The sequence below is a fragment of the Lagenorhynchus albirostris genome, chromosome 6, assembly GCF_949774975.1.
Source record: "Lagenorhynchus albirostris chromosome 6, mLagAlb1.1, whole genome shotgun sequence".
Taxonomy (NCBI): Eukaryota; Metazoa; Chordata; class Mammalia; order Artiodactyla; family Delphinidae; genus Lagenorhynchus; species Lagenorhynchus albirostris.
In genome coordinates this window covers 29,178,749-29,250,837 of record NC_083100.1, presented here as the reverse complement: position 1 = coordinate 29,250,837, position 72,089 = coordinate 29,178,749, and the positions used below count along the sequence as shown (strand labels likewise).

At 39.1% G+C, this 72,089-nt stretch overlaps 1 protein-coding gene across 1 annotated transcript; it reads left to right on the top strand.

Moving 5' to 3' along the window:
• The first annotated feature begins 33,850 nt into the window (after nt 1-33,850).
• On the top strand, nt 33,851-57,689 carry CPO (carboxypeptidase O). Its single transcript, XM_060151169.1, is given in 11 exon segments — nt 33,851-33,918; nt 41,765-41,777; nt 42,115-42,201; nt 44,326-44,427; nt 47,174-47,281; nt 48,324-48,432; nt 49,381-49,470; nt 50,648-50,850; nt 56,497-56,581; nt 57,425-57,501; nt 57,504-57,689. Coding segments are annotated over 11 exon segments (1,128 nt in total).
• Nucleotides 57,690-72,089: the final 14,400 nt, after the last annotated feature.

Genomic DNA, 72,089 nt, shown 5'->3' with positions numbered 1-72,089 from the left:
TCCTACTGACAGAGTGCTTGCTCGCTCTCCGTGAAAAAAACTGAAAATAAAATGTTGTTAAAATAGATGTCACTCTGGCTGAAAATGTGCACATTGGGGCAAACCATCAACTATTGATCGAATGCTTAGAATTGAAAGTAGGGAGGATTATGAATTTCTGTGCCCAATTCCTTGCATTCTCCCACCATTATGAAAGATTCTGTCATTTCAAAATGTAGAGATTTATAGTCTCTGATTTGGGGGAACTTCTCTTGAATCTGTTGGTGCTTTCAAAAATGATCGGTCCGTAACACTAGGTGGAGGAAACTTGTATTGTGGAAGGTAAGAGCTGTCATAGGCTTTGTAGAGAATAGAGAGGACAACATGCCATGTTCTTGAGCATTCATTACTTCAGTGAGGACACTGCCATTCCTTATGCTTACCCTGATGAGCCACCGAGCAATGCTGATGGCTGGAGAGGCCCATACCCTGACTCCAGCACTCCATCAAGGTTAGGGATGCTCTACTTTGCTGCCTTTTTGGTGGTTTCATGCTTGCTCCACTCTTTTCCTGTCTTTTGTACATGCCTCTGTGTGACACTTAGTGATATCGCTGTTGCTGAGTTTGGGCATGCTTCCAAAGAGGCTCGGTTTTGCTCTTACTTTTCCATCCAATAAATTCATCTGTTAAGTATTGGGAGAGGAATTCTGGAAACTCCATCACTAGTTGGCAACTATCACATTTCTTAAGAAAAGAAAAATCTTCAGTCTAGTTGGAACCATATTTCTTGTGCTGGAAATGGATTTGAGACAAAAATATATTGCACATTTGGGCATGGACCTTGATTTTTCAACATACATCTTTCATGTGGTAGGAACTGATGATGCACATTTTTCCCCCTTGGGATCTTCCTTTTCTTAAGGCACTGAATTGCCTGCTGAGATGTATAAAGCATCCATTGCCTGGAATGGATTTGCTAATTATCAAGGGCAACATTTATGTGCATACATTGAAAAGAAAGAGGAAATTAAAATTCTATTTTATTTAGGTATTTTATGTTTACAAAAAAGAAAAATAAATTATGGTAAAGTGACTTCCTTTGTCTAACTGACAATTTAGAAATGAAAGACATTCATATATCCTGTGGAAGGAGGAAAGTCAAAGCTATCGTGGCTTTTTTTTGTTTTTTGTTTTTTTTGACTGCATCAGGTCTTAGTTGCCCCGCGGCATGTGGGATCTTACTTCCCTGACCAGGGATGGAACCCGCGTCCCCTGCATTGGAAGGCAATTCTTTACCACTGGACCACCAGGGAAGTCCCAAAGCTATCATTTTGATGTCTTTCTTGCAGATATTCCACACCAATAGTTCTTAAGCTCTGCCACCCATGAGCCCCCGAGAAAGCACCACAGTTAGCCTTTGTACTGTCCGTGCCTCTATCCATTGCCTTGACATTCCTCTATCCAACCACAGCCCCGTTCATCTTGTAGGTTACCACCACCAAAGAGTTCTTTCAACCTCGCTAACTCTAGTTACTGTTTACCCTTGGAACATTTCTATTCTCTAACTTGGTGGTTCTCAAAGTGTGGTCTCTGCCTCAGGAGCAGAAGCATCACCTGGGAACTTGTTAGGAATGCACATTGTTGGGTGCAACTCCAAACTTAGTGAATAATAAATTCTGGGGTGGTGCCCAGCAATCTGTGTTTTAACAGGCACTCCAGGTGATGCTGGTGCATGCCCTAACTGGAAAAATCTTGCCTCTTAATTTGAAAATGAGGACTGAAAGACTGTTCTTTGGTCCTAGTCCAAAGTAATAAACAAGTAACCACAGAACAAGTATTAAACCCATACTAATCAATTAGTGATAGTCCCATGCTTTTGAAGTTCAGCCAGCCAGCCACAGCATCACTCCAGGAACTGCTTCTGAAAGTCAGCTAATCCCTAAACTCCACAGCTGAAAGTCAGCCAATCTCTAAACACTGCTGCTTCAGAAAGTCTGCCAATCCTCGAACTCCGTGGTTCCTAAAACCCTTTATGATATCAAGTCTTGCTTTGTACAGAGAGATTGAGACATAAGAAGAGCTCTCTATTGCTTAATAAGCAATAAATTTAGCTTCTTTGTTTCACATATATGTGATTGAGAATTTCATCCTTCAACAAAAGGATCATTGTAGATTTTGAGAATGTCAAAATTGGTATTCAGAGAGGATTTACCAACATTGTTTAAATTTTAGTGGTGAGGAGTTTTGAGCAACACGACATAACATGTCCAAGACAAGAAAAAAATTGCCCAGCTAGCTCAGTTGGTAGAGCAAAATTATCTATATATCTATCATCTATCTATCTATCTACAAGAAATACATTAAGGAATGAGATATACCCAGTCATTACTATATGTACATATATCGCTATTATAGAGTAAACAATGAATATTCACTTTGTAAAAAGTTGTAACATAATATATCAGGAGAATGGGGAGAGAAGAAATGAAGGCTTGAAGGGTAGTATTGGGGCTAAATCATAATTTTCTACAACAGGAAGCCAAGAAAAAAAGAGATACATGTCAGAGGTGGAAGTAGATAAGAATAAATGATGTCACAATTGACATCAATTAAATTTTAATGTGATGCAAGAAATATTTGTTGAGTGTATACCTTGTATTGTTAGATGCTGCAGCTATAAAGATCAAACTCTATCAAAAGAGACAGGCTGTAAGTAATTTCAATACAATGTAAAGAAGAAATTAATTAATTCTTACAGTGGTGATGGTGGTGAGAAAAAGTTGCAAAGAGGGGGTCATGTGGGTTAAGCCTTTAAAAGATGAGTAGATACTTCCTAAGCAGACTAAAAAGAGAAAAGCATTCCAGGCTGAGAGAATAACATGGGCAAAAGCAGAGGTGTGGAAGTGAGAAAGGAATTTGGGAAATATTGAGAAATTTGGGGAAATGGCCAGAAATGAGGCTGGAAAAAGAGTCTGGGGCCAGGATAGAAAGGGCCTTGACCCCCATGATCAGGAGTTAAGATTTATCTTGAGGGCGTCAATTTCATTTTAACCTAAGGGAATAATGTTAGTTTTAATGTCTGTCCTCAATAGGGGTGTGCTATAGACTGAATTGTATTCCCCCCCAAATTATATGTTGAAGCCCTAACCACCAATGTGATTGTATTTGTAGTAAGGAAGTAATTAAAGTTAAATAAGGTCATAAGGGTGGGATCCCAATCTGAGAGCATTGGTGTTCTTATAAGAAGAGAACAGAGAGCTTCTTCCCTCTCTCTGTCTCTCTGTTTCTGTCTCTCTCTGTTTCTCTCTCTGCCTCTCTCTCGCTCCATCACGTTAAGGACACTGTGAGAAGGTAGCCATCTGCAAACCAGGAAGAAGGCTGCCAGAACCCAACCATGCTGGCACTCTGTTCTCAGACTTATATATTCCAGAACTATGAGAAAATAAATTCCTGTTATTTAAACCATCCAGTTTATGGTATTTTGTTTTGTCAGCCTGAATAGACTAAGACAGGGCACTACTGACATTGGTTGGAATAATCCTTCGCTACACAGGACTATTCTGTTCATTGCAAGATATTTAGTATCTCTGGTCCCCAACTATGAGATACTAGTAGTGTTACTCTGTCACTATGACAACCAGACAATGTGCCTACACATCTCTAAGTGCCCCGTAGTGGAGAACAGCACTGTTCCCCGTAGAAAACCACAAAAGGAAGCTATTAAGAAGACTACTATAATTAAAATAAGGTTCATCTTATTTCTTGATCTCTTAGCAACTGTGGCAGAGGGCTTTCACTTATCAAGAGTAAGACAATGTGGTATAATAAAGAAAGAACAACCTTGATATTCTTCCCAGGAATCTACAGGGTTGGGAGGGGGTCTTCGGTTTTGAGAAAGCAAAGGTGATCCCTTGTCTTGCTACCAAATGACTAATGCATTATATACCATAGTGAAAAAACAAGCAAAACAGCAACAACAAGCACTTTGCCTCAAAACAAAATAAGCGAACACTGTTTAGCACTAGTCTTCAAAATAAATGAAGTCTCGAGTCTTTTCTATTAAGCTGCTCACTCTTTAGGAAATAGTTATTCTATTTTTTTTAACATCTTTATTGGAGTATAATTCCTTTACAATGGTGTGTTAGTTTCTGCTTTATAGCAAAGTGAATCACTTATACATATACATATATCCCCATATCTCTTCCCTCTTGCATCTCCCTCCCTCCCTCCCTCCCACACTCCCTATCCCACCCCTCTAGATGGTCACAAAGCACAGAGCTGATCTCTCTGTGCTATGCAGCTGCTTCCCATTAGCTATCTATTTTAGGTTTGGGTAGTGTATATATGTCCATGCCACTGTCTCACTTTGTCCCAGCTTACCCTTCCCCTTCCCCGTATCCTCAAGTCCATTCTCTAGTAAGTCTGCATTTTTATTCCCGTCTTGCCCCTAGGTTCTTTGTGACCATAAGGAAAAAGTTATTCTTGATTTTGGCAATACTGAACTTGTAGGATATGTGATACCTTGAAGATACAATCATTGTGTAAGGAAATTGCTGTTTTTCTCACTCTGAAAAGACTAAAGGTAACCTTAGTAATACTCTTTTTCAGATTCTTTTCCATTACAGGTTATTAAAAGATAACAAATATAGTTCCCTGTGCTATACAGTTGGTCCTTGTTGTTTATTTTATGTATAGTAGTGTGTATATGTTAATCCCAAACTCCTAATTTATATCTCCCACCCATCCCCTTTGGTAGTCATAAGTTTGTTTTCTATGTCTGTGAGTCTATTTCTGTTTTGTAAATAAGTTCATTTGTGTCACTTTTTTTTAGATTCCACATATAAGTGACATCATATATTTGTCTTTCTCTGTCTGACTTACTTCACTTAATATGATAATCTCTAGGTCCATCCATGTTGCCGCAAATGGTATTATTTCATTCTTTTTTATGGTTGAGTGATAGTCCATTGGTGAGGTTTGTTTGTTTTAATACCTGCTGTGTCTTTTATTTGGAGAACACAGTTTTTTTTTTTTTTTGGAAATCTTTTTAAAACTCTGCAAGTAAATATACTTTAGAACATTTCAGCCACAATTGATATTCCATCATGCTTCTTTAGTTAATTAGAGGAGATTATTTTCTGTTTTTCATTACCATAGATTTTTCTCTTTGTAGACTTGTTATAAATGAAATCAAACACCATGATTCTTTTGAGTCTGGCTTTTTCTCATTCAACATGCTTTTGAGACCCATCCATATCGGTGTGTGTATCAGTAGTTTCACTTCTTTTTATTGCTGAGTAGTATTCCAATGTGTAGATATAACCATTTGTTTTTCTGTCCTGTTGATGGATATGTGATTTGTCCCAATTTTTAACTCTTTGGAATTAGGCTACTAGGAACATTTTTGTTCGTGTCTTTTTGTGAATATAAGCTTTCATTCTTACCTTGAAGTGGAATTGTTGAGTCATAGAGTAGGTGTACATTTAAGTTTATAGAACACTGAAAAACTTTTCAAAATTTTTATAGAATTTTATAGTCCATCAACAATATAAGAGAGTTCCAGGTGCTTCACATTCTTGCCTTATGTTGTCAGTCTTTTAAAATGTTAGCGCTTCTAAGTGATTGTGAAACGGTATCTCTTTTTGACTTTAATTTGCATTTCCATGATGACCAATGTTGTTCAACACCTTTACTTGTGCCTTTCATATGTCTCTTTTTGTCTACTCATTTTTATTGGGCTATTTGTCTTTATATCATTGATTTGTAAAGAGTTATTTATATTTCTGGATACAAGTTATTTTTTCAGATATTTTAAGTATTTTTTCCCCCAGATGGTGACTTGCCTTTCATTTTCTTGATGGTATCTTTTGATAAACAGGCATTTCTAACTTTGATGGAATCCAATTTATCAATGTTTGCCTCTTATGTAAAATGCCTTTTGTGTCCTAAGAAATCTTTGACTAGCCCAAAATTATGAAGATATTCTCTCATGAGTTCTTCTAGAAGTTTCATAAATTTGTAGATAAATTTGGGGAGAATGGATATCTTAACAATATTGAATCCTTCAATAATAAACACCATATATTTCTCCCTCTGTGTTTTCTTTAATTTTTCTCAGGAATCTTTTGTAATTTATAATATGTAGGTCTTACATATCTTTCATTGGTTTAATTTTCAGATATTTTATTTTTAGATGTTATTATAAATTGCACTTTAAAATTAATTTAATTTTCCAATTGTTTATTGCTAGTATATAGAAATAAAATGGATTTGCAAATTGGTCATATACTATAATACCTTAAGTTTAATTGCTAGTTCCAGCAGTTTTTCATAAATTTCAAAATGTTTTAAGTGCACAAATGTGCCTATAATTATGTAATCTGTAAATAGTGACAGTTTTACTTTTTCCTTTCCAATCTTTACGCTTTTTATTTCTTTTCTTATTGCACTAAACTAGACTTCAGCACAATGTTTAATAGAAGTGGTAAGAGTATACATCCTTGCCTTGCTCTGGATCATAGAGAAAGTTTGTTTTTTGTTTTATGCTTTGTGATATTACCTATAGGTTTCTGTATATAACTTTTATCACATTGAAAAAGTTCCCTTCTATTCCACTTTGGTTGAGAATTTCTATTATGAGTAGACAATGAATTTTATCAAATCCTTTTCTGCATTTTTTAAGATAATTATTTTTACCCTTTAGTCTATTAGTGTCGAGCATTGATGTTTCAAATAATAAACTAACTTTACATTTCTGGAATAAAACCTGCTTTGGCATGCTTTTTATGCATTGCTGGATTGAATTTGCTAATTTTTTTAGTTTATTCTTATCTATGCCTTTGTGGGATATTGGTCTGTAACTTTAAGAAATATTTTTGTCAAGTATTGTTGTAGGGGTTATGCTAGCATCTTATAAGTGGTAAACATCCACTCCTAGTTTCTGAGTTTCCTTCTTAAAATTTTTGATAGAATAAACTGATAGAACCTGGAATTTCTTTGTGGGAATATTTTGATTGCAAATTCAGTTTATTTACCAGATAAAGAGTGATTTGATCTTCTGTGGTTTTTGTGACGGTTTTTAGATGTTGTATTTTTTAAGGAATTTGCCCATTTCATCTAATTTGTGTTGGAAGATAATTATCTATGGATCTGTCAAATTTCTACATGTTTTGTGAGCAGAAGCATAGACAGCTTTTGTTCCAGGCTATCTTTTCAAGATATTTGTATAGCAAATAGCCTTGAACAGTAAGAGGTTGTTTTTCTGTCTGGAATAGAGGGCAGGTTTGTTTGCCACAGAGTATAATAAAGATAATGTCTTCTTCTGGGCAAAAGTCAGGCAGGTTTGCTCCTTATCAATGATTGGTGTTTCCTAACCTTGGGATTCCTCTGTTGTGACACAAACCAACCATGTGTGCAGCATCTACCCAAATTGCTCGTGTCACCCAGTGGAACTTGGGGATCAAGGGAGAACCTACTCAAACCTGAAGCTCACATGTCTTGCTGTGTTATGAAGAATAACGTCCTTTGTCTCTGACCTAAGAGTTTCGTGTCTTCTGCCAGCTACATGAAACTGGCAGGCCAACTCATTAGCTTGCAAATATAATAAAATCTTCACAGTTATTGACAATTCAAGATATTGCACCTTTCATTCATGTTACCATTGTTCTCTCTCTTTCCTTCTGTGTGTGTGTGTCTTTTGATCAATCTCCCTGGAGTTTATCAATTTTATTAATTTTTTAAATGACAATTTTGACTTCATTGATTTTCTCTATTTTTTGGTCTTTTTTATTTAATTAATTTCTACTCTTATATATATTATGTCCTTTCTTGTACTTATTTTGACTTTAATGTTTTCTTCTTGTTCTAGTTCCTTAAGAGGGAACTTAGATGATCAAGTTTTTTACATCATTTTAATTTTCTAATAAAAGTTTTTAAAGTAATAAATTGCATTCTAGATTGATTTATGTAACTCACACACTTTAATATGTGGTATTTTCATTACCATTCAGTTAAAAATATTTTCTAATTTCCTTTGTGATTTCTTCTTTGACCCATGGGTTATTTAGATGTGTATATCTAACTTTCCAAATATTTGAAAATTTCCCACATGTCTTATTATGATCAATTTCTTTTTTTTTTTTTTTTTTTCTGCAGTACGCGCGGCCTCTCACTGTTGTGGCCTCTCCCATTGCGGAGCACAGGCTCCAGATGCGCAGGCTCAGTGGCCATGGCCCATGGGCCCAGCCGCTCCACGGCACGCGGGACCCTCCCGGACCGGGGCACGAACCCGCGTCCCCTGCATTGGCAGGAGGACTCCCAACCACTGCGCCACCAGGGAAGCCCCAATTTCTAATTTAATATTATTATGGTCAGAGGACATACTCTGTACATCTACTTTGGTGAATGCTCCGTGTGCATTTGAAAAGAATGTATCTTTGGGGTATTACAGTTATTATGTATCTTGTTCTAAAATATCAATTAGTTATGGGACTGACAGCAGTTTTCACATTTTCTATATTACCACAGATTTTTCTTTATCAGTTTTATCAGTTACTGAGATAAAGGTGTTAAATTTTCCTATTTCCGCCTTCCTTTTTAAATATAGGTAGATTTTTCTATTTTCCTCTTTGATTCTCTTGGTTTTTGGTCCATGTATTTTGAAACTATTTTATTAGGTGCATGCACATTTAGAGGATTATTAAGTCTTCTTGATGACTCGACACTTTTATCATTAAGTAATGTCTCTCTTGAATTCTGATATCATCCTTAATCTTGAAATCTATTTTGTCTGATATGATTATTAGCCACACAACCCTTCTTATGCTTAATGTTTGCATTTTTATCTGATAGCAGACTTTTACTTTTCATCTACCTTTCTCTTTATATTTAAAGTAGATTTCTTGCAAACAGCATAGAGTTGTATCTTGTACTTTTAATCCAGTCTGACAATTTTGTCTTTTAATGGGATTGTTTAATTTAAAATTAATGTAATTATTGATATGGTTGGATTTGAATCTACCATATTGCTATTTGTTTCTGATTGTCCCATCTACTCTTTGTTTCCCTGTTCATTCTTTGGTGACTCCCATTGGCTGAATTGAATATGATTTTTTACTTAAAGTTATCCCCTCTATTGACTTTTTAGCTGTGCCTTTTTGACTGTTTGCTCTAGATATTACAGTATGCATCTTTAACTTAACATAGTCTATCTTCAAACAATATTTAAATTATATCATACACAGGGTAAAGAACCCTATGATGGTATAAAGAAGCTTATCCCCCCCCACCAATCCTTTGTGTTCTTATGGCTATAAATTTTACTTTTACAAATGCTCTAAGTCCCAAAATACATTGTTATTATTTTTGTTTTAGACAGTCAATAGTAATGTATGGATATATATATGTGTGTGTGTGTGTGTGTGTGTGTGTGTGTGTGTGTGTGTGTGTGTGTGTGTATATATATTAATTGATAGAACAATCTCAACATGTTTACCATTTCAGCTGCTCCTCATTCTTCCCTATGGTTCCTCAGAGGTGATTTCTTTCAATTCTCCTGCCCTATTCCCAGCCTTCTGAATACTAACCCCAGGAACTTAGTGAAGGACTGAGGGAAAGAGTTGCTAAGTTAGTGCAGACTTGTTCTGTGGGACCCTTGGGTTCCAAATCCACTATGTCAGTCTACACATGGCCATTAACAGCTTGTTTAGATTTTACCTGGTTTTTCCTTACCCCTGCCTATATCAGATTTTCCCTCTTTCACCACTCTGCCAGGGATAAACACAGCCATGGCTCTCTTTTCTCCTAGGAAGGGCTGTCACTTTCTGGAACTTAATTCATTTAGATTTCTGTGTGTCCTTAGCTCTGACAGATTAAGAAGAAAACACCCACAAATATGATTTAGTAACTTCTCTGGAGTGTTCTTGTTGCTAGGATGAAAGCAACAGTTTCTCCTGACTTCTTACAGATTTCTTATAAGAAATGGAAGTCATACACTGTCTTTTAAAATTTATTTGTGGAACTCAGTCCCTCCATGAAAGTTAGTATGAGCCCTGTGACTTTTCTGATGACTTTTGGTTAATAAAAAGGTCTTATAGTGAGCAATTCAAATGTTCATTCCAATAGAATAAGAAATACTTAAAATTTTATTTAAGTTTCTCCCATTTCTCAGTTCTGGATCACTGCAGGCTGGAGAGGTGGGTGATGGGGCAGAAGGGCATCACTGGCATTCTCTGACCTCCCTCCTTTCTTACTAATCTTCTTTCAGACCCCTTCAAAGTGGGAAGAGTGGGGAGAGAGAAGAGCGAGGTAGCAGAAATGCCTCACTGGACCAATATTACTTCTGACTGTGGTAGACTTTTTAAACTCACTCTTCTCTGATATCTTTTGTGGATTCTTGGAGACCTGTGTCCATCTCTCTCATGACCAGGGAATCTCTCACCTGACCAACCCTTCCATGAAGGTAATCCATCTCTATTCCAACTGGTCTTTTATGCTCTCCTCAGCCCTTATGAACTTTGGCTTCAGTTCTGCTGGGATTTTTTCTTCCACGCACTCCTCTTGAGCAAAACCTAAGACGTTTCACATTGTCCTTGCTTGGGATCCTCATCCAGTCTGGAGGAACCACACATCCTTTTCCCAACTCAAGGAGTACAGGCTCCCCTGCAGCCATCTCTTTGTTTACCGTCTAAGCAGCTAGATGCACATTTCTTATTCTTTAGGTTTTCTAGGTGGACTACATGGCCACATATGAAACTCTCTGGGCAATCATCTTTTTTTTTTTTTTTTTCGGTATGCGGGCCTCTCACTGTTGTGGCCTCTCCCGTTGCGGAGCACAGGCTCCGGACGCGCAGGCTCAGCGGCCATTGCTCACGGGCCCAGCCGCTCCGCGGCATGTGAGATCTTCCCGGACCGGGGCACGAACTTGTGTCCCCTGCATCGGCAGGCGGACTCTCAACCACTGCGCCACCAGGGAAGCCCTGGGCAATCATCTTGAATCATCTCTTCCTTTGACATGAAATGAAGAGTAAGGGTTCCCAGGAGACCCCCATAGGATTCATAACCCACGACTACAGTCTCCAAAATGATTCCTAATCTCAAAATCCCAAACCCTTTATATCCTCTCTATTGGTGAGAAGCTTAAGGTCACAAAACTGGCTTTTCATCTGCTTTAGAAATTATATGCTCTTTTATTATATGCTCAGTTATATGCACTTTAGAATGTAACATCTTGATGCCTCAGTGGAAACTTGCATTAAAGAAAATCTGGTTCCACTTACAATCATAAAAAATTGAAAATTACCCCAAATCCAGCAATGTGGGATTAGTTAAATAATTTGGGGTACAGTGATGCAATGGAATATTCTACAGCCCCCTCACAAAAAAAGAATGAACATGCTCTTTATTTGTTTATTTGAAATGATCCCTAAAATACAGTATTAATGGAAAAAAGCAACAGTGTGTAGATACTGCATGCAATTACTATTTTTATTTATTTATTATCTTTTTATTTTTTTGACACCTTTATTGGAGTATAATTGCTCTACAATGGTACGTTAATTTCTGCTTTATAACAAAGTGAATCAGCCATACATCAGGATACATATATCCCCATATCTCTCCCTCTTGCGTCTCCCTCCCACACTCCATATCCCATCCCTCTAGGGGGTCACAAAGAACCCAGCTGATCTCTGTGTGCTATGTGGCTGCTTCCCACTAGCTATCGATTTTATATTTGGTAGTGTATATATGTCTATGCCAATCTCTCACTTCCTCCCAGTTTACCCTTCCCCCACCTTGTGTCCTCAAGTCCATTCTTTACGTCTGCATCTTTATTCCTCTCCTGCCCCTAGGTTCTTTAGACCAATTTTTGTTGTTGCTGTTTCCATATATATGTGTTAGCATACGGTATTTGTTTTTCTCTTTCTGACTTACTTCACTCTGTATGACAGACACTAGGTCCATCCTCCTCACTACAAATAACTCAATTTCATTGCTTTTTATGGCTGAGTAATATTCCATTGTATATATGTGCCACATCTTCTTTATCCATTCATCTGTCGATGGACACTTAGGTTGCTTCCATGTCCTGGCTATTGTAAATAGTGCTACAATGAACATTGTGGTACATGACACTTTTTGAACTATGGTTTTAGCAGGGTATATGCCCAGCAGTGAGATTGCTGGGTCGTATAGTAGTTCTATTTTTAGTTTTCTAAGGACCCTCCATACTGTTCTCCACAGTGGCTGTATCAATTTACATTCCCACAAACAGTGCAAGAGGGTTCACTTTTCACCACACCCTCTCCAGCATTTATTGTTTGCAGATTTTTTGATGATGGCCATTCTGGTGGGTGTGAGGTGATATCTCACTGCAGTTTTGATTTGCATTTCTCTAAAGATTAGTGATGTTCAGCATCCTTTCATATGTTTGTTGGCTATCTGTATATCTTCTTTGGACAAATGTCTGTTTAGGTCTTCTGCCCATTTTTGGATTGGATTCTTTTTTTGTTGTTCATATTGAGCTGCATGAGCTGCTTGTAAATTTTGGAGATTAATCCTTTGTCAGTTGCTAGGTTTGCAAATATTTTCTCCCATTCTGAGGGTTGTCTTTCATCTTGTTTAAGGTTTCCCTTGCTGTGCAAAAGTTTTTACGTTTCATTAGGTCTCATTTGTTTATTTTTGTTTTTATTTCCATTTCTCTAGGAGGTCAGTCAAAAAGGATCTTGCTGTGATTTATGTCATAGAGCATTCTGCCAATGTTTTCCTCTAAGAGTTTTATAGTGTCTGACCTTACATTTAGATCCTTAATCCATTTTGAGTTTATTTTTGTGTATGGTGTTAGGAAGTGTTCTAATTTCATTCTTTTACATGCAGCTGTCCAGTTTGCCCAGCACCACTTATTAAAGAGGCTGTCTTTTCTCCATTATATATCCTCACCTCCTTCATCAAAAATAAGGTGACCATATGTGCGTGGGTTTATCTCTGGGCTTTTTATCCTGTTCCATTGATCTAATTTCTGTTTACGTGCCAGTACCATACTGTCTTGATTACTGTAGCTTTGTAATATAGTCTGAAGTCAGGGAGCCTGATTCCTCCATCTCCGTTTTTCTTTCTCAAGATTTCTGTGGCTATTTGGGCTCTTTTGTGGTTCCCTACAAATTGTGAAATTTTTTGTTCTGGGTCTGTGAAAAATGCTATTGGTAGTTTGATAGGGATTGCATTGAATCTGTAGATTGCTTTGGGTAGTAGAGTCATTTTCACAATGTTGATTCTTGCAATCCAAGAACATGGTATAGTTTTCTTCATACAGGTCTTTTGTCTCCTTAAGTAGGTTTATTCCTAGGTATTTTATTCTTTTTGTTGCAATGGTAAATGGGAGTGTTTCCTTATTTCCCTTTCAGATTTTTCATCATTAGTGTATAGGAATGCAAGAGATTTCTGTGAATTAACTTTGTATCCTGCTACTTTACCAAATTTATTGATTAGCTCTAGTAGTTTTCTGGTAGCATCTTTAGGATTCTCTATGTATGGTATCATGTCATCTGCAAACAGTGACAGCTTTACTTCTTCTTTTCTGATTTGGATTCCTTTTATTTCTTTTTCTTCTCTGATGACTGTGGCTAAAACTTCCAAATCTATGTTGAATAATAGTGGTGGGAGTGAACAACCTTGTCTCGTTTCTGATCTTAGTGGAAATGCTTTCAGTTTTTTACCATTGAGAATGATGTTGGCTCTGGGTTTGTCATATATGGCCTTTATTATGTTGAGGAAAGTTCCCTCTATGCCTACTTTCTTTTTTTTTTTTTTTTTTTTGCGGTACGCGGGCCTGTCACTGTTGTGGCCTCTCCCGTTGTGGAGCATAGGCTCGGGATGCACAGGCTCAGCGGCCATGGCTCACGGGCCCAGCTGCTCCACGGCATGTGGGGTCTTCCCGGCCCGGGGCATGAACCTGTGTCCCCTGCATCGGCAGGTGGACTCTCAACCACTGCGCCACCAGGGAAGCCCTATGCCTACTTTCTCGAGGGTTTTTATAATAAATGGGTGTTGAATTTTGTCAAAAGCTTTTTCTGCATCTATTGAGATGGTCATGTGGTTTTTCTCCTTCAATTTGTTAATATGGTTTATCACATTGATTGATTTATGTATATTGAAGAATCCTTGCATTCCTGGGATAAACCCCACTTGACTATGGTGTATGATCCTTTTAATGTGCTGTTGGATTCTGTTTGCTAGTATTTGGTTAAGGATTTTTCATCTGTGTTCATCAGTGATATTGGCCTGTAGTTTTCTTTCTTTGTTACATCTTTGTCTGGCTTTGGTATCAGGGTGATGGTGTCCTTGTAGAATGCATTTGGGAGTGTTCCTCCCTCTGCTATATTTTGGAAGAGTTTGAGAAGGATAAGTATTAGCTCTTCTCTAAATGTTTGATAGAATTTGACTGTGAAGCCATCTGGTCCTGGGCTTTTGTTTGTTGGAAGAGTTTTAATCAGAGTCTCAATTTCAGTGCTTCTAATTGTTCTGTTTATATTTTCTATTTCTTCCTGGTTCAGTCTTGGAAAGTTGTGCATTTCTAAGAATTTGTCCATTTCTTCCAGCTTGTCCATTTTACTGGCATATAGTTGCTTGTAGTAATCTCTCATGATCCTTTGTATTTCTGCACTGTCAGTTATTACTTCTTTTTCATTTCTAATTCTATTGATTTGAGTCTTCTCCCTTTTTTTCTTGATGAGTCTGCCTAATGGCTTATCAATTTTGTTTATCTTCTCAAAGAACCTGCTTTTAATTTTATTGATCTTTGCTATCGTTTCCTTCATTTCTTTTTCATTTATTTCTGATCTGATCTTTATGATTTCTTTCCTTCTGCTAACTTTGGGGGTCTTTTGTTCTTCTTTTTCTAATTGCTTTAGGTGTAAGGTTAGTTTGTTTATTTGAGATGTTTCTTGTTTCTTGAGGTAGGATTGTATTGCTATAAACTTCCCTCTTAGAACTACTTTTGCTGCATCCCATACGTTTTGGGTTGTCGTGTTTTCATTGTCATTTGTTTCTAGGTATTTTTTGATTTCCTCTTTGATTTCTTTAGTGATCACTTCGTTATTTAGTAGTGTATGGTTTAGCCTCCATGTGTTTGTATTTTTTACAGAATTTTTCCTGTAATTGATATCTTGTCTTAGAGTGTTGTAGTCAGAAAAGATGCTTGATACGATTACAATTTTCTTAAATTTACCAAGGCTTGATTTATGACCCAAGATATGATTGATTCTGGAGAATGTTCCATGAGCACTTGAGAAGAAAGTGTATTCTGTTGTTTTTGGATGGAATGTCCTATAAATATCAATTAAGTCCATGTTGTTTAATGTATTATTTAAAGCTTGCATTTCCTTATTTATTTTCATTTTGGATGATCTGTCCATCGGTGAAAGTGGGGTGTTAAAATCCCTACTCTGATTGTGTTACTGTCGATTTCCCCTTTTATGGCTGTTTGTGTTTGCCTTATGTATTGTGCTCCTCTGTTGGGTGCATAAATATTTACAATTGTTATATCTTCTTCTTGGATTGATCCCTTGGTCATTATGTAGTGTCCTTCTTATTCTCTTGTAGTAGTTTTAAAGTGTATTTTGTGTGATATGAAAATTGCTACTCCAGCTTTCTTTTGATTTCCATTTACATGGAATATCATTTTCCATCCTCTCACTTTCAGTCTGTATGTGTCCCTAGGTCTGAAGTGGGTCTCTTGTTGACAGCATATATATGGGTCTTGATTTGTATCTATTCAGCCAGTCTGTGTTTTTGGTTGGAGCATTTAACCCATTTACATTTAAGGTAGTTATTAATACGTATGTTCCTATTACCATTTTCTTAATTGTTTTGGTTTTGTTATTGTAGGTCTTTTCCTTCTCTTGTGTTTCCTGCCTAGAGAAGTTCCTTTAGCATTTGTTGTAAAGCTGGTTTGGTGGTGCTGAATTCTCTTAATATTTGCTTCTCTGTAAAGGTTTTAATTTCTCCGTTGAATCTGAATGAGATCTTTGCTGGGTAGAGTAATCTTGGTTGTAGGTTTTTCCCTTTCATCACTCTAAATATGTCCTGCCACTGCCATCTGGCTTGCAGCGTTTCTGCTGAAAGATCAGCTGTTAACCTTATGGGGATTCCCTTGTACGTTAATTGTTGCTTTTCCCTTGCTGCTTTTAATATTTTTTCTTTGTATTTAATTTTTGATAGTTTGATTAATATGTGTCTTGGCGTATTTCTCCTTGGATTTATCCTGTATGGGACTCTCTGTGCTTCCTGGACTTGATTAACTATTTCCTTTCCCATAATAGGGAAGTTTTCAACTATAATCTCTTCAAATATTTTCTCAGTCCCTTTCTTTTTCTCTTCTTCTTCTGAGACCCCTATACTTTGAATGTCAGTGCATTGAATGTTGTCCCAGAGGTCTCTGAGACTGTCCTCAATTCTTTTCATTCTTTTTTCTTCTCTGTGGTAGTTATTTCCACTATTTTATCTTCCAGGTCACTTATCCGTTCTTCTGCCTGAGTTATTCTGCTACTGATTCCTTCTAGAGAAGTTTTAATCTCATTTATTGTGTTGTTCATCATTGTTTGTTTGCTCTTTAGTTCTTCTAGGTCCTTGTTAAACGTTTCTTGTACTTTCTCCATTCTATTTCCAAGCTTTTGGATCATCTTTACTATCATTACTCTGAATTCTTTTTCAGGTACACTGCCTATTTCCTCTTCATTTGTTTGGTCTGATGGGTTTTTACCTTGCTCCTTCATCTGCTGTGTGTTTCTCTGTCTTCTCATTTTGCTTAACTTACTGTGTTAGGGGTCTCCTTTTCACAGGTTAGAGGTTCATAGTTCCCATTGTTTTTGATGTCTACCCCCAGTGGCTAAGATTGGTTCAGTGGGTTGTGTAGGCTTCCTGGTGGAGGGGACTGGTGCCTGTGTTCTGGTGGATAAGGCTGTATCTTATCTTTCTGGTGGGCAGGACTGTGTCCAGTGGTGTGTTTTGGGGTGTCTTTGACCTTATTATGATTTTAAGCAGCCTGTGTGCTGATGGGTGGGTCTGTGTTCCTGTCTTGCTAGTTGTTTGGCATAGGGGTGTAGCACTGTAGCTTGCTGTTCATTGAGTGGAGCTGGGTCTTAGCGTTGAGATGGACATCTCTGGAAGAGCTTTTGCTGTTTGATATTATGTAGAGTTGGGAGGTCTCTGGTGAACTAATGTCCTGATCTTGTCTCTCCCATCTCAGAGGCACAGCCTGACACCTGGCCAGAGTACCAAAACCCTGTCAGGCACATGGCTCAGAAGAAAAGGGAGAAGAAAAGAAAGAATGAAAAAATAAAATAAAACGGTAATAAAAATAAAAAAATTATTAAAAATTAAAAAGTGGGCTTCCCTGGTGGTGCAGTGGTTGAGAGTCCACCTGCCCATGCAGGGGACACAGGTTCGTGCCCTGGTCTGGGAGATCCTGCATGCCACGGAGCGGCTGCACCCGTGAGCCATGGCCACTGAGCCTGCGCGTCTGGAGCCTGTTTCCACACGGAAGAGGCCACGACAGTGACAGGCCTGCATACCGCAAAAAAAAAAAAAAATTAAAAAGTAATTTTAAAAAAAGAAAGCAAAAGAGGAGAACAACGAAACCAGAAAACAAATCCACCAATCATAACAAGCACTAAAAACTATACCAAAAAAAAAAAAAAAGACAGACAGAACCCTAGGACAAAAGGTAAAAAAAGCAAAGCTATACCTAGTCACACAAAGAAGCATACATATACACACTCACAAAAAGAGAAAAAGGAAAAAATATATATATAAAAAGGAAGAGAGCAACCAAATAAATAAACAAATCTACCAATGATAATAAACTCTAAATAGTAAACTAAGATAAACCTAAAAGCAGAAACAAATTATTTGCAGAAAGCAAACCCCATGCGTACAGTTGCTCCCAAAGTCCACCCCGTCAATTTGGGATGATTCGTTGTCTATTCAGGTATTCCACAGATGCAGGGTACATCAAGTTGATTGTGGAGATTTAATTCACTGCTCCTGAGGCTGCTGGGAGAGATTTCCCTTTCTCTTCTTTGTTCGCACAGCTACTGGGGTTCAGCTTTGGATTTGGCCCTGCCTCTACGTGTAGGTTGCCTGATGCCATCTGTTCTTCGCTCAGCCAGGACAGGGTTAAAGGAGCAGCTGTTTCGGGGGCTCTGGCTCGCTCAGGCCAGGGGGAGGGAGGGGTACGGATGCGAGGCGAGCCTTTGGTGGCAGAGGCCGGCGTGATGTTGCACCAGCCTGAGGCGCGCCATGCGTTCTCCCGGGGAAGTTGTCCCTGGATCACGGGACCCTGGCAGTGGCGGGCTGCACAGGCTCCCGGGAGGGGAGGTGTGGATAGTGACCTGCGCTTGCACACAGGATTCTTGGTGGCTGCAGCAGCAGGGTTAGTGTTTCACGCCCATCTCTGGGGTCCGCGCTGATAGCTGCAGCTCACGCCCGTTTCTGGAGCTCGTTTAGGCAGTGCTCTGAATCCCCTCTCCTTGCGTACCACGAAACAATGGTCTCTTGCCTCTTAGGCAGTTCCAGACTTTTTCCTGGGCCCCCTCCCGGCTAGCTGTGGCGCACTAGCCCCTTCAGGCTGTTTTCACGCCGCCAGCCCCAGTCCTCTCGCTGGGACCCGACCTCCAAAGCCCGAGCCTCAGCTCCCAGCCCCTGCCCACCCTGGTGGGTGAGCAGACAAGCCTCTCGGGCTGGTGAGTGCTGGTCGGCACCGATCCTCTGTGCGGGAATCTCTCCGCTTTGCCCTCTGCACCCCTGTTGCTGCGCTCTCCTCCGTGGCTCCGAAAGCCTCAGCCCACCACCCCCTGCAGTCTCCGCCAGTGAAGGGGCTTCCTAGTGTGTGGAAACTTTCCCTCCTTCACAGCTCCCTCCCCGAGGTGCAGGTCCCATTACTATTCTTTTGTCTCTGTTTTTTCTTTTTTCTTTTGCCCTACCCAGGTACATGGGGAGTTTCTTGCCTTTTGGGAAGTCTGAGGTCTTCTGCCAGCGTTCAGTAGGTGTTCTGTAGGAGTTGTTTCACATGTAGATGTATTTCTCATGTATTTGTTGGGAGGAAGATGATCTCCACATCTTACTCCTCCACCACCGTGAAGGTCTCCCCCCGCACAATTACCATTTTTAAAAAGGTGGAAATGATATGTTTTTGTTTGTGTTTAATAAAGACTCTCTAATAGGGTACCTAGGAAACTGGTTGCTTCTAAGGAGGGATATTCGGGAGCCGGGGATAGATTTTCATACTTTTTGAATTTTAAACCAAGTGAATATATAACTGTATTTAAAAAGAAGACACTATTAAATTGAAAAAAAAATGCTCGTGCAACAAGGAAGTAAAAATTATAGCTGATTCTTTCAAAGAGCTTGGCTGTGAAGGGAAGAAGAGAAAAAGGCAGGAGCCAGAACTGGATGCAAGACTGAGGACTGATGTTTTAGTTTTCTGTAGCAGAGTCATGACTAGTCCATGATTTGTATAAGGCTATGGTGTGGATCAGGACATGCTACTTCAACATATGACAGCTTGGCATATTCAATATTTTAAGCTAAAGGAGTTTGAGAAAATAGCAGAAGCTGTTTGACCTTCTCCCCTAAACACGTCATAAAACCCTCATGCACCCCTAGAGAGGTACCCTCTCTAGACCCAGAGGAAAGGAGCATCTTTATCTGTGAAGACAAATGGGTGCTGAGAAGAATCCTAACAAACAGGATTTGCTAAATTTCCCCCAGTTTATTTCCCATGTACCTATCATACTCTCTGACCTATCACCTTTTTATATGACTGCCTACACTTCATCAAACCTAGCATAAAAATACTCAGATCTAACTATTTCTTCAGGTCTTCATTTCCTTATGAAGGTTCAAGTGTCACCAAAAACTTACATTAAATAAATTTGTATACTTTTCTCCTGTTAATCTGTCTTTGCTGGTATACTTTTCAGACCCAGCCAAGAACCCTAAGAGGGTGGAGGGAAACTTTTCCTCCCCTACAACTATCATACTGAGTTGTGACATTCTCCCATCCAGGCATCTGTTGACATCCACTGATTTACAGGAGGCTGAGGATCCTCCTGGGAAACTGAGTTGTAACCACAATGGGGATTCAGACATATATAGACATACCTACCAGATGGGCTTTGATTGGAGGTGGGCAAGCAGAGCCTGGAATATTAGACAGCACTGCCCTGAGGGAGAACTCTAAGGAGCTTTGCTCTGAGTATGTTCTTCACATAGGAAATAATGTGCATGGAGTCCCCTGGAGTTGTACAGGGCATCAGGTGTGTTGAGGGCATGCTTGCTTTTGGGCTTCTTAACAGGAATTAGGGCAGAGGGGTGGGAGCCATTACCTTCCCCTCTGTACACTGCAGTTGTCTAGGCACCATGAAATGTGATGGGGTTAGCATCCATATTGAGAACCTTGGTGGGCAGAGCGCTCAGCAGGACCCAACACCCCAACAAGGAACCATAGCTCAGATGAGGGGAGGCCAACATTTGGGCATACTGCAGATTCAGCAGGAATCTTCATAGGCTGCTGAGCTCAAGGCAGCCGTGCCCAGAGCTCTCCAGTGGTGGGTGATAGAACCTCAACGTAGCGGCTGGCGGTGATTTGAGAGAAGCAGGTCTCTAGCAAGGTGGCAGCAAGGAACAAACACAACTTTTTTCATGAACACGTATAAGACCCTCTCCTTCCCCTTTGGGAATCTGATATACCTAGAGGCAGGGGTGGGTGGAGGCTGGGGTAGGATACTCGTTAAGGTGCAGGAAGACATTTGTAACTAGTGGTTTTTTTACCTGGTACAATTTAGATTTAATCTGGACTCTGATGAAGCCTAAGGGTATTTAGGTTGCTTATTTTAAAGTGTATTTATAATGTGTGTGTGTGTGTGTAAGAGAGATATATATGTTTATTATTGAGTAACTAAGAGGAAGAGCTTGAACATAAGTAGATATAAGTGGGGAGGAAATAATCCAATTTGTTCAGATTCTGGTCCCCAATAAACTGGAGGTTAATGGTGGAGAAATAGGATATGAGAAGGGCACTGTTTCTGATTCTCCTGAGTCAGGAGGGGAGGCTTTGAGATGGAAATGGATTTGTCCGTGTGGACTGGGCTTCTTCTGTGCAGTCAGAGGCTGTCTCATCTGCTGAGAGATGAGAAGGGCAAGAGTGGACTGGGCTTCTTGAGGAGAGCCATGAAGGCTTCACCATTCATTTAGGGGATCTGTGCTTGACTAGATAACTATAAATTGCTGAGTGGTGCCGGGAGCCCCACCGGAGTTGAAGACCACGAATTTGAAGTGGCGTAACTTTCCCTGACCCCCTCTGTCCCTGAGTTATGTACCCTCCTGTGGGCTCCATGGCACACCGTAATTCCATCCTGATAATGCTTATCACATGGTGTGGTTGTTGAGCTTCCCCACCCCATCAGCCATTATGCTCTGAGAAGGAGTAGACCTGCCTTCATTTACTGTTGTATTCTTCTGAGTCTAGTATAGATTCTTCTACTGTTTTTAGTGTATAGTGGGTGCTCAATAAATACTGGCTGAATAGGCATCAGCAAGTTGGCAGTTGTGAGATTTTTCCTATAGTTCTCAGAAACCAAGGTAGAGAAGCAAAGGAGGTAGAAGAAATAAACAATCCAGAGTGATTAAGAGGTTTGCAGGGTGGGTGTAGCCTGGGGTAAAGATGTTAAGGGTACTGACAAGAGCCTTGTTGACACAATGCTCCATGAGGGCTGGGTTAGATAGGATTTGAGAAGTGGTACATGCCAAGACGGGAAATGTCTGGGGTGAGGCCATGGGAGTGGAGGGTTTATGGGAAGCATTAGGGTTGAGGCAGGGCTGGGATGTGACCTTGGCAGTCCCAAAAGCGCTCCTGGCCTTTAAGTTCTACTTCTCAAAGCATTCCTCACAATCCAGTGGGGACCTCCCATCACCAAGGATAAGTAGGGGAGAAAAGTTTAAATAACAAATAGATTCTACTTGGAAAGTAGATTTGTGAGTGGGAGAAGAGAACAGACATTAGAACTTGGTTTTTAAATGACAATATTAACATTAAGTTCTTACAGATACTTTTTTCTTTAAAGCAGTTAAAATGAGGTGTGCACAATCATGTGGTTGGAACTGTCACAGCTTTTGGTCTCTATTCTGGTTTCGAAAGCAGAGGCCGTACCCAAGTCATCTTTGTAGGCCCTGGGAGCCCTAAGGAAATACACCCCAAATGCAAGTACATTGATCAAAAATGAGCAGTGACTAACATTAGACTGATAACATTTTAGAATGAATAAAGTTGACTAAATGGGTTTTAGATAGCTGAGTCAGTGTTAAAATCTATATATTTTTTCTTTTTTAAAATTTTATTGAAGTGTGGTTGATTTACAATGTTGTATTTAATTTCTGCTGTACAGCAAAGTGACTCAGTTATACATATATATATTCTTTTCATATTCTTTTCCATTATGGTTTATCACAGGATATTGAATATAGTTCCCGTGCTCTGCAGTAGGACCTTGTTGTTTATCCATCCTATATTTAATATTGATAGTTTGCATCTGCGAATCCCAAACTCCCAGTCCTTCCCTCCCCTGCCCTACTTCCCCCTTGGCAACCACAAGCCTGTTCTCTATGTCTGTCTGTAAGTCTGTTTTTGTTTCATAGATATGTTCATTTGTGTCATATTTTAGATTCTACATATAAGTGATATCACATGGTATTTGTCTTTCTCTTTCTGACTGACAGTTTAGCATGGTAATCTCTAGGTCCAACCCACAAATACTCCATGTAGCACAGCCAGGTTGCCACTGACCTGATGTTACATTGTAGGGAGACTGACTAAGTGGGCTGTGTCATTTCAGCATGAAGAGACCCTGCACAGATACTAAGTACAGAAAGAAATTGTGAGTGATGTGAAGATGTAAAGTATAAGACAACCCAAATCCAAATTGTTGACAGCACACTTATTACTACAGAAACCTCATGAACAAAGTTCAGAAGAGAAATTGAAATTGTTCTTCTGGCATGGGTACTTGGCTTGAAAGATTTGAGAGTAACACCTGAGTTTAACAGTCGTGTTGGGAATGGAGTCTACTTATTCATCAGGGAAGGGGTTCAATCACATATGCCCTCCAAAGTAGGCTGAGAGACTATACTCCTGTACCATATCATTGTACTTGACCTGCTAGTCACAGATTCTCAGAAATAAGGCTATAACACATAAATCGTCAGTCCAAATGCCCAACTTTAGCATCATCATGGTAATAACTGCAAGTTCCAAGTTTTTGGTACTTGATAGTACCTTTTTCCTACAATTGCAAAATGCCTGTGGAAAGTGATTGTACTTCAAATATATCAGCTTAAAAAGAAATGGAAGAAGTCAGAGGTAGATCTGGGAAACAATTCAGATACTTGGAAAGCAATTTGTAAAATATTAGTGAAATTTGGTGACCGAAAATGAAATTTCAAGTAGCTGCTGGATCTCCTAGAATAAATCTAGAACACATTGAGTAATAATGTTTTTCCCTTTCAGGGTAAAACTACAGCTTCAGAAGAAAGAAAGTTTTGGAGGTTCCTGGAGGTGACAATGAAAGAACTAAACTAATCTGCAACCTTAAACTATGGGAAAGAGTGTGGATCTTGGCAAAGATGGGTTTGGTTCAAATCCCTGCCCTTAGTTGGGCAAATCCCATTGCTCTTCTGACCTTCAATTTCTTCATGGGAAAACAGGGATAAAAGTAATTACTTTTTAGAGTTGGTGGGAAATTGAAATGAGGTATTATATAAGCAAGTACCTAAAGAACAGTCTATTAGGACATTACAGTTCATTCCTTAATGATTCTTCTTCTCTTTCACAGACTTGAATGAGCTCCTTACTTGAATGAGCTTCTTAGTGCCTATTCCTTCTTTCCCAGGATGGCCAGCTTGATAACTCCTTTCCAAGCAACATCGGAAGTTTCATCTCTTACCAGTAAAATCTGAACAGACATCACAAAAGTCTGGGCTACTCCAGTTAAAACTTGGATTTAGGCTTCACCTTGGACGCAGTTACTTGAAGATACCATTAGCTAAATTAATCTCACTCAAATTCCTAATGAAGTGAGGCTTTTTCGTTGGTTTTCGTCTAATCCTTCTATCTGTCCCAACATTCAGCAGACCGTAAAAACACTGAGTGCTATCAGGAAAAATTGTGAAAAGCTATGAAATGAACCACAAAAGTTATGAGACATCTGCAGTGGAAAAATGAGACACTGTCTAGAGCACTGTTGTTGTTGTCTCTGGCTTTCACTGTCTTTGTCCTGCTTTATAACGCTGTATGTTGTAGAAAATGAATAATAATCCAAATGATTCTTGTCCATAAAAAAGAAATGAACAGCATTCGGTGGAAAGCAACTGACTAATTTTGCATCTATCTGTAACTTCATTTCAACATTCCTTATTGCCCACGTATCTGTGGTTCTTTAAATTCTTCTTTAGACTGGGTGTAACATATTATTGGGTCCCTCATAAATAAAATAAATTTTATTAAGTAAAATCTTTGACCCATGTTCACTGTATATTAAAGTCTTGATTTTTACATTTGGAAAAAAAATTTTTCCTTTTTCAGTGTCTAGTTTAGGGTGTCCCCAGCACTGGGCTGGAGGCATGGGAGATATGCCAACTGGATATATATAGACAGTTGCAAACTACACATGAAAGAATGGGGCAAGTAGTAGATTTTACAATAAGGACTTCAGATTGCCATTGGGTTTGAGAGAAAAAAAGAGATCAGGGTTGGAGTAACCAGAAAAGTTTTCAGATAAAAGGTGTATGGTTTCTGAGCTAGGACCTCAGAAAGCCCAGAGGAGATGGAGATAGAACCAGCTTTGAGAGGGGAAGACATGATTGAGATAATATATGGTAAAAATCAGCATGACCTGTTCAGAGACAAGGTCTTTGACAAGGTCTGGATCGGAAAAATAATAACCAAAGATAAATTTTATTTGGCATTCATAACATTGAAGGTAATGGGTGCCAGAGGTTCTCAAACCTGACCACCCCTTAGAATCACCCGTGGACATGTGAAAATGCTGATACCTGGGCCCCATTATCAGAAATTCAAATAAAATTGGTCTGGAGAGGGAGGTGCCAAGAAAAACTCCCCAGATGATTCTGAAATGAAACCAAGTTAGGGAAGTCCTGTGCTACTCAATTTACTTGCGATCTCTCGTTTAATATAGCCCTCAGAGAGATCCCATAAGAGAGGTATTTTCATCCTTGTTTTAGAGATTAGGAAACAAAAGGCCCAGAGAGACTAAGTGATTTGCTTTGAGACTAGCTGCTAATAGAATGAGGGAGAGCTTGATTAGGGGTGGGCGGTGTGTGGATAACTTTTATTTTATTTTTTAAAAATAAATTTATTTATTTATTTTTGGCTGCTTTGGGTCTTCGTTGCTGTGCGCAGGCTTTCTATAGTTGCGGCGAGCGGGGGCTACTCTTTGTTGCGCGGGCTCAGAAGTTGTGGCACACGGGCTTAGTTGCTCCCCGGCATGTGGGATCTTCCCGGACCGGGGCACAAACCCGTGTCCCCTGCATTGGCAGGCAGATTCTTAACCACTGCGCCACCAGGGAAGTCCCCCACTGTGTAATTATGAAAATAGAATTCACTCATTCACCATATATTTATCAAATACTTACTATGTGCCAGGCTCTGTTTTAGGGACTGGGAACTAATGTGATGGTCGAAGTCCCTGATGAATGGAGAGAGAGCTGGCTATCTGGCCCTCTTAAAGAAGAGTGCTCCAGGGCAGGAGGAATATGGCATTCCTCTAGGGTATTAAGGAGATGCTCATAGATGCCAATAGGACCCACAGTAAACAGAGACAACAAAATGTCACTCACCTGGGGGTCTTGTTAAAATGGAGAGTCTGGGGCAGGGGCCTGAGATTCTGCCTTTCTGACGGTGCCTGGGTCAGACAGTGCTGATGTCGTTGGTCCTCAGCCCACATTTTGATTTTTGATTTTAGGTTTCAGGTAGCATGGTCAACGAAGACCTCTGGGACTCAGTTTCCTTTTCTGTAATTGGGGTCAATAACTGATCCTAATACGTAAAGTTTGTGCATTAAAACACAGTGTCTTAGGACTTAGTAATTACTCTATAAACTTTCCTTGTAACTCTCTTAATTATAAAAAATTTTTTAAAGGTTTCTCATCAGAGCAACATGACATCTGTCTCGGGAGCTAAGGAAATGCTGATAGAAGCAAATAGGACATAGGAAATTTATAATAAGGGACATCCACCCTCACTGACAATATTATCTCCATGTATGGAAGTAACTAGTCGGAATCTTGTGGAATTCGGTAGTCTTAGCGTACAAGTGTGAAATTGAACTTTCTGAATGTATTTGAGTTTATTAAACCTCATCAGAATTTTACTAACAGCTCTTTTTCTGTGTATAAAGTTAACCACAATTTACGAAATAAAGTATGTCTCACTTCCATCTTTTTATAGAAATTATTTTAGAGAAATAGAGAAATTCACAGGAATAGGAACATAGAAATGACATTAGAGATATTTTTATATAAGCAGTTAATTATGCTGAAAAAAATTTCTTATTTTATAAACAGAAAGCTAGGATTATATCGATTATATAGAGTTGATTTTAGCAGCTAAGATATAGTTCATTTTCAGCAGACACTGCACTTCAGAAATGCATTTCAAAAATCTGTTCTTCTAATATATATAAAGCTGAGAAGCCCCTCTATCCCCCAACCCATGAAAATCCTCTAGTGAACTTTACATTTAGAAATTTCATGGTAAAAGAGAAAATAGTTCCACATTTTTCTTTTGGGGAAATTTGGTTTTTCTCTTCTATCTAGTGTGGTTATCATATTGGAATAATCCTGTGTAGAACTATAATCTAGTTACAGATCCTTGTTATTAGCGGCAGTAATAATTACACCATACATTTTTGATGGTTTTTACAATCTTCAGAAAGCCTTCACATACATTATTTCATTTAATATATTCCACAACTCTGAGTGAGAGGACAGACAGGTATAATTGTTTATGAAAGAAAACAGGTGAGGTTTGCCCCAAATCACACAGCTGATAAATACTGGAATCAAAATTAGAATCCAAGGCTTCTGATTTCTAACCCAATGCTCTGCATTTGGCCCACTTAATATTGCACCGACATTCTGACAATGAACGTAATAATCTGTAATGATCTTGCTAAATATAGTAATCAGAAACGAAAAGATGTAGGGCAATGACCCTGAGGCAAAATCCAGAGAAGGGGAGGAAGACTGTTCTAATTGGGTTCCCTTTATATATATATATATACATATATATATATATATATACACACACACACACATATATGTGTGTGTATATATATACATATGTGTGTGTATATATATATACACATATGTGTGTGTATATATATATACATGTGTGTGTGTGTATATATATACACATATGTGTGTGTATATATATATATACATATATATACACAATTTTTTCCAGCTTTATTGAGATATAGTTGACATATAACATTGAGTAAGTTTAAGGCGAACAACATTAGCTACCACTTCCATCCTGTCACGTATTTACCGTTTGTTTTGTTTGGTGAGAACATTTAAGATCCACTCTCTTAGCAACTTTCAAGTATATAACATGGTATTATTAGCTATAATCACCATGCTGCACATAGATCCCCAGAAATTATTCACTTCTAACTGAAATTTTTTACCCTTGGACCAAAATCTCTCCATTTTCCCCAACCCCCATCCCCTGGTGACCACCATTCTACTCTCTGTTTCTATGAGTTTGGCTTTTTTAGGTTCCACCTATAAGTGAGATCATACATTATTTGTCATTCTCTCTCTGACTTATTTCCCTTAGTCTAGTGCCCTCAAGTTCTATCCATGTTGTAGTCAGTGGCAGGATTTCTTTCTTTTTCATGGTTGAATAACATTCCATTATATGTTTATATACATATACATTTGTTTATATATATATATATAAAAAATCTTCTTTATTGATTCATCTGTTGACACTTAGGTTGTTTCCATATCTTTTTGCTTCTCTTTAAATGCCTGAGAGATGGGTGGAAGCAAAGCTCCAATGGTGATAAATCAGAAGTGTTCTTTTTTCTTTTTGAGTCAATTTGGTTAAACTCAAAAAAAAAAAGCAAAAACAGTTTTTGAAAACCAGTTGGTGGCTGATGCAGAATGAGATATTATCGAACTGTGAAAGAGATGGAAAAGTAGCCAGAGGGCTAATTCCTAAGCTAATTGCCCTTAGCACCTTGGTTCTACACCCATCCCACCCCCAGGCAGGTTGCTGGGGCTTCTGGGGTAAACCCAAGCTCCTGGCTGGTTCCTCTTCAGTATCCTTACCCTCCCACCTACACTCCTGGCACTTGAGAGCATGTATTTCTTTCCTGTTCCTCTTTCTTCCCCCTATGATCTAAACAGGAGACACTTTAGCACAAAAAAGAAAGAGCAAAGTTTATCATCTCCACAAAAAGACTGAGGACCTACCATACAGTACTGTGAACATAGTAGACAGGGCAAACAAGCAATGACATAGAAAACACTTCTTTTTTTTTTAAAGCCAACTAGTATGGTGTGCTATTTAGCTAGTGTATGGTTTTCTGTAGTTTGCTGGCTGTGTTTTGGAAGCCTGATAAGACCTGGCCATGTAGGATTGCTCTTGTTCTTCCATACCTCAGTTTTGTTTCTGCATCTAATTATTCACAAAGTCCAGAAAGATCCTTATGACTCAAGGCCAATTGTATTTACTTACTTTCGTTTTTCCTGGAGTCCAGCTGGTGTGTTGGCTGGATCATCTGAGAAGCAGATGCCAAGATCGAGTTGGAACTGGAAAAGATTTATAGGAGGTAGTCCTTGTGAAAGATAAAAGGCAGAGGAAGAAGGAGAAGGCAAGAAGAACCTTCAGACCTCAGTTCAGGTCAGATACCTGTTAAAGAGAAGGGGAAGAAAGGAGAAGTGGATAGAATGAGCTTCAGACTGTGGTGCAGCTCCAAGAAGAGTGCTCACAGAAGAATCCTGCATAGGTACAAGGGACAGCTCTTGTGCCACTCCTGTGTTCAGTCATTGGTTGGGGGATGTCCAGGTAGCACTTAGTTTCAGCTTGAATACTCAGTCTGATTCTGAAGGCACCCACAGCCACAGATTAGCAGCAGTTTATTTCTTGAAAGTAGATCTCAATGTGGGCACTCCCGCAACTGCTATAGCTGGGCAAAGGGAAGCAGCTTATCAAAGAAAGCTAAGTGCCTAGCAGTAGACATGAGAGGGTAAATCTAGCCAATGGATTTATGCCATGCGACAAGGATGTGGATACAGATTTATGTATCCATAGACCCACCTACCCACCCATCCACCCACCTATTGCCTGAGATGACAGCAGCAATCTCTGAAACTCCTGTCTGAACGAGAACCCATGCTTAGTGCTGCCTCAGAAACCAAATCTAGAGTTTGCCACTTCTGCTACCACAGCCACGACCTCTGAGTGACAACTAGCCTGTATCTCCACCTAGTCTGCTTCCATCCCTGCTTGTGACTGTAAGTTAACTTACCATACATCTGAGACCAAGTCCTTTACTAAACCCTAATTTCTGCCAGTCTGACACACCTCTTTCTTGAGTCCTAATGGTACTTTGCTCCACTGTATAGACTATAATTTAAGTTACAGCCCTTTGACTCAGTGTTGCAGGCATAAAAGGTGCATGGCAAGTGATGAGGTTCACTGCCATGTCCTTGGGTTCAGGGTCAACGAGAACAACTAAGGAGCAGCAGAGGTGGTAAGATGGCTTGGCTGTATGCCTTCCAGTTCTCAAGTCCCTGAAGCTGTTTACCTTCAAAATGACCCTGGCCTTTGATTATAATATTTCATAGCAGCCTCTCTCCAACTAATATGGCAACCAGCCATGAGAAATCATGGGCATCATTTTGAGAGCACATTATTTTGGAGGATAAAGATGGTAGGATTTTCTAGGGCTTGGCCAGTAATAAAAACAGGTTGATTTTTTAAACAAATGTTCCTGCCAGTTAGAATTTAATCTTCCTCTAAATCAGCAGTCTCTAAGGTCCTTTCCATTTCTTTCACTCTATTACTTATTCTATCAAAGAACATGGATCTCATGATAATAGGAACCAATTCGCCCCTTTTTCTTCCTAGGACAATGTTTACATTTTGGCAGGCCTTCTCTCACGTGGTTTAAAGAACCACATGTGTTTGCAGGCTTTCTATCAAGCAGTTTAGAGAACATAAAACTTACAGTAATATTTTTGGGAAGTAAATTTTATTGTTATGGCTTTAAAACACAATCAAATAAAAACTAGAATTCCATTAGTAGTTGAATATTATAATAATAGAGTTGAGAATAAATTTTACTGCTATAAGAACTATAAAACAGCAATAATAAAAAACACTATTATTGTGAATAAATTGTGTTGAGATGACTAACTAGAAAGCTATAAAACACAACAATAAGAGATAATCTAATCACCAGAAAAGATGTGATAATAATTCACCCTTGTTAGTGAGGAGACCATGGCTGCAGTTCATTGGCCCTGAGCGCTCTAGGTTACTGCCTGCATTCCATAAGGTTGCAGAAAGATAATCTTTGGCAGGAGACCACATATTACAGTGAAACTGGACATGGGGAATTGAGGAAAATCCAATTATCAGTGACTGTTAGGAAAATCCTGTATAGTACTGCCAAATGTCCTCACAACATATTCTTAAAAATTATTTGCAGGTTTCCACTAACAATTTGTATGTATTATTTGACTGTGCATTTCCTGCACTTCTTATTTTTATTTATGTTTTGCTTCTTCAGAATAACTGCATGGGATTACATATCTGTTGAGGAGAAAAGCCTATTTAATCTTACTCTTTATTTAAACTACCCATGCATCCCTGAGTCCATCTGGGTCCCATTCTAATTAGCAGAAGCATGGAAAGAAAACACTCTTGTTTACTATGTTTCTCTCTCCTTCTGTGGAACTCACGGCTCCATGAAAACCCTTGCTTCAGAGTTAGGACTACCCAGGTGGCTGCCCTGTCCCTGCATTTGGGTGAGGGAAAAAATACCATGGGTGTTGCACTTTACCCCTCATTCTGAACACCATCAAAATTATCCAAGATTTCCAAATTGATGATATCCCCAGGGGATGAAGGAAGATCATTAACAATGAAGTTTCCATTAGGCAATGGAGGCATGCTGTTGGAATTTTCTATATTCCCTACCTTCACTCTCTGCCCTTTCCTTCTTTAACCAACTCCAGTTGACTTTTGTCCCTATCACATGCCACGTGCTGACTGAAATTGCTCTTTTGAAGGTCTCCATGGGCCTCTATCCTGCTGGATAAGATTGCTAGTTCTCGGTCCTCATCTGACTCGACCCCTTAGCAGCATTTGGCCCAGTGGGTAACTCTCATTTTCTTAAAATGCTTTTCTCACTTGGCTTCTGGGACACAACAGTCTCTCAGTTTTTGACCTACCTCACTGGCTGTTCTTTCTTAACTTCCATTGCTGGATTCTTCTCTTCTACCAAGATCTCTAAATGTTAGACTGACTGATGCCTCAGTCTTTGTTCTTCTCTTCTCAGTTTATACTTGGACTGTAGAAGGGCTCCTCTGTGTGGCTTCAAACACCACCTCTTACAACCTGAAGAGTCACAAATGTATGCACTTCGCTCCATCTTCCCTTTGAAGTCCAGCCTGCAGTAGCTGCTGCCCACTTAGCAATCCCTTGGATGTCTAAGAAGCATCTCAAAATTATCAGCTCTGAATCGAAGTCTTGACTTTCCATTCCCTCCTCCTTCCACCTCTCCTCCTTTGATTTCCCCCATCTCATAAAAAGTCATCACTATTCAGTCCATTTCTTGGCTCCCCAATCTAGGAGTTGTTCTTGAGTTCCCTAATTCCCTCACATTTCATATTCATTCCATAAGCATATTTGTCAGGTCTGCTTCTAAAATAAATTCCCAGTGTGACCATGGCTTTCTATGTAACCCGTGACATCTAGCCCAAGGCCCCATCATCTCTCCCCTGGAATGCTCTGGTACCCTCCCTGTTGGTCTTTCTGTCTTCATTCTTGTCCCTCTCTTTCCTACACTCTAAGCAGCAGCCAGAGGAATCTTTTAAAATATCAAAACAAAACCTGTTCAATGATTTCTTAGAATAAAATGCAAAGTCCATACTCTGGCCCATGGTTTCTACAAGATCTGGCCCTTGCCTATCTCTCTGACCTCATCTTCCATCACTCTCCCTTGCTCCCACTTCACTTAAACACTGGTTTTCGTCCAGTTCCTCAGTCACACCAAGCTCATTTCTTCCCTACACACGTGGCCCTCTTTACCTAAAACACATTTTCTACAGACCTTTGCATGAACCACATCATTTAGAACTTAACTCAAAAACTGTCTTACGTTGGGACTTCCCTGGTGGCGCAGTGGTTAAGAATCTGCCTGCCAACGCAGGGAACATGGGTTCAAGCCCTAGTCCGGGAAGATCCCACATGCTGGGGAGCAACTAAGCCCGTGCGCCACAACTACCGAGTCTGTGTTCTAGAGCCTGCGAGCCACAACTACTGAGCCCGCGTGCTACCACTACTGAAGCTGGCATGCCTAGAGCTCCCGTGCTCCTCAACAAAGAGAAGCCACCGCAATGAGAAGCCTGCGCCCCGCAATGAAGAGTAGTCCCCACTTGCCACAACTAGAGAAAGCCCAGGCCCAGCAATGAAAACCCAATGCAGCCTAAATAAATAAACTTATGAAAAAATAATTTTCTTACATCAGTCAGGAATGGCCTCTCTATCTCAATATATTCTTGGCCCATATCTCTCCTTAATTTGATTCCCTTTACTTAAAATTGTATTATTTGTTTGTGAACTTGTTTATTCTTCTTTCAACTCTCCTGTGAATTCCATAAAGGAACTCATTCATCTTGTATTGATCTTTTGTCATAGTGCCTGCCTGGTATATAGTGAGTACTCATTACATTTTTGTAGAATGAATGAATAGATGAATGATCATAGAGGGCAAAGGATTTAGATAGATCCCCAAATGCTACGAACTCTGTTTAAATCCTCTACTTCTCTGCACTAAAGTTTGCCTTGCTCAATTAGACTTTTAACAGTGATCTTCACTTGAGCCTTTATTTTACTGGTCGCTGTTTGAGATTCAAGGCATATCCTGGGTTGTCTAAAAACAGGGGTTTGTGGAGCAGTGTCTGACAGAGTCCTTTATGTGAGAGGAATGTGTGAGGAAATCCACTTGGGAAAGGATTTAAAATATTTTCACTGCTCAGATATGGAGAGACCTGGGTTTGTTTAAGAATCTGGTGATGTTGTCCATCAGAACAAGAGAAGGCATTTGACCCTAAATAAAGCCTTAGATTGCAGAAGGGAGTAAAGATCCTGAATAATAACCGTGCCCACCATGACCAGAGCAGAAGACACACCCCTATTATACCCAGCGACCTGTGTGGAGGAAAGAGCAGGAGTGGTCCGCTCTTGAATATAGGTGATGGGGATTCCTAGAACTGAAGATTTTACATAGGGAAGAAACATTTTTCTGGATTTGGCGGAGCCAAGAGCTTCAGTTAATTTGGTTTTAGCGGAGAAAAAAAAATCAAATAGTTTTCCACTATTAAAAAAAGTTGTTTGAAGACATGATGGAGTTAATGAAGGAACTGCTCACATTATTTCTGCTGAGACATCCACTAACTGATTTATCTCATCTTGATTGTGGAAGCCTATGCCCTTATGCATTCTCAGAGACACATGACCTGCAGGAGAAGCACAGGATTTTCTAGCTCTCTTTGTAGAAGAATGAAGCCTCTACTTGGAAACTTGTACCTCCCGAGGTTGCTGGTTCCTGGGGAGCTGGAATATGATACGTGAGTGTGAAGCTGGAGGAGAGGCTGACTGGTATGATTTAGATTGTCTAGGTGGAAAGCTTCTTTTCAAGATCAATGCAGCTCGATTCTCCCCTCTTCCTACCTATATACACCACGACGAGATAAGAATAATAATCACTGAAGTTTTATCATTGAACATTACTCTAATAATCTTTATATAAATGAGTAGATATCTAAAAAAGATTTCCTAGCACAATGTATGATAAATACCAATAAATATGTCATGTTTTGTAATTGAAAAAAGAAAATTGTAATGAAAATTCCATATCCCTCATTTACATAGTTTCTCAATTGGTAAATCACACTATTCTAATTATTGAGAAAATGTTTAAAATGTTTAAAACTACCAAACAATTTCACTAATTACTGTTAATGTTTCTGAATAGATAACTACTTAGCTAATTATGTATATAGTACTATTACAAGAATTTTTCAGTTAAGTTGTATTATAAAAATTTTCCTATGACATTCATAATTTATTGAAAACATAATGCAATCACTAATAATATTCCATCATTGCTACCCTATAAGGCAGAGTTGATTTCTACTGTCATTTTTGCACATGATACCATGATGAGGATCCAGTTACATGACAATTTTTTTGCTGTTATTGAAAATCTTTGATTATTTCCCTAATATAAGTTATAAGAAGTGGAAGCACTGGGTTAGAAGCTTAGAAAAATTCAAGAATCTTGCTACACGTTGCCAAATTGCCCTCTAAGAAAGTTGCGTACGTTTACACTTCCAACAATAGTGTATGAAAGCACTTTTTAAGCATTTGCCCATTTGACAGGTGAAAAATACCTACAGTTGACTTATTTTTCATTTTGTTGATTTCTTATAAGGCTAAGTGTTTTGTCTTATTTGTTACTCATTTTACTGGTTTATAAGTTGCTCCTGTCATTTGCTCTTTTTTGTGTTCTTTCCCTATTCATAATGAATAACTTCTTTGAATATATATTAAACATTGTGTGTGTGTGTGTGTGTGTGTGGTTTCCATATAAAGTGTATTTTCCTTTATTCATACATAGTTTGTTATTCTGCACATTTGGTGTATCTCATCTGGCATGTGTGTTTATAAACAGTATTTCCTCTTTTGTTTCATAGTTAAACGAATCTTGCAACAAGCTTGGTCTCACGGAACAGAGAAATCCACTCCAATTTTTGCCCCAGACTAACTGTGCGACCTCAGCCTGTCCCTTAGCTTCATAGACGGTCTGATTTCAGATATATAAAGGGAGTCCAGGATCTATGTGTTGCCTAAAGCTGTTTGGACATCGCCATCTCGCGTTTTCTATTAGTTTACTTGGTTTCATATAGATACTGCATTTATTTTCTCTTCTGAGATTCTTCATAGATCAATGGCAAAGACTTATGTAGGTCATAGGGTTTTGATTGAAAAAAAAATTAACTTATTTAAAAATATCACAATCCTTAAAACGTACACATCCTTGGCCTAGTATCCCTGCTTCTGGAAATTTACACTGAGAAAGCAAACTATGGAAGGAATTGTATGCACTGGGATATAACTTTATGTACAAGATAAACAAGATATTAAATATTGTAATATTTGGCAACAACCTAAATGCCCCATATTAAGTTATGCAAATGTCAATATGTGACATATGACAATGGGATATTATTTATCCATTAGAATAATAATTATGAAAATTTTAATAGCATGGGGAAAGACATGTTTTATGCTGAAAGATGCAGAACACAAAATGTATCAAAATACTTAAAAAAATAAAAGAAAAAATACGTACCAAAATGGACATTGTTCTCTTTGATTGATAATTTTTTTTCCTTTCCCTCAATTATTCTTCATTTTACAAATATTCTACAAAGAAGATGCATAAAACTTTTGTTTAAAAAAATGATTGCCAAGCCCAGGTTAAATTATGGAAGTGATTTGGCTCAGTGGGACTCAGACAAGATGGCTTCCAGTGGACAGCTGCTCATGACTGCACTTGAGGGAAACATTTCAAATCTGCTAATTCTGCTCCTTATTACTATTTTCATTTTCATTATTATTTACTGATATAAAATAATGTCCACTTTTATATGGCTCTTACCAACTCAAAACATAGATTAGCTGCAAGTTTTGATACTCTTTATTTACTATGTTTGACGGAATACTAGTCTAGAAAATCTAACAAGGATGACGAGCTTTGTAATCTCTCCTTTGATCATTTAGGGAGGTGGCCTGTTATATATATTGCATACTCCCAATAAAAGTGTAAATCTGTAGAATCATTTAGGATCTAGCACTATGAATCAAATGCTTTGAAATTGTTCATCCTCTCTGACCTACTAGTCCCATTCCTGGAATGTAACTCAAGGAAATAATCAGAAATGAGCAAAAAATCATTAACTCCAGAATTATTTACTATAAGATAAAACCAGAAAGGGAAATGGCTTTAATATCCAGCATAGATGACAATATTTATGTGCATGATGCTATGAAATATATACTTACTGTCAAACATTATGCAGTCATTAAAAATAATGTTTATAAAGAGTTTTTATTGGTTTGAGAAAATGTCTCTGGTAGAATATATAATAAAAAAGGAGGGAATACAAAATTATATATAGGTATAATCTGCACTGTATTTATGAAAAAAATATGGACAGATAACAGACTGAAAGGAAATATGCCAAAATATCAACAATGGTTAACTCAGGGAGGTGGGATTGTAGAGGATTATTCCTTCCTTCTCTTTTTTATTTTTCTCCTCTCCATACTTCCTAAAATTTCCACTTATAAGCATATGTTAATTTTGTAAGAAGGAAAAAAAAACTTTGAAAATACATTACTATCATGAAATATTCATGTAACTGTTTCCTAAGTATTTAAAATACAAAATTTTCCTCAATATTCATTAGGTCTTTTTGCCTCTTTTTACAGTCAAAATTTCATCAGGCAATCTTTGATGTACAGTATTTATTAATTTTATTTATTATTTATTAATTATTTATTAATTATTTATTAATAATGTACCACCAAAGCATCTTTTTCTCTGTTAAACATTTTATGAATTCCTGTTAAAAAAGAATACACAAAGTACAATAATCTCTTCATTTGGTCGGTGAGATGAGACTGGTGGTAATTTGGGGGATTAGCCAGTTTTTTCCTTCTTTCTCTACATGTATTATGCATCACCCAAGTAATTGCCTAGAAACAGGGAACAGCCTTTTCTAGGTTTACGGTTTAAACATTGTTTGAACTAAGTATCTGGGGTTTTGAGGTTTAAGTATTGTGTTTAATTTCATGTTAAAATGATATCAGGGTTTTCACTCAAATCCCGTACGCATCACTTTTTTTTGCATATTATATGGACCCAGTCATTCGGTGCTGGACTTAGGAGGCATCATACTCACACATTTTGCAGACATTAGCTGGGGGAAAGCCAAATGTTGGTGCTTGATGGTGCCCAGTTACCTTTAATTTATTCCCCTCCATATTGTGAAATTGCCTGGGAATACCAGCCCAATTGAAACAAGAATCCACCAGCTGCCAGGACTGCTTTTTAGTGTAGTCACTTTCCTACGGCACTGAGTAGATGACGGTGATAAAGAAAGACTTGAACATTTGCTGAACTATGTGAAGAAAGGAACCACGTCGCTCTGAGCAGCCACCATCCCTGGTCCCAATGTCGCGTGAAAGCATCCCCAGTGATCTCATTTCCTGGCAGGACAGCAAGTGTGAGGAATGAGAAAGAAGGAAGGGCTGAGAAGACTCTTCTCATTTGCTTCATTTCCTCTCCTCTCTCCATTTTGAAAAAGCACTGAAACTATTTCCCGATGAATTTATAATGCTGATACTTATTTTGCTTTCTATGCAGTCCAAATCAGAGATAGACAATTTATAAAAATAGGCTAATAAATATTTTATGCTTATTTTCTAGAGTATAGTAAAAGTATAATTTAGCCTCTGTAACAAAATCTTCACCCCAACACACTGGGATAATAGCTTCTACCTTAAGGATTGTTGTTAGAATTATATGTAGGAATATATATATATATATATGATATGATATGATATATATACCTTAGAACAGTTCTGGCATGCATAATTGCTTATAAAATGTTGGTTGTTATTATTACTGGCTATACTTCAGTTTGGAATTCTCCCTCTCCTGTCCTCAGTACATTTAGTGCACCGTGTAATTGGTAATTAGGCTCTAGCTTATCATACCTCACATTTTATTATTTGATGGTGAAGTTATTTTGCTTTTCATGTGTTTATGTCTCACTTCCTTAAGTGGATTTTAAGCTCTGTAAGAAAGAAATCTATGTTCTATTACTACTACTATTATCACTTTTGCAAAGAGTACCAAGTGCCGTTGTGTTGTTGAATGAATTACGATAACAATGCAAATGCTTTGACTGGTGCTTAGAATATAGTGCCCAATAATGGTTAACTAGTGTTATTATAATAGGTATATGTTTGCTGATTATTTGATAAGCACACGAAATGTACTCCTGAAAATTTATGTGTAAATTGAATTTTTTTGAATTTTAAACACACCAAGGGATGTATGTATTTTCCTTATAAAATGATGTTTTGTAAATAATCAGCCTCAACATATTACACCTGTATATATTTTTATATTGAAATTCCTCATTCTGAAGCACTCTAGCTTACCTTTAAAAAATCAAATAAATGATAAATATTAGAAACGAATCCCTGAAAAACATGGAAAAGCATATTGCTCCTCAACTATTACAATTTTAATGACATTTGTTTCTTGTAATCTCCTTCTAAAATTCATTTCATTGTTTTAACTAACTATCTAGACAATCCTATATCACGAGCTTTTCGTGGACAAGCTAAACAAAGTAAAATTCATTTAACAATAAAACATTTACAGTTTTGAAGATAAAAACTTCTGCTAAAGTCAGATTATTAGTAGTAGTAGTAGTAACAATTAAAGTCATGGAATTTTGTAGAGAAATTGATTTCCATTAGAGTGGGTGATTATGGTACATGGTGTTAATTGAACAGATTAAAAAATTAAAATGTAGTCAATCCAGTTACTGGAGTTATGTAGATGTGAATAGAACTTGAGTTTTAATTAATTCTATCAAAATATTTTGTAGTTTGGTATTGTTTGAAGATAACACTAGTTAGATGGCTAAATTATTCTCAATGTAATTTTTATTTTCAATGTTATTGCAGCAAAATAGGGCTTTTACTTAGCTTTGTTTTGAATTACTACTGTGTTTTAACATTTATTAAGGGTTAACTAGGTTCCAGAAATTTGCTTATTTTTAAATGTAGATTAACTTATTTAGTCTTCATAAGAATCCTTTGGTAAGGTGTTATTATTCCCATTTTACAGATTAAAAAATGAAGGCTTAGGGAAAGAGTAAATATAATACCAGAATGTTCAGAGAGAAAAATGTGGGAAAATAGATGAAAGTCATTGAAACATTAGCTAATTAGATCTCTAACATGTTTCCTTGTCACTATCCAAACGTTTACACCTCAGCTTCTCCAAAATCTCACATCCTAGTGCTATTAACACAGAAATCACTTCAAATATATTTATTGGGTAAATGAATGATCAGTTGGTATGCTCTCATAATGAAAATATAACCCTACTTTTTGCTTAGGTAAAGTCTTTTAGCAAGGGAATTAGAACATTTATCCAACATTTGTATGGCTTAGAGAGAGGACTAGTTGTATGACGTACTAGCTCTGTGATTGTTTGCAAGTTACTTAATTTCCCTTGGCTTCAGTTTCCTTATTTGTAAAACATGGACGATAACATTTCACAGGGCTGTAATGCGAATAAATCATCTAATGGGCATGATTGTGCTGGCACCATATCTGGCATAAAGGTGAGGCATTGAATAGCTTTATTAAACGGTTTGTCAAAATATAGACCATAAATAGTAATCTAAATAGGCCTATATGTATTATAGAAATTGCATCAATAATTAATAACCCTACAAAACAGAAAGCACCAAGCCCAAAGGGTTTCACTGGTGAATTCTATGAAACATTTAAGGAAAAAGTTATACTGATTCTCTACAATTTCTTCCAAAAGATAGAAGCAGAAGGAATACTTTTTAATTCATTCGTCGAGGCCAACATTACCCAAATACCAAAACCAGGCAAAGACATTATGAGGAATAAAAGATTATAGACAAATATCTCTCATGAACATAGATGTAAAAATCCACAACAAAATATTAGCAAATTGAATCAAAAAAATTATACACCATGTCCACTGACGGAGATTTATCCCAGATATATATGCAAGACTATTTTAACATTTGGTAATCAATTAATGTAATCCATTACATCAATAGGCTAAAAATTAAAAAATCACATGATCATATCAATAAATGCAGACAAAAACATTTGACAAAACCCAATCAATGATCCTGGAACAACTGGACATCCACACACACACAAAGTGAATCTAGACACAGACCTACATTCTTCACAAAAAATTAAGTCAAAATGGATTTTAGAACTAAATGTAAAATGAGGATAACTTAGGAGAAAACCTAGATAACCTTGGGAATAGTGATGACTTTTTAAATACATCACCAAAGGCATGATCAATGAAGTAAATAACAGATAACCTATACTTTATTAAAATTAAAAACTTTCTTCCTTCAAAAGCCAATGTCGAGAGAAGGAGAAGTTGAGCTACAAAGTGAAAGAAAATATTTGCTAAAGATACATCTGATAAAGGACAGTTATCCAAAACATACAAAGAACTCTTAAAACTCAGCAATAAGAAAAGAGGCAACCTGATTTAAAAAATGGACAAAGGACATGAACAGACACCTCACCAAAGAAGATATGCAAATGGAAAGTAAGCATAGGAAACATTGCTGGAGGAAATGCAAAATGGCACAGTCGCTTTGGAAGACAGTTTAGTAGTTTCTTACAAAATTAACATACTCTTGCCATATGATCTAGCAGTCATGCTCCTTGGTATGACCCAAATGAATTGAAAACTTATGTCCACAAAACGCTGCACACAGGTGTTTATAGCAGCTTTATTCATAATTGCCAAAACTTGGAAGCAACCAAAATATCCTTCAGTGGGTGAATGGATAAATAAACTGTGGTAATCCAGGCAATGGAATATTATACAGCACTGAAAAGAAATGAACTATCAAGTCATTAAAAAGACATGGAGGAAAGTTAAATGCATATTACTAAGAGAAGGAAGCCAATCTGAAAAGGCTGTATACTGTATGATTCCAACTATATAACATTCTGTAAAAGGCAAAACTAATGAAAAGATCAGTGATTGCCAGACCACAGAAGATTTTTAGGGCAGTGAAACTCTTCTGTATGATACTATAATGGTGGATACATGTTACTATATATTTGTTCAAATCCATAGAAAGTATAACACCAACAGTGAAGCCTCATGTAAACTATGGACTTTGGGAAATAATGATGTGTCAATGTAGGTCCGTTTATTATAAAAAATGTACCACTCTGGTGTGGGATGTTGATATTGGGGGAGGTTGTGTGCATGGGGGTGGGTGGGGGGTGGACAGCAGGTATATGGGAACTTTCAGTATTTTTCATCCAATTTTGCTGTGAACCTAAAACTTCTCTAAAAAAGTAAAGTTTATTTAAAAATATAAACTGTTGCATAAAGATTCTTACAATTATTTACAGTATTGTGGTTAATATTTCAGGCTTTTCAGTCAGGCTGTCAGGGCTTAAATTCTAATAATACTTTCCCTGTGACTCAATTTCCTCATCTCTGAAATGGGGATAATAAGAATATCTTCTCTTAAAGTTTTTGAGAGAAGTAAATGAGATTTAAATTGCTTAACCCAGTGAGTATCTCGCAGTAAGTTTCAGTTCAATAAATCTTAGCCATTCTTTCTTATACAAATTTAAAAGTGTGTTTATCTACAACATCTTGCTGAATTATCCAAGGCTCCCTGCAAAGTGGGAATGGCTGTCCTCAACCTGCAGATGATGAAACTGCAGTTCAGAGGGACTCCATGGTACCCAAGGTCTCACAATTAGTAAGTTGCAGAGGCAAGACTCCAACACTGACTTTTGTCCTCAAAATGCTGTGCACATTGCTTCCTACTACCTTTTTCATCAACCTTCCAACCCTCATGTTATCCTGGTTTCTTCATCGATTTTTGTCTGTATTTCTTCCCTTTGCAGATCTGTAGCACAACAAAGAAGCTGTGGATAATGTAGTGAGCCCATGGAGGATTCTGGACACATATTCCTATAACAGATACCACCCCATGGGGGAGGTGAGTATGGACACGTTGGTGGGAGCGTTGGTGGTGGTCACAACCTACTTTAGGATGGGCGAGGGATAGTTCACTGTTAATATCCATAGACTAGAGAGCCTCAGAATGGGAGGTTGAGGTTTGCCTGCGCACTGAGGTCAAGGGATTCCCAAACATCACCCCCTAGCCATCACCATTAAAGATACAAATCCTAGTGATATGAAATGAAAAGGCAAAACAACAAAAAGAAAAAAGAAGAAAAGAACACCCCAACCAGTTTTGTTAGTGTAAACATGGATCAAAATTAAACGTTACTCTTGTTAATCAAGTCTTTAGCTGGTTTAAGCTGGGCAGGGCCAATGCGTATATGGATGTGGGACATGGGTGGTGAAGCCTTCTGATTGAATCCTATTTAGCCAGAAGTGTGGTATTTTCAGTAGGATGCAGGGAGCACAGGCAACAGCTCTCAAATGGGGAAAACTTTTTTTTCAAAGAAATATTTGTATTGTTACTAAGATAAGTTTAGTGGTTTCTAAAACTGGATACAGTAAAAAGTATATAAGTATATATGTAGTGTGTGTGTATGTTGTGATGTTATGTAAAACTTCTTTTGAAGTATAAATTTCTAAAAATAGAATTACTGGGTTAAATGATATGCACATTAAAATTTTTGACATAAATGCACAAGTTGCCCTCCAACCAGGCTTTACCATTTATTTCCTCAGTATTGGGGAATATATTAATATTTTCCAGAATTTTTTTCAAAAAGTACAAGAAAGAATTTACATTTTCAGGACTTCCCTGGCAGTCTAGTGGTTAAGACTTCTCCTTCCAATGCAGGGTGTCTGGGTTTGATCCCTGGGCAGGGAGCTAAGATCCCACATGCCTCTGGGCCAAAAAATGAAAAAAACATAAAACAGAAGCAATATTGTAACAAAATTCAATACTTAAGAAGAAAAAGAATTTACATTTACTTCTGTAACAATCACCCCAAATTACTGAAGTTTCTTAGATTTTTTTTTTTTTTTAAACAAGATCCAGTAAGGCCCATGAGAAGTATATGTGCTGGTATCAGAGATGAGTCACACCTGGCCTGGCCACTTGCTCTGTGACCTTGACCAAGACAGTTAACCTCTTTGTTCCTCAGTTTCCTTATACATGAAAAAGGAATAGCAGTACCTATCCTGCAGCTTTGAGAGAAAATGAAATAAACTACACTTCTACTGATTAAGCAATAAATAAATGATAGCTGCTGCTGTGATACGCTGCTCTTTGTATGTCTCCCAAGACTCAAGTCACCTGCATCTGATCCAGTCCCATCACAGAAGAATACACAATACCCATGTGATGCGTTGTTAGTCTCTTCCCCCACTTAAGTACTATTACTGTTATAATAATGTATTTTATCTGTAGATATTCCAGGCTAAGATGAATGTCAATTGAGACACAGAAATTTTCAAATAGAATAGTTGTCATGCCAAATTAATTATTATTATTTACCATAACTCTTGTCATTCAGGTATTTCCAGTATACAGAAATTGAGAGTGGGAGGTATCATGTCACATGCCAATGACATCTTAATATGTCTTATGTTTGTGAATTCCTTATTTCATTCTCCCTTAAAGAACCCCAAGTTATTAACTTGGTCTTGATTGAGAAATTTCGCTGTCATGTTCTGTGAAGGGCATACACAGGTTCTTCTCTAATTTTGGATCCATGGACATTAGCAAAAGATATTTTGGGGATTCATAAAGACCAAACAAGATCCCACAAAATAAGCTGGACCTGAAATCTCTGGCATGATTGAGTGCCACTGCAAAGTCAGGAAGTCTCACGGCCATTTGAAGGCTGTGTGATTGTACAATGTTTCAGAAGTGTTATACTGGATTGTTGAAATTGATAATTCTCAATCATTTATTTGTAAAGTTCAACAGGGTGTCCTAAGCTTGGGTGGCAGAGTAGATCTTTAAAGAATATGGGAGGAGGGGAGGTCATAATTCATTAGTTTAGTCTTCTAGTTTGTGTGCTAATAAAGAGCGAAGAGTTCAGAGTTCAGTATCTTGATGAAAGAAGCAATTATCTTAATTTAGAGGCAAGCAAAGGATCTTCTTATTGATAACCTCAGTCCTCCCTGGCTGTTTCAGATCTATCAGTGGATGAGTGAGATAAGGGAGAAGTACACGGAAGTGGTGACGTAGCATTTCCTAGGAATGACCTATGAGAGCCGGCCCATGTATTATTTGAAGGTGAGTGAGAAGGCTGAGAATTAGAGTCCCGCTCAAGGATATTTATTTACTATCCAGGGGCTCTAGTCAGAAGTATAGACAAGGTTAAAAGAGGCAAGACAGAGAGACTTGGCTTTTCCAAAGGCTTGATTTTAAAATTCAAAACTTGGTGGGGAGGAATAAATTGGAAGATTGAGATTGATACATACACACTACTATGTATAAAATTGGTAACTAATAAGGACCTACTGTATAGCACAGGGAACTCTACTCAGTACTCTGTAATGACCTATATGGGAAAAGAATCTAAAAAAGAGTCCAAATACATATATCCATATGTATTTATATAACAGATTCACTTTGCTGTGCACCTGAAACTAACACAACATTGTAAATCAATTATGCTCCAATAAAAATTTTTTAAAAATTAAATACTTGTAAATGCTTACATCTTAATCATGAGGGTGGAATCATGTTCTGGAGTAAAGAGAATTTGGAATGGTTGGGTGAGACCACAGGGGTAGGACTTAAAAATAAAGTCCCAGAAGTAAGAACTTATCCCTTAGTTTTCTTCACGCTTGGCCTCCCTCGTCCCCGCTAAGACTGAGGAACTTAGAATCGTGGAGGGTGGCTGGAAAGGACCTTAGACGTTCTGGCTGAGAGGTTTCCAGCTTGTGCTCTGTGAAGGCCTGGGTGCCTCCGGTGCTCCCACAGCGGAAGGGGGATGGGGTGGGGGGCTGCGTAAGGGAGAAATCCCCAGTTCACTTCTCATATGTATTTTGAGTTTTTACAAAATTTTCTTTTTTAACACATTTTTTTTTCCCCATAAAAATGTTTGAACATCATGGACAACCTTTATCTTTGGTTCCTTCATTTTATAAGGAAACAAAGACCCAGAGAAGTGAAGTGACTTGTACGAGGTCACACAGCCAGACCGTAGCATAGCCAGAGGGATAACCCAATCTCCAGGCTCTCTGCCCTTTTAACATGTGATACGATGAAAAGTGTCTGAATAACCACTTTTCCACAGGGCCAGGCCTTCTTGGCTCTCAGTTTTGGAACAGTGATTTTTCAATCCTGGCTGCTTAATACTGACGCCTGGGCCCCATCCACAGAGATTCTGAGCTAATTGCTCCAGGATGGGGCCCAGACACCTTTTGAAAGCTCCCTAGGTGATCCTACTGTGTAGGCAGGGTTGACAACAACTGCACCTAACCAGTGGTTTTCAAAGGGTGGTCCCTCGACCGGCAGCATCAACATCTCCTGGGAACTTGTTAGAAATGCACATTCTTGGGGGATCTAACTACAGATCTACTGAATCAGCAACTCTGTGGGTGGGCCCAGCAATCTGTGTTTTAACAAGCCCTCCTCCAGGTCATTCTGATGCACACTCATGTTACAGAAAAACAGTGCATTTCTAACAAGTTCCCAGGTGGTGCTGATATCGCTGGTCCAGGACTACTCTTCAAGAACCGCTGCCAAAGTAGTTTGGCATTAAGAACTAGCATTACTTTATTCACTGTAGACACATTAATTTACAAAGCACATCCCCAAATTCAAGAATTACTAACAACTACAAAGAAATCTCGGTGGCTCTGAAGTAGAATTTACCCAGGAGCCGAGTGAGTAATTGGTTGATATGTTAAGTGTGGGCCACCTACCAGCCTGATTTTTCCATAGGCCGTCAAACTCTGAGCTGAGTCAGCCAAAAAGACCTCTAAACATCCTTTGCCTAGGACGTATTTTAAAGAATAGAATTGACACATAACGAGGAGGCAATAAAGATAAACATATGGTCATATACATAGACTCATAAATAAAAGGGGTGATTACAAGAGAGAATTAAAGTAAAGGGTAGATTAGGAATTATGCCAGGAGCTTTGAAAATGGGTGAGGCTAAAAGGGAAAACGTCCTTGAATATGATGAATCCAGCCCATAGTTATTTCAATTCGTAAGTTTCTCACAGGTATAGAGGGAGAGCCTTCATCAGCCCAGCTCCCAAGAGCTTCCAATGAGTAGCATGAGTCCAGGCCATTTACAAACCAAAACAAGATGTGACTGTGACAGACATGGGCATGTTCACAGCTTCTTCTCCACCAAAGAGAATCCGTAATTGCCAGGTTCATTCCTACCTATCCCACCTCTGAAAGAGGAGGGAATCTTTCTTTCTTGAGTGAGTACAAGCACAACAAATGGGGAGAGGAGAAAGAAGATTGGGTCAGCTGGGACTGCAGGAGTCTCTAAGGAAAGAGGAATGTAACGAATGCAATAAGTATCGCAGGAGATTATGCATTTGGATCCTTCCACAGTTTCAGGAAGCTTAAATGCAGACTGGGGTTCAGTTTCACTACCTTTGAGTCATGCACGTTACCACTTGTGCACTTTACCGCTCTGAGTCAGCCCTGTGTGGTAAGGTTTTATAAGGCTTATGGAGATCTAGCCTCTCAGTTTGTGGTTTATGCGTTTATTTAAAGTTAGGGAATAATTTAGGATATGGGGAAGACCAGGCTTTGCATGGGGTACACGGAGGTGTCAGCTTGTGGTCCTAAGAACAATAGCAAGGGTAACCGCAGGAGGTGGTTGGCAGCATGGCCAACAGAAGGGTCATATTGGTGGGTGTCTCTGCCAGCATCCTTGCCTCATTCTTGAAACCACAGAGTGGAAGGAGACAGGTACCTCTAGGGGAATAAAACAACCTGATAACTTTGCTCGGTGGCCTCAGTCATAAGCCATTGTTTGATAATGAAATATGAATGTCTCCCCCAGATCAGCCAACCATCCAATAACCCCAAGAAGATTATCTGGATGGACTGTGGAATTCATGCCAGGGAATGGATTGCCCCTGCTTTTTGCCAGTGTTCTGTGAAAGAATAAGTATCTTTCACTTTCTCATAATGGTTAACCACCCCACAAAATACCTGTCATGTCTTGGCTTTGGAAAGCAGGTTTCTTTCACATCTTGGCAAGGCAGCTCTCCACTGAGCTGCTCTTTCACCCCAAGGGAAATGGAATTCATAAGTAGCTTCACTGAAAACTGAGTTAGTTGTTCTGTTCTCTTTCTAATGCACCCAAAATTATCTTTATTGGAAGGTAAACAAATCTAAATGGAGAAGAAAATACATCTTGGAAGTCAGAGATGAGTTTGAATCCTGGAGCTCTTTCTAACAGTCTTGTGCAAAATTTCTATCACTAGGACCCCTAGTTTTTTACCTGCAGAAGGTGTATGAAATGACTACTTCAACGTAATCATGAAGAGCACACAATTGTGTGGATTAAGAGATTGACACATGGAAACTACCTGGCACCGTGAATTCTTGCGTATTACCTATATCCCTCCTTTGAGGGAATAAGAAAACTTTAAAATTAATATAAGATACTTTTTGTGTCAGTCTTTTCAGAAACCCAAACATAATTCAACCCACAAATTATAGTTCTCAAAGTGTGGTTCCTAGACCCATAGCATCAGCATAACTGGGAACTTGGAAGAAATGCAAATTCTGGGTTTCCACATCACCACCTCATACCTACTGAATTGGGGCTGGGGGTGGACATGGAGGGTGGGCAGGCTGTAATTTAAAAAGTCCTCCAGCAAGAAAAGCCAATGCAATAAGAAGCCCACGCCCCACAAGGAAGAGTAGCCCCCGCTCACCGCAACTAGAGAAAACCTCAGCGCAGCAACGAAGACCCAACGCAGCCAAAAAAAAAAAAAAAAAAAAAAAAAGTCCTCCAGGTGATTCTGATGCATGGTGAAGTTTCAGAAAGACAGCCATAACGAACGGGACAGTTGAGGCAGGATTGGATGGCAAAGGTTGGATGTTCAGTCACCACTTATGATTAAGTTGAAATTGTTAGAAAATTAAGAGAGAAAAGACCTCTTCCCAGGATCATTCCAAATGTTTCTCTATTAAATATCCAGATTCTACAGAACTATAAAGACAACTCAAGGATAAGAGTTAAAAACCTGGACTTCTATGTGATTCAGGTTCTTAACATAGATGGCTACATCTATACTTGGACAACGGTGAGTACATCGAGTTTGGTCCTGGGATGGGTTCATGAACTAGATCTTGTCTCGGGTTCATTTTCCTGACCTCAGTCACTGCAGCTATAAAAATGTTTTGGGGCTTCCCTGGTGGCGCAGTGGTTGAGAGTCCGCCTGCCGATGCAGGGCACACGGGTTCGTGCCCCGGTCCGGGAGGATCCCACATGCCGCAGAGCAGCTGGGTCCGTGAGCCATGGCCGCTGAGCCTGCGCGTCCGGAGCCTGTACTCCGCAACGGGAGAGGCCACAACAGTGAGAGGCCCGCGTACCGCAAAAAAAAAAAAAAAAAAAAAAAAAAAGTTTCTAAATCATACCACTCCATAATTAAGAGCCTCTGTTTCCAGAGACTATGAATTCCTCCCCCTCCCCCACCCCGGCTCCCCCAGCCCTTCGTGGGACCCCTTTCTCTGTAACAGCCTTTCTGGCCGGGTATGTGAATCAAGCCCTTCCCTCCCACCTTGTCTGGCGAAACAGGTCTTTATCCCTATCTCTACTCATCAGTCTTCTGCTTCCAGAAATGTGCAGAGACCATCTCTGATGCACCTGGAACAGCCTTTTCCCATCTGCCAAGCTATTTCCCTTTCGCCCTTTATCACTTGGACCTAAAATAATGACTCTCTGAAGCTTTTCCTGATTAAGCAGATTGCGTCCACCAGGCCCTGTTAATCTGCTCGTGAGGGAAAGGCCAAACTACCCCTCCAATTCGATAGTTTACACGTATATACACTTTGGGTTGTACAGATGTTCCTGTTATTGGGGGTTGCTAGCCCATCTGGGGGACTAAAAATTATATGCACAAGCTTCATAATGTTGAGGCAATTTTTCCAGACAATCCTAAGGGACCATTTTTCATATTCGAGGACCACCCATTATCACTAACACTGATTCATGAGACCTTGGAATGGCAACTTCCCTATGTTCCTCTGTTACAGGATGGCTTTGGAGGAAATCCCGTTCATCCCATAATAATGGCATGTGTTTTGGGACAGATCTCAATAGAAATTTCCATGCATCCTGGTGTAGTTAAGTACATGCTTCACAGATGAACTGATGAATAACGACACACAAAACAAATGGAGCAGAGAAGCCAGAAAAGAGGTGAATTACTAGAATCAGTACTATTTATATATATACCTTTTGAAATAAACATCTAATTCTGTACAGCTTTCTGGACTTCCTGGTCAGTGTTACTCCCTCTAGAGAGGTGATATTATCTATACAGTAAGAACAGCAACACTGAAATGCAGGACTCTTTTCAAGTGAGACTGGCTAAAAAAGGGCAAAGAAGACCTAGACCAGTGTGAATATTTTTGAAATCCATCACTTTGTTTTAAAATATACGAATTGTTATAAAGGAAAATCAGAGAAGTATCCTTGCAAATTATTTTACAGCAGGAGGGCAGAAGTAAACAAGGCAAACATTTTCTTCTCCTTAAGGCAGTTTCATGTTTCTGAATCTCAACAAGTCCAATGGATTGGAAGCAAATAGAGGTACGGATGGTTAAAGAGCAGTCTGGTTAAAAACCAGATGGGAAAGGTTAACATTCAGACTTGGCGGCCCTGTGGTATTGAAAAAATTGCTTCATCTCTAGGCTTTAGTTATCTCTTATTTTTAAAACGTGGCTCAGAGTAATACCATCTTATCAGTAGGTTGTTGTGGAGATTCAATGAGATGCCACACAGGAGGGGCTTAGCACAGTGCCCTGCATGTAAAAGGTGCTCTGTTGTTGGTCCTTATTATTACTGGTGAGAAGGACAGACTACAAAATAGCTTTTTGTGTTTTTTTTTTGTCCTTGCGAAATAGCTCTAATGAGACTCAAGCCAGTAAGACAGCAAGAGATATACTTAGGGCAACAAGACTATAACAGAGTCTGACCCTGGAACCCAAGAACAGGTTCCCAAGCATTTGTTTCAGGGACCACCAAAGGTTTAAGTGAAAGATTACTGAAAATGCCATTCCATTTTGCATCTTCCTTCCCGGGCCACATAAGCAGGGGTCTGTTTCTAAATCTGCACGTCAGTCCTCCTGCCTTCCTGAGTTCCTCCTTGAATGACTTATTTTAGCAGGACAAAATTAGACAAGCAAATGCAAGTCTTAAATCCACCCACAGATGTCCTGAGCAAGGCTGACTCCTTGACCTTGGTCAGTGCTAAACGGAGATCGTGATGCCTTCCTTGGGGTTTCCTGTATGTTTCAGGTATCGGTGCATCTCACAACTGCCAAGATTTAACATTCTGTGGGACAGGACCCATGTCTGAACCAGAGACTAAAGTTGTTTCCAGCTTTATCGAGAGCAGGAAGGAGAACATTGCCTGCTTCCTGACCATGCACTCTTACGGGCAGCTCATCCTCATGCCTTATGGCTACACCAAAAATAAGTCAAGTAACCATGAAGAACTGGTAAGACCATTGAGCCAGAGCCTTGAGAAGCCTCAGCACGACCCTGATTCTTTCCTGCTTCCCATTTCTGGGGTTTTGGCTCCAGCCTCGCTTTTGTTCCCTTTGCTTTTCCTTATTTCCTTTCTCCTGCTTTTCACACCTTGCCAGACGCCTGCTGGGAAGGCTTCAGGTTAAATGCTGCTTTACCTGCATTAATTAACTACCTATTTCAAAAAGTGTCAAGTTGGAGACATCTTAGGTATTCGTGTATAATATAAATGAGATGATTATGTTAATAATCTGCAGGAATGCGCTTTCATTTCTGTAAATTCTCTTGAAGCTCCGTTCAGCAATTATAGCTTTTGAACCGTGCTTTAAAGAACTTCCCAGCTGTTAGTGGAATATGGCATATCTAAAATAACACGGCTAAATAATATCTGCTCTCTTCTCTGCTAAACACAATGCTTTATTTTCTTCTAAACTATGCCTCTAGTATTTGCCTAGGAATATTTGTAAGGGGAAGTGCTAGTGAAATTCAAGCTGGGGCAGGGAAAGTCTGCTTTGTCTTATCCAGGGTCCTTCTCTGAAGCTGTGTTTACCCAAGTCCTGGTGGGCAGAATTGTTGAAAAGAACTGGGCTCTTTGCCTTTTTGTGAACCTGAGAACAATAGAACTAAGTCAAAGAAAGGGTCAATTTAGAATTGTTGTAGTTATTTGTTATCTTTTCTTAAAAGTTATTTTTTCAGTTTTTAATTGTGGTAAAATATACATAATATAAAATGTACTGTCTTAACCATTTTTAAGTGGACAGTACAGTAGTGTTAAGTATATTCACATTATTGTGCAACCAAAATCCAAAACTTTCATCTTGCATCATTGAAATGTCTCTACCCATTAAACAAAAAATCCACATCCCCTTTGTCCCTGGTAACCACCATTCTACTTTCTGTCTCTATGAGTCTGACTATTCTAGTTACCTCATGTAAGTGGAATCATACAGTATCTATCTTTTTGTGACGGGCTTATTTCACTTAGCATAAAGTCTTCAAGCTTCACACCTGTTGTACCATGTGTCAGAATTTCCTTTTTTTTTTTAAGGCTGAATAATATTCCATTGTTATGTATATACCACATTTTCTTTATCCATTCATCCATCAATGGTCATTTGAATTGTTTCCACCTTTTGCCTACTGCAAATAATACAGCTATGAACATAGGTGTACAAATATCACCTTGAGATCCCACTTTCAACTCTTTGGGGTATATACTCAGCAGTAGAATTGCTGAATCGTATGGTAATTCTATTTTCAATTTTTTGAGGAACCATCGTACTATATTTTACAGCAAGTACACCATTTTCTGTTCTTTCCAATAGTGAATTAGAGTTCCATTTTCTCCACATTCTCACGAATACTTGTTATTTTCTGCATATCTTTAAAAAATTGTTTTTTAAAACAAGCTCCTCATTATCAATAAATGCTGGGCTGGATAGGGGCTAATCTTGCTCTGTTCTTAAGATCACAGAAGGCTGGTGGCCCATTGGCTCTGTCATTCCTCTTGTCCCTCTCCCACTGGAACATCACCCATAAAACACAGGTCTGGGCACTAAAAGAAAAACCACTATAGATCTTTGCTGAAGGCAGCCCTTCCCCCCAGAAGTCAAAAATTTCTGTCAGTACCCCAATATCTTTCCTGCAATTGTTTTCGGACATTTGTACTACGTGATCATTTTGCAAGAGGTGGAGATAACATTTACCTATAACTTTAAAAATTCCAAAGAGATTTTATGGCCATTACTTCATCTGATCCTCATGACAATATAATAAGCTCATTTTGGAGATGTAGAAATTAAGACCTTGAGTTAATTATATTTCTAAAGTCCCTGTAGACAGTAAATGTTGGAGTCTGGGCTTGGAACTCGTGTCTTTGGACTCCAGAGGCCACATTCATCTGACCACAGAACACTGCCTCTCGCTCAGGAAGGGTTTGCAACTTCTGGAAGCTGTCATCGACTTAGATGCCCAGTCCACTGTGTCCTATATCCTCCTCATTTCCGTGCCAGAAGTTCTATCTCTTCAGTAAAGAAATGTACAGAAACAGAAATTTTAGTCAAGAAGCCCAGAACCCTCCTTACTTCCCAATTCCTGTGACATTTGCCATAAATGTTTACTTTCTGCTTAAAGGATTCTGTGACAAATACAAATGAACCACCTAAGTCAGGCTATTATAGATATTTGATGGGACAGGCCTTCTACCAGCAGAAAAAAAGAGGTCTATATACTCCGGTATTTTTCTAGAGAATTTCATTTCCTTTTTAGGTTCAGGAAAGCAGTTACTACATCTCCGTTTTTGCAAGGTTTGTATTCAAATGTCACAGGGTCTTGGGCTGCTGATTGGCTGTCTCATTAGAGCCCTCTGGCCACAGACGGGGCACTGGCATTGCCGTTACCAGAAGGTGGAATTCGAAGATGGGAATTACTGGCCATCCTCAATACTCTATGTAGAGACTGGAAAATTGAATTGAGAAAGATTGCTTCAATTCTGTATCTCTTACCGCCTTAGGTGTTGAAGAGTTAGCATAACATTCATCACTAAGACTTTTCCATAAAAAGACTGAAAATGTTGCCACCATGTATCAAACTCATAAAAGCTAGTTAGCAGTGTTTTTAGGTTCTTAGTGATAAGCTTTGATAGAGTACACAAAGATAGAATCACACCAACTGTTCAAGGAGTTTTCCATTTCTGGTATATTTACAACCACCAGAGACTAGTAATTAATCTCTATGTATTTACAAAACCAAAAATTTGTAGAAATCTTCATAAATATTATACTGTATGATAGACAACTTGGCAATCACTAAGTAGGGGAAACAGAACTATATATACTCTCATTCTAAACTGCTCTGGAGATTAGAATAGCTATAAGAAATCTAATGTTTCAAATGCTGATATTCTTTGCATTGGAACCCTTTCCATATCAGCCCCTGTATCCCATTCCAAGCTCCATCCTCCCACACCCATGCCAGGGCCTTAATCAATCATTTTGAGTGCTTGCCTGTGAATATATGTCTACAGGAAATTCTCTGGGCCCAGTGAAGAAGTTATTAAGCAGGCATGAGGTCTTTAACAATGTAAATTATGCACTACTAGCAAAGGGTTTTTATTATTTTGACTAAGAAGGACAGCAGAGCAATTGGCTCTCTATGGCCTTGCAATATAGTGTCAAAAAGAAAGAGAAGAATAATCAGGAGTTTGACCCTTTGAGATAGAAGGCAGAGTCTAGGGGAATCTTCATTTCATCTTCTCAGAAGGACCAAACCCATAAGCTAAGGATCACAACTGTGTGCTTATCATATATGTTATATTTCTTACTCCTATCTACTTGCCCATGGTAATTGCTTGTGGAATCATTAAAAAAAAAAATCAAAAGTTCTTTTGTCAATAAAGAAGAGGAAACTGGGAGACTCTTTCTCTCCCCACAGCCAAGATTTGAGGAAAGGGAGCAATATAGGATAAAATAAGTGAAGGTTAGCAGTGGGAAGAAGAATCATGATCTGGGGTGAGCTGCAGGAAAGAAAAAAGAATGCAAGAAACCATTTGAATAGAAAATGTAGCCTGGAGCTGCTCCATGTAACCCAAATTACAGTTAAGACCAGTTAACATGGAGTTTCACTCAAAGAAACACAGAAACACATGGGAATTAAAAATAATTAAAAGCAATTCATATCTCTACCAGAGACTCTCAAAGAACTTCAAAAAGGATGTAGTTGCTATTTCTTAGCAACTCTTTCTCTAGGCTTCATGCTCTTAATTTCACTCACACACAGCAGCTACCCTGAATCCTTTCTCCCCACTCTTCATTCTTATTTCCTTACTGGAATTTCTCTCTAGAAATCCCCTTTCTGACTCTCCTTTCCTTCTTATAATTTCCCCTTCTTTCTACAAACAGCTCTTGTACCTCTTCCCAGTGTAAATGATTAAAACCAGCTTTATTCCTTGTACTTCTTTAGCCCTTCCTGCCCATCATCTCAGTTCTGGACAACGCAAGCCCAGCAACTAGGGCAGACACAGAATCTCTTTACAGGAAGAGAAGGAGAAGGTAAAACTCTTAGTAGTGAGTGGAGAGGAGTCAAAAAGCTTGCAAATATGTTTAATGTTGAATCTTAGCACACACACAGAAAGTGCAAAGTCCTACTGCTGCACAGGACCCCATAACCACTTATTACCTCTCCTAGTCTTCCTTTTGAATTTCACTATGCCTATCCCCACTCTAACCAGACACCACCTTGTCACACCTTGGGATTCAGTCAGACAATACAGGACCAGGAAAAGAGAGACAGAATCTAAAACTAGATCTGTCACTGGTCAGGGGAAGAAGTCAAGGGAGCTGACGTACCTGTAAGTGTAGTCAGGCTCCCCTCAAGCGTAAAGCAATTGTGGATCCAGGCAGGGAGTGGCCAAGGGGATTTTGGTGGTGTTTGTATAGACCCCAAGGGGAAGTAGTGGGATACACCATCGGGTGGGTAGAATATAGCATTAGGGAATCTAGGGTAGGGAATACTTAGACTATCAAAAGGGTATGCAAGGAGATTTATCAGACAGTCAATAAATATAACCAATATACTTGGACCTCAGTTAGTGACTCTGATCTCAGGAAAAGGTCTGAAGAGAGCAAGGCTGAGACCTTAGAAATCATCTAGTTCTGAAGGATTTCCAATTCAGTAAGGTGACATGGGGGTAGATAGAAGGAAGTGTGTCATTTTCTGCTCTGAAAATCTATGAGCCTATGAGAGATAAGTATCAAATACCTTTAAGGAAAAACAAGAGAGAAGTAATAAGGGAAGCATGAGCAAAGGGCTATGGGAGAAAAAAGTGGGGAGAGAGAATCCACTTAGGGTGCTCAAGAAATGCCTATGGAGAACTTAGCATTTGAGAAGGTTCTTTGAGTTTGCATAGAATTTCAACAGAGAAGAGGTAAGGCATCCCAAGTAGAGGAAATATCCTGAGAAAAGGCGGAGAGGCTGAGGAACATGGGGTATGTCTGAGCAACTGTGGGAGAACTTGAGTTTGACTGTAATCTAGGGTGGGATCTAGAGAATATAGTGTTGGAAATGTGGGTTAGATCCCTATCGTAGAGGATCTCAACTAGTAGACTGAGAAGTTTATACAAATGCAGTGGGTAACTGAGAGTTATTGAAGGTTTTCAGCAGGATCATTATGATTGTCCTGCTCTACAAAGGTTCACCTGGAAGTCAGGGAGATCAATCGGGATTAAGGATTGGCAAGAGGAAGGAAAACCTATTAGAAGATGACAGCAGTCCATTTCAGAGTTAATAAGACTGAAATAGGGTGATGGCATTAGAAATGCAACTTGGTAACTGTTTGAGAGAAGAGTCAAAGACGATTGTAGGAATTTACATGTTGGGGGCACATGATAGGTCAGAACTATGAAAATCAAAACAGCCTTATTAGTGGAGGAGATGATAAAATTGGATATGAGTATGTTGAGTCTAAAGTATCAGAAGACTACCCAGGTATAGATGTTCAATGGGAAGTTAGAAAGATGGTCTGGAACTCTGAGGATGGATTTGGACAAAATAGCAAATGCTCTGAATTGTTGGATTTATTTTTAACACCAGATATCTGTCTCTGCATTTCCCACCTACAGATCCAAGTTGGACAGAAGGCAGCAAATGCATTGAAAGCAAAGCATGGAACCAATTATAGAGTTGGATCTAGTGCAGATATTTTATATAAGTATCTTTTTTTCACCTCTTCAATAGTATCTAAAGCACAAAAGAATTCAGTGGACTTTGGAGACTGGAGTGGACAGGATAGAAGAGTTCCTCGGATCAACAGGAAGTTGTACAAATCAAAATGACCAGGGATAAAAGGGAGTCTGTACAAATCCAGAATTGTGCTCTCTAGGGATAAGGTGTGAGCTAAAAGCAAAAATTAATACACTGGCTCAGACCAGTACTCCCTCTGGCTTCAGTTAAAAAGAACTGGCAGGGAGAAGGCACAGGAGTTAACAGGAAAGACATTTTCCAGTGACCCTTGGTCGGTTGATTCAGTTCCCAGAGGATCATCAGGCAAAACAGGTGGGGCCTGGAGTTTAAAAAAAAAAAAAGGATTTAGTTGAAAGGAGAGTGCATTGCTTTCCCCATCCCCAAGCACCCCCTCCTCCACCCACTGAAGGGCAACCGAGATGATATTTTCTTAATATCATCATTTTAGTGATATTGGTCATTTTGTTTCTGTTCCTTTACAGGTCAGTTGAATCTTATCTTCCAATATCAGATTGTCTTGTCTTTGATTCAGATGAGAAACTTTAACCAAACCTCTGCTATGTGCCAGGCATGATGCCAGGCATTGTGGGGATAGATGTGCCAGGCATAATGCCAGGTATAGTGGGGATGGTGAGTGGAGACAGAAGCGGAAAATGTCAAGGAGAGAGAGAAGGCAGCTATTCATAGATCCTAATATGAAAGAGTTGATTTATTTTGCTGGGTTGAACTTTAGTCCCTGAAATGGCTGTAGAAATCTGTCCTTTCACAGAATAACTTCTAACTCTTCCTCCATATTTTCATTTGTAGATGCCATTTCAGGGTTTTCATGAGACTGGGCTTGGGACATTGGGATCCCCTTCTCATATGCATTTGAGCTGAGGGACATATGGGTACATATGGGTTTGTCCTGCCAGAAACTCAGATTCAGGCCACCTGCGAGGAAACCGTGGAGGCTGTGCTTTCAGTCCTGGATAATGTGTATGAGAAATACTGGTATTCAAACAGTGCTGGAAAGGTGACATCTACTGCTGTGGTGCTGAGCTTGCTGATGTCCTTCATGTTTCTTCTGTAGGTGCATCCTACCTAGGCCTGCTCAGCCCCAGAGACGTGGATATAGCTGCATGAAAGGTGTTTGAGGCTATGGAGGAACCAAATAATTTAACTAGAAATACTTTCTGTTTCAAAAAAGATGAATCATCTTTGCATTTTAATGTTTGTTCTGCTGGTAATTAATTGTTATTACTTTAGTAGACTTTAATATTAGTTAGTTATTGGTACAATAATGCCACAAACCAAACCACTCTACAATTCAGTGACTCACAAATCTATAGGTCAGCTAGGAAGTTCTGCTGATCTTGGCTGTGCTCACTTATATATCTGTGGTTTGTTTCAGGGCAGCTGCCCCAGGGTCTAGAAAGTTTTTTCCCATCTAAACTCTTTGAAAATTTTGCTCATGCCCGGGACCCAAGTTCACACTCAATTTTGTGTAATCGCGTTAGTAGTGGCATTCAGAAGATGAAGTTATATAATCTCTCTATATAGCTGTTGCTGGTTTTATTTATTTATTTATTTAATGTTTTATTTATTTATTTAAAAAAATTTTTTGAGAATCTACAAGGTACATTTTGCTAGGCTCTGGGATTACAGTGGTGAATAAGGGAGACATGGTCCCTGTTCCCCTGGAATTTCTGTTCCAGTGGGTGAGATTGATTGGAATGGACACTGTTGCATACCAGACAAATCTCATCTCTGGGGAACCATAATAATCAAGAACACAAATATATAAACTAAACCTTGCATCTTGTGACAGGGGCTATAAGAAAAATAAAGAGTAAGTAGAGAGGTAAGCAAGGGCCAGATTGTATGTTTCTGGGTACACAGGTGTTTAATTGTGCTATTGTCTATTACACTTTACGTGCTCTTCAGGTAGCATCTATGACTGTCATTTCCTATGTATCTCTATGTGACACCTTGAAATGATGCAAAGCACTTGTCAGGCTTTGAACAAATGTTGTCACTGTGACCAGCTGACAGGGTATCCTTGGGTGTTCAGTCACCCGTTTCTGAATTTCCTTGTTGGTCACAGTCACAATACACTTCTTGGTTGTAACCCTTTTATTGCCTTTCTTTGTCCTCTTTATTTCTTCATGTTTTGCCAGTGTGTGTCTGATAAGGGTCAGAAAGGAAAATGTCAGGGGCAGTGGGGCTTAATGAATCAGAGAACAGCTATTTACATAAAAATGCCAGCTCACAATTGTGGCATTGTTAGGAGAAAATGGTTGGGTTTCATCAATGGTCAGCCTGGGAGGGAAGAAAGCTAGGATGGCCACCAATGCCATATTCAAGAAGAAAGCAGAGGAGCTGCGCTTGAGACTCACGTTATCAGCTTTCATTCAGCCTGTATTTTAGTTTCTAAGGCTGTCTGTTAACAATTTGGATGTCTGAGTACTATAGGTGCCCTGATCTACAAAGCTTAATTCATGTCGAAAGATTGAGTCCATGGCCAAAGAAAGCTGGAAGGGAATGGATGGAAACGCAAGCTATCAGCTTGCCTGAAACCTCCCACAGGGACCCTTCCAAAAGTTAAAGACACAATTGTAGCCTTCTGGGGGCGGGGCTTCACATGGGTCTGAGGGTGTGGGAGACTGAGGGCCATGACATGTTTTTTACTTCTTCTGATAGTGTTTTACTCTTTGTGAAAGGATACTAAAAGCAAGGCTAGAATAGTGATGAATGACCACACTGATCTTTCTCAAGGATGTTTTCAACTTTCTGGTCTTAAATGGTAATAGTTTGGGAAAACTGCACAACTGATGCAACTAATGCAATCTTTAAAGTATCTTATACTGAGACTTTGTTGGGTCTGGGATTTGATTTTACCCTACTTTAAAGCTAGGAAGTTAGCTTGTTGCTGTTTCATGGGTGGTAGAAGACATGAAACCTCTGAGTCAGGGACAGGAAGTTATCACCCGCAGACAGGAAGTAGCATGAACATCAGCATACTTACATTGGCTCTCTTGCTCCCAAGTTTGAATATATTGCATTTTCGGTTACTATTTCTTTCTTTCCACCAAATTTGGATGATGCCTTTTTTCCATAACTATTCCTACAAAGGATGGAGATCTCCTTGACCTATAGGTGAATTTAGAGTTTAAAATGAGGCAAAATGATAAATTCAGATGGTATCCAAGTTTCTAGCTCTAACCTTTTTCTACATCAGTGTCAAAATGAGTTATATTTTTGTTTCCATTATGTATGACCAAGCTCTGTTTCCCTTCCTTTTCTTATGCACTTTAGCAATCTCCTGATACGTTACTGAAAATATATTCTTCATATCGCCTGGTAATATTCTTATCTTCTGCATAGAATTTGAATCTGGTATAAAGTTATTATGGCACTAAGAGAGGGTCACTGCCCAAGAATATAAAATTACAATATTAAATACAAAGGGTTTTTTAAAACTTAAATTAATAATTATTAACTTGATACTATATGCAGTGATTAGAATCCTTTATGTATATTACTTTACATAATACTCATAAGAATCCTGAGTTAGGTACTTTTATTTATTTGATGAAGAAGCTGAGATGAAGAGAAGGTAAGAGCACATCTATGGTCACACTGTTCTTAATCATTATTGATTGATCAAATCATTTCTTGGGATAGGAACTTTCTGTTTCCAAGACATTGGAAGTATTGTCTAGTGGCCACTGCTGGTGCTTCATCCAGACTCCTTCCGGCCCCTTCTCCTGCATCTCTTTCTGTCCTTAATGTGTTTTTGGCTCCCAACAGCTCACACCAGTGTGACTCTTTTTCCGATGACTGCCCTTGGGCTATTGCACGCGATTTACCTGCAGCCACAGACACGTTTGGGAGTTCTGCCCACCCCCAGAAACTCCCAGCCCCTGCCTGGGTGGAGACTGATGGATCCAAGAGCATGAAACCTAGTCCCTTGCAGTGGGTTGGGGAAAACTCCAAAGCGTCACTCATGTTCCAGAGATCATGTGGGATAAGGTTGATGTTACCCTGCAAAGAACTTTCTCTGAGGTTACAGCCATGCTTGGCTTCCGCCTTTCCTTGTCCTGTGTCACTTTCTCTTGGTAGCACCTCCTGAATAAGCCACTTGCGCATGAAATCCTCGTTTCTGGGTCTACCTCTAGGGAAGCCAACATAAGAAAACCCCCTTGGGTGCTATTACCAAAACATAATACATTCTTAATTTCCTAAAATGACATTTAATAAAAATATATATATATATAAAATATACGTATATAATATATATGTATAACTGAATCACTGTGCTGTACATCTGAAACTAACATGATATTGTAAATCAACTATAATTTTAAAAATCATAGTTAAAAATTTTAAGTATTGCTATTAATATTCAGAAAATGCCTGGGAATTACAACATCAGATGGACAGAAATATTTCTATTTTGAAGATGTCGCCATTATGGAACAGGAGGAATCTTGTTCTAGAAAAGACTTTCACTTCAGGAAAACATATGCATTTCCAGTCTGGTCTCTATTGAAGGCACAGTAAAAAAAAAAGATTAGCCTTTACGGACTTGTAAAATTTGAAGTATCTGGTATTGTGATAAGACTTTATGAGAAAATAATAGGCACTTATAATAGTTTCCCACTCTGATGTAATCAAGACTGCACCGTCTTTTCTTAGCTACCCTGAAAAATGAATTTTATTTCTTTCTAAGGAGTCATTCATCTAAAATAATACTAATAAAAAATAAAGCTCTAAAGAGCTTAAATGGTGAGTGTATTAACTCCTTTATTACCTGCGTGTTCCTTTCCCCTGGAGCTCTTATTATGTTTTTTCTTTAAAAAAAATACATTTGTGCAAGTCAGCTCTAAAAATGGTGCAAATAGAAAAATGAAAGTCTCTCTCTTTACATGAATGGTGCAAAAGCAACCACAGAAACATAAAGGAGGCAAAGAGGAATGTGCATTCATGGGGTTGAATCCCCCCAGCTGCCCCCCAAAAATCCGGTTGACTAGGTGGAGGATCCTGAGAAGGTGAGGCGGAAAGTCAAGTGGGAATCAGTTGGCTGAAGGTCCTGAGCACTGGACAAGAGTTTAGACATTATTCCTATAGACTGCAGGGAGTACTCATGTTTTTGCACCGGGAGGGTAAATTAACACCTGTTGTGTAAATATTAGTCTGGAATGATGACTTAGAATGGGACATTTAAAGGGGAGACCTCTGAGTCAAACAGTTCAGAAAATATTATATTGTGCACAAATAATTGAATAAGACTTCAGTTGAGTTGGTGGCCATAAAAATGGAAACAAAGGGACAGACATCAGAAGTGTTGTTCAGAAAGATTCAGTGTAGGGTCTCTTTGATTATGGAGATGTGGAAAAAGGAGGGTGGGAATTATTGTGAGTGGCTGAACAGAAAAATTTTGGTATTAGGAGATCATGAGAATTTGTCTTAAGTCATCTTTATCTCATCCCTACCAAGAAAGGTATCATAGACCAATGCCTAATATGGACTTACAGATCCAGGGAGCCCAAAGGGAAGCAGTATGGAAAAAGGACAAGCCATGGCATTTCAGACAAGAAGTAGGAAATGCAAAATTTTTGCACTGAAGTGTCAGTTGAAACTTAAGGTTTGTTCTCCAACTTCAAACCAGGTCTCCAGCAACAAGCAACCGTCATTTCAGTTTCATGTTTGAAAATTTAATTCGATACGGAAAATGGTAAAGCTTTAAAAATGTTTAAAAACATAATATCCACCAGCTCCTTCCTGCACATACACTAATTTACCCTATGACATTTAATTTAGAATTAGGTTTGCAAGTATATCACTTTAAAGGTTGACTATTTTCTGTAATGCGGTTGCTTAGAAGATTTGTTTTGCAGCAGAATTCTTATTTCAAATAAAAATTTTCCTTAAAGCATGATATAAAAATCAGATAAAAACAGAATTGCTCTGCCTGATCTGGGGAGAAGGACGGGTAGTGAGTGGATCTGGAGGTGTTTCTCTGCCCTACCAGCCGCCAGTTTCCCTGCAGCCCTGAAGCACTTTCCGTTTTCTCTCTAGGCCCTTTCGACTCAAAGTGTGGTCCATGGATCAGTAGCAGCTTGGTAAAAATTCCAATTCTCAGGCATCAGAGCTTGCATTTAACAAGATCCCTAGGTAATTTGATGCTCTTGAAAATTTAGGAAGCACTGCTTTCAAGTATATAAATCGCCTGGGAAGCGGATTCAAACACAGATTCTCAGGCATAGCAACAGGTCTGTGGTGGAGCATGACATTTTGCATGTTTAACAAGCTCCCGGGTGAGACTGATACTATTGGTACTTGGACTATGACACATTGAGTAGCAAGAGGCTAGGGCAATGGTTCTCCGATGTTGGCATGTGTGAGAGTCATCTGGAGGTCTTGTTAAACATGGCTTTGCTGGGCTTCAGCTCAGTTTCTGATTCAGCAAGTGGGGCCTGAAAATTTGCATTTCTAACAAGTTCCCAGGTGATGTTGATGCTGCTGTTCCAGGAAACACACTTTGGGGACCCCTAAACTAGAGCACCTGTCTCATCACTGGGATAAAGATGCCACTGGGTAATCACGGGGTACCTTGACTTCGTTTCTTAAGTAAAAAGTGGTAAAGGGTAAAAAGATGGAAGTCTCTTCCCTCAAGGATCTCAGAGTCTAGTTCCAAATACAGAAAAGTAAGCAAACACCTCGCACACGTCACGTGCACGGAGCTGAGAGTAGAAGAGCCATGACCTCAGGCTCCGCGTCGGTATCTGAGGGGGCCTGGGAAGGTTTCATCTGCTTGGCTTAAAGCTGGAGCAGAACGTGAAAAGGGTCTGATTGCTTAAATTATCTGTGCTCTATGCAAGACACATTCTTTAATTTGAGATCTTGAGAATAGACGTGAATTTTCCATTCAGTTATGCGTTCGTAATGAACAATACCCTCAGTCTTTTATAAGGCAGGGTGGGATGAGGTCGGGGAGCACGGTTAGGAGTCAGGGTTTTGGAGGAGGGCCGTGGGAGCAGGGATGAGCCTGCACAAACCCTCTCTGAGTCTGGGAGAAGAGTCAAGCAACACCTGGTTGTCTCTGGATCTTTGCCTCTTAAAATAAAAAGCCAAGCCTCTGATGTTGGCTGCTACCCCGGTCACAGGAGGGAATCCCCAGGATCCTGCTTTTGAAGGAATGCAGTTCTTAAGCCCTAGGGCTGAAGGGTGTGCCTTCTTCCAAGGAACTACAGGTGTCTTAGGCAGATTTTTTTCAGATACAAGGGACTAGAACCCCAAACAGTCTGGCTTTAAACCAAAAAAAAAAAAAAAAAAAGGGAATTTATTGGTTTGCCTAATAGAAATGTATAGAGGGAGTTCAGGAAGAAAAGGTTCTGGAAATTCCAAGATGTTATCAGAGTTAGTAATTTTCCATATTTTAATTTTGCATCAGCTTTTTATCTATTGCTTTGACTGAAGCAGGTTCTTTCCACGTAGGGGCAAGTGACCCCAGCAGCTCCAGGCCTGCATCCTAGCCTCTCTGCAACCCTGGAGGAAAAGTGCTTCTCTTTTCCAATAGTTCCAATAAAATTCCCAAATAGGGACTGAATGGGCCTCCTTGAGTCAAGAAGTTGTAATACACTGAAAGCCTGGGGCACATGCCCTCTCATAGACCAGGTCCCCCAAACCACATAGATTGAGACAGGAAATAAAACCGGGTTGCTTGTACTGGAAGCAGAATGAATGGACACTGGTCAGTCAAAAAGCAACAGCTATCACTCGACCAGGAAGAGAGCAGGGCCTCAGCTAAGTCTCAGAATGCATCCTAGCAGATTCAGAGTATCATAGTCTCAAGAAGCAAGTCAACAATTTATTTCTTGAACTGTGTGCTGGGCATTCATCCAAAATTAGGTTCAGGGTCTCCCAAAGCAAAGCCAAAGTCATTCTACTCCCAGTGTCTATTTCATGATAGCAACAGTGTCTCTGGGCCCTTACACAAATTCTTCAGGTAACAATTTCCTGGAACCATTCCCAGGTTTCACGTATGAGACAGACACTATGGGATGGTGTTAATGGCCAAAATTCTGAAGGCTTGTTGCCCAGGTTCAAAGCTCAGCTCAATCACTTCGTGGCTGTATATCTGGGGCAAGTTACTGAATGTGTTTCTGTTTCAACTGCCTTATTGATAAAATGGGAATAAGAAGGGGACCTACCTTGTACAGTTGTTAGGAACATTAAATAAATTAGCGACTGGTAAAGCGCTTTGGACAATGTTGGTTTTCCAGGACAAAGTCATTTGTCCACCCTAGACAACCTCCTCCAACCACAGAGTAAGTGCTCAGTGAATGTTAGGAGTTAAGACAATTATTCTTACTATCCCAGCCCCAGCTCTCATGGGAAATTCCAAAACACAGTAAAGGAGCTCTGGTTACCATAGAGTAATGATAAAAGGTAAAGCACTAGTGAGTATATTAAGCAGCTAACATATGCTTAGGGTATGTCGATGTGATTGTCAATGTCGATGTGATTCCCAATACTCTCTCTTTTAGCTCTTGGTTTCTTAGCATACTGCCATTCTGGGATCAGTAAGATGTCTCCCAGGGGCATTACTGAAGAGACGTTTGCCCCTTAAGAAAGACACTTGGCCTGGAAGGTTGAGGTGGAAAAGGGAGGGGGGCAGAGTACAGATGAGTGACTCTTTCTAAATGCACCCTAGGCTTTCCCCACTTCTTGGATGCCTGCTGGGCCTCCACACTGACTCGGAAATCCAAGCTGCACTAATATCACCAGAAGAAAGAGTTGGTCTCTTTTCTCTTCTAAGAACCTTCTAGTGTACCTCTCCCTCCTATTGACTTTTTCTTGGGCTGATCTGAGTCACTTCTGGTCCTCTGTGGGCCCTCTGGGTTCTCTTCCCCTTCCCTCTATAAGATGGATTTCTGTATCATGGAGATGAGGCGCACATATGTCCAGTGAGGAACAAAGAGCGGCTGCATCAGTAGTTTTGTTTTGTTTTTTTTTTGACATCTTTATTGGAGTATAATTGCTTAATAATGGTGTGTTACTTTCTGCTTTATAACAAAGTGAATCAGTTATACATATACATATGTTCCCATATCTCTTCCCTATTGAGTCTCCCTCCCTCCCACCCTCCCTATCCCACCCCTCTAGGTGGTCACAAAGCACCGAGCTGATCTCCCTGTGCTATGCGGCTACTTCCCACTAGCTATCTATTTTACGTTTGGTAGTGTATATATGTCCATGCACTCTCTCACTTTGTCCCAGCTTACGCTTCCCCCTCCCCATATCCTCAAGTCCATTCTCTACTAGGTCTGTGTCTTTATTCCTGTCTTGCCCCTAGGTTCTTCATGACCATTTTTTTTTCTTAGATTCCATATATATGTATTAGCATACGGTATTTGTTTTTCTCTTTCTGACTTACTTCACTCTGTATGACAGACACTAGGTCCAGCCACCTCACTATAAATAACTCAATTTCATTTCTTTTTATGGCTGAGTAATATTCCATTGTATATATGTGCCACATCTTCTTTATCCATTCATCTGTTGATGGACACTTAGTGCTTCCATGTCCTGGCTATAGTAAATAGAGCTGCAATGAACATTTTGGTACATGACTCTTTTTGAATTATGGTTTTCTCAGGGTATATGCCCAGTAGTGGGATAGCTGGGTCGTATGGTAGTTCTATTTTTAGTTTTTTAAGGAACCTCCATACTGTTCTCCATAGTGGCTGTATCAATGTACATTCCCACCAACAGTGCAACAGGGTTCCCTTTTCTCCACACCCTCTCCAGCATATATTGTTTGTAGATTTTTTGGTGGTGGCCATTCTGACCGGTGTGAGGTGATACCTCTTTGTAGTTTTGATTTGCATTTCTCTAATGATTAGTGATGTTGAGCATTCTTTCATGTGTTTGTTGGCAATCTGCATATCTTCTTTGGAGAAATGTCTATTTAGGTCTTCTGCCCATTTTTGGATTGGGTTCTTTGTTTCTTTGATATTAAGCTGCGTGAGCTGCTTGTAAATTTTGGAGATTAATCCTTTGTCAGTTGCTTCATTTGCAAATATTTTCTTCCATTCTGAGGGTTGTCTTTTGGTCTTATTTATGGTTTCCTTGCTGTGCAAAAGTTTTAAACTTTCATTAAGTCCCATTTGTTTATTTTTGTTTTTATTTCCATTTCTCTAGGAGGTGGGTCAAAAAGGACCTTGCTGTGATGTATGTCATAGAGAATTCTGCCTGTGTTTTCCTCTAAGAGTTTTTAGTGTCTGGCCTTACATTTAGGTCTTTAATCCAATTTGAGGTTTTTTTGTGTATGGTGTTAAGGAGTGTTCTAATTTCATTCTTTTACATGTAGCTGTCCAGTTTTCCCAGCACCACTTATTGAAGAGGCTGTCTTTTCTCCATTGTATATTCTTGCCTCCTTTATCAAAGATAAGGTGACCATATGTGCATGGGTTTATCTCTGGGCTTTCTATCCTATTCCACTGATCTATATTTCTGTTTCTGTGCCAGTACCGTACTGTCTTGATTACTGTACCTTTGTAGTATAGTCTGAAGTCAGGGAGACTGATTCCTCCAGCTTCGTTTTTCTTTCTCAAGATTGCTTTGCTATTCGGGGTCTTTTGTGTTTCCATACAAATTGTGAAATTTTTTGTTCTAGGTCTCTGAAAAATGCCAGTGGAAGTTTGATAGGGATTGCATTGAATCTGTAGATTGCTTTGGGTAGTATAGTCATTTTCACAATGTTGATTCTTCCAATCCAAGAACATGGTATATCTCTCCATCTGTTTGTATCATCTTTAATTTCTTTCATCAGTTTCTTATAATTTTCTGCATACAGGTCTTTTGTCTCCTTAGGTACGTTTATTCCTAGACATTTTATACTTTTTGTTGGTAAATGGGAATGTTTTCTTTATTTCACTTTCAGATTTTTCATCATTAGTGTATAGGAATGCTAGAGATTTTTGTGCATTAATTTTGTATCCTGCTACCTTACCAAATTCATTGATTAGCTCTAGTAGTTTTCTGGTAGCATCTTTAGGATTCTCTATGTATAGTATCATGTCATCTGCAAAGAGTGACAGCTTTACTTCTTTTCCGATTTGGATTCCTTTTACTTCTTTTTCTTCTCTGATTGCTGTGGCTAAAACTTCCAAAACTATGTTGAATAATAGTGGTGAGAGTGGGCAACCTTGTCTTTTTCCTGATCTTAGTGGAAATGGTTTCAGTTTTTCACCATTGAGGATGATATTGGCTGTGGGTTTGTCATATATGGCCTTTATTACATTGAGGAAAGTTCCCTCTATGTCTACCTTCTGCAGAGTTTTTATCATAAATGGGTGTTGAATTTTGTCGAAAGCTTTTTCTGCATCTATTGAGATGATCGTATGGTTTTTCTCCTTCAATTTGTTAATATGGTGTATCACATTGACTGATTTGCATATACTAAAGACTCCTTGGGGCTTCCCTGGTGGCGCAGTGGTTAAGAGTCCGCCTGCCGATGCAGGGGACACGGTTCATGCCCCGGTCCAGGAAGATCCCACATGTCGCGGAGAGGCTGGGCCCATGAGCCATGGCCGCTGAGCCTGTGCGTCCAGAGCCTGTGCTCCACAATGGGAGAGGCCACAACAGTGAGAGGCCCACGTACTGCAAAAAAAGAAAAAATAAAAAAAAGAATCCTTGCATCCTGGGATAAACCCCACTTGATCATGGTGTATGATCCTTTTAATGTGTTGTTGGTTTCTGTTTGCTAATATTTTGTTGAGGATTTTTGCATCTATGTTCATCAGTGATATTGGCCTATAGTTTTCTTTCTTTGTGACATCTTTGTCTGGTTTTGGCATCAGGGTGATGGTGTCCTTGTAGAATGCGTTTGGGAGTGTTCCTACCTCTGCTATATTTTGGAAGAGTTTGAGAAGGATAGGTGTTAGTTCTTTTCTAAATGTTTGATAGAATTTGACTGTTGAAGCCATCTGGTCCTGGGCTTTTGTTTGTTGGAAGATTTTTACTCACAGATTCAATTTCAGTGCTTGTGATTGGTCTGTTCATATTTTCTCTTTCTTCCTGGTTCAGTCTTGGAAGTTTGTGCATTTCTAAGAATTTGTCCATTTCTTCCAGGTTGTCCACTTTATTGGCATAGAGTTGCTTGTAGTAATCTCTCATGATCCTTTGTATTTCTGCACTGTCAGTTGTTACTTCTCCTTTTTCATTTCTAATTCTATTGATTTGAGTCTTCTCCCTTTTTTCTTGATGAGTCTGCCTAATGGTTTATCAATTTTGTTTATCTTCTCAAAGAACCTGCTTTTAGTTTTATTGATCTGTGCTATCATTTCCTTCATTTCTTTTTCATTTATTTCTGATCTGATCTTTATGATTTCTTTCCTTCTGCTAACTTTGGGGTTTTTTTGTTCTTCTTTCTCTAATTGCTTTAGGTGTAAAGTTAGTTTGTTTATTTGAGATGTTTCTTGTTTCTTGAGGTAGGATTGTATTGCTATAAACTTCCCTCTTAGAACTGCTTTTGCTGCATCCCATACGTTTTGGGTCATCGTGTTTTCATTGTCATTTGTTTCTAGGTAATTTTTGATTTCCTCTTTGATCTCTTCAGTGATCTCTTGGTTATTAAGTAGTGTAGTGTTTAGCCTCCATGTGCTTATATTTTTCACAGATTTTTTCCTTTAATTGATACCTAGTCTCATAGTGTTGTGGTCGGAAAAGATACTTGATACGATTTCAATTTTCTTAAATTTACCAAGGCTTCATTTGTGACCCAAGATATGATCTATCCTGGAGAATGTTCCATGAGCACTTGAGAAGAATGTGTATTCTGTTGTTTTTGGATGGAATGTCCTATAAATATCAGTTAAATCCATGTTGTTTAATGTATCATTTAAAGCTTGTGTTTCCTTATTTATTTTCATTTTGGATGATCTGTCCATTGGTGAAAGTGAGGTATTAAAGTCCCCTACTCTGATTGTGTTACTGTTGATCTCCCCTTTTATGGCTGTTAGCATTTGCTTTATGTATTGAGGTGCATAAATATTTACAATTGTTATATCTTCTTCTTGGATCGATCCCTTGATCATTATGTAGTGTCCTTCTTTGTCTCTTGTAATAGTCTTTATTTTAAAGTCTATTTTGTCTGATAGGAGAATTGCTACTCCAGCTTTCTTTTGATTTCCATTTGCATGGATTGTCTTTTTCCATCCCTTCACTTTCAGTCTGTATGTTTCCCTAGGTCTGAAATGGGTCTCTTGTAGACTGCATATATATGGGTCTTGTTTTTGTATCCATTCTATGTCTTTTGGTTGGAGCATTTAATCCATTTACACTTAAAGTAATTATCGATATATATGTTCCTATTACCATTTTCTTAGTTGTTTTGGGTTTGTTATTTTAGGTCTTTTCCTTCTCTTGTGTTTCCTGCCTAGAGAAGTTCCTTTAGTATTTGTTGTAAAGCTGGTTTGCTGCTGCTGAATTCTCTTAGCTTTTGCTTGTCTGTAAAGGTTTTAATTTCTCCATCAAATCTGAATGAGATCCTTGCTAGGTAGAGTAATCTTGGTTGTAGGTTTTTCTCCTTCATCACTTTAAATATGTCCTGCCACTCCCTTCTGTCTTGCAGAGCTTCTGCTGAAAGATCAGCTGTTAATCTTATGGGGATTCCCTTTTGTGTTATTTGTTGTTTTTCCCATGCTGCTTTTAATATTTTTTCTTTGTATTTAACTTTTGATAGTTTGATTAACATGTGTCTTGGCATGTGTCTCCTTTGATTTATCCTGTATGAGACTCTCTGTGCTTCCTGGACTTGATTAACTATTTCCTTTCCCATATTAGGGGAGTTTTCAACTATAAGCTCTTTAAATATTTTCTCAGTCCCTTTCTTTTTCTCTTCTTCTTCTGGGACCCCAAATATTGGTGCATTGAATGTTGTCCTAGAGGTCTCTGAGACTGTCCTCAATTCTTTTCATTCTTTTTCCTTTATTCTGCTCTGCAGTAGTTATTTCCACTATTTTATCTTCCAGGTCACTTATCTGTTCTTCTGCCTCAGTTATTCTTTTATTGATCCCTTCTAGAGAATTTTTAATTTCATTTATTGTGTTGTTCATCACTGTTTGTTTGTTCTTTACTTCTTCTAGGTCTTTGTTGAACGTTTCTTGTATTTTCTCTATTCTATTTCCAAGATTTTGGATCATCTTTACAATCATTATTCTAAATTCTTTTTCAGGTAGACTGCCTAATTCCTCTTCATTTGTTAGGTCTGGTGGGTTTTTGCCTTGCTCCTTCATCTGCTGTGTGTTTTTCTGTCTTCTCATTTTGCTTAACTTACTGTGTTTGGGGTCTCCTTTTCTCAGGCTGCAGGTTCATAGTTCCCATTGTTTTTGGTGTCTGTCCCCAGTGCCTAAGGTTGGTTCAGTGGGTTGTGTAGGCTTCCTGGTGGAGGGGAGTAGTGCCTGTGCTCTGGTGGATGAGGCTGGATCTTGTCTTTCTGGTGGTCACGTCCACGTCTGGTGGTGTGTTTTGTGGTGTCTGTGGCCTTATTATGATTTTAGGCAGCCTCTCTGCTAATGGATGGGGTTTTGTTCCTATCTTGCTAGTTGTTTGGCATAGGGTGTCCAGCACTGTAGCTTGCTGGTCGTTGAGTGAAGCTAGGTCTTGGCATTCAGATGAGATCTCTGGGAGATTTTTGCCATTTGATATTATGTGGAGCTGGGAGGTCTCTTGTGGACCAGTGTCCTGAACTTGGCTCTCCCACCTCAGAGGCACTGCCCTGACACCTGGCTGGAGCACCAAGAGCCTTTCATCCACACGGCTCAGAATAAAAGGGAGAAAAATTAGAAAGAAAGAAAGAAAGAAAGGAAAAAGAAAGAGAGAGAGAGAGAGGGAGGGAGGGAGGGAGGGAGGGAGGGAGGAAGGAAGAAAGAAAAAGAAAGAAAGAGAAAGAAAGAAGATAAAATAAAGTTATTAAAATAAAAGTAATTATTAAGAAAAAAATTATTTAAAGTAATTAAAAAAGAAAAAAAAAGGACAGACAGAACCCTAGGACAAATGGTAAAAGCAAAGCTGTACAGACAAAATCACACACAGAAGCATACACATACACACTCACAAAAAGAGAAAAAGGGGAAAACATATACATATCGTTGCTCCCAAAGTCCATCTCCTCAATTTGGGATGATTCGTTATCTATTCATGTATTCTACAGATGCAGGGTACATCAAGTTGATTGTGGAGATTTAATCCGCTGCTCCTGAGGCTGCTGGGAGAGATTTCCCTTCCTCTTCTTTGTTCTCACAGCCCAGGGGCTCAGCTTTGGATTTGGCCCCGCCTCTGCCTGCAGGTCGCCTGAGGGCATCTGTTGTTCGCTCAGACCGGGGGCGGGGTGGGGGGGGTGGCGGGGGGGGTGGCGGGGGGGTGGCTGGAGGGGGTAGGGAGGAGCACGGAGTGCGGGGCGAGCCTGCGGCGGCAGAGG